This window comes from Ceratotherium simum, chromosome Y, assembly GCF_057802395.1.
Source record: "Ceratotherium simum simum isolate JZ-2026a chromosome Y, ASM5780239v1, whole genome shotgun sequence".
Taxonomy (NCBI): domain Eukaryota; kingdom Metazoa; phylum Chordata; class Mammalia; order Perissodactyla; family Rhinocerotidae; genus Ceratotherium; species Ceratotherium simum.
Genome location: NC_141941.1, coordinates 5823407 through 5895495, shown reverse-complemented (window position 1 = coordinate 5895495; position 72089 = coordinate 5823407). Strand labels below are relative to the sequence as shown.

Below are 72089 nucleotides of genomic sequence, written 5' to 3'. Positions count from 1 at the left end.
CCTGCAGGATTCCATGGAAAGCTTCTCTGCTCTGTAATCAGAGCCATGGGACGAGACAGCCTTGCTCCTTTCTGACTGTGGGTGCAGGAAGTCTTGAAAGGCGCTTCTCACCATCTCCCTACCAGGCATGCAAAGGATAACCGTGTTCTCAGAATTTCATCGACAAAAGCCAACAGTTTAAAACATTTTCCAGGGCCGGCCCCATGGCTTAGCGGTTAAGTGCTCGCGCTCCGCTGCTGGCGGCCCGGGTTCGGATCCCGGGCGCGCACCGACACGCCACTTCTCCGGCTATGGTGAGGCCGCGTCCCACATACAGCAACTAGAAGGATGTGGAGCTGTGACATACAACTATCTACTGGGGCTTTGGGGAAAAAAATAAATAAATAAAATCTTTAAAACATTTTCCAAAGAAAAATCATCTTTTCTCTGAGAACCACAAAACACCAAGACCAAGTGAGTGGAAATTACAAAATATTCTAATAAGCGTTCCTTTCATTCTTAATATGCTGCCAGGAGAAGGAGCTGCTCCATCAGCAGTTGGAGCCCCAGGATACACATAGAACTGAATTCATAAATTGTACCCTCCACGGGCCTTCCATTGGCTTAAACACATCTCCCAGATAAAACCCCACAGATCAGAGGTTCAGATCCCATGTCTGATAGCAAGAGGGTTGACCTGGAATTAGAAATGGGGTGGGATGTCCTTTGCTTTCTTTGTAGTGTTCTCTGTTATTGAGATATGAAAATTTGTATTGATATATCAAGGTAATTTTGAAAAACATTCTCATTTTTTCATCTATCAGATCTTAATTTTTTTATTTGTTCACTTGGAAATGTAGTACACATAAATAAATTACTAGTTTTTCCATCAAATGGTAATCTAAACTAAGTAACTCAAACTACAATTAGACACTTTTGGATTTTCATCCACAAACTGAGAGTTTTTTGTGGTTTTTTTCTTTTTTTTTGGTCACACCATCTTCAAATTGCTCTTGTTAGTTCCTTCTCTATTTTGGGTAACTTGGTGAGAATAGGAATTTTCACTTTCTTCCAACATAGTATTGAGGTCATTTCTGCTAATTTAAGCACAATTATTTTGTTCAGCTCTGTTCTCTGTAGACATGGCTCCATGAAGGTGCCTGAGAGCCAACACAGAGTGGGATTGGGGTCGAATGTGTGTCTCCTGCTCCATTACCCACCACAGTAACTTTAAAGAAGTGGAACTCCTATCGCAAAGATTACTAATAACATGTCAGTCTATTTCCATGGGCACACTTTTGAAAGTCTCCACTTTGCTGTTTGGGATCCCTTGGTTTGATGGGATTTTTCTTAAAAAGCTCCTCCCTGTTATTTCTGTCCCTGTCTTCAGTATTTCAATGAACGTTTTTCCTCCCACAGTGACAACCTTTCCCTGTCAAGTGCTTTCTCACCTTGACTGTTTTGCCTAACACATAAACCAATTCCAGTAGCACGAATCTCCGGGCATGAAATGACTTTCTGCAGCTGCATTTCCCTCAGCCACCAGAAGAAATCCACCCTCAAAAATGACCTGCTACTGAGCAAAGCATTTTAAAAGGTTGAGGGTATTTGACAAACGCTACACGAAAACGTTCAATTAAAATTGGTCAAGTAACTGTAACAGATAGAAAAATAGAAACTGTGGATTGCCAAATTAGATTAGGCTCTAGACTCCTGGTCCATTACACTCTCTAGGGTGTCCTTGACAAGGTTCTCAACATCAAGTTTCACAATAAGGCACAGACTTCTTGATTGTGAACCTGACGGAGTATTGGAAATGGAGATAGGAGAAACTTCCTGACCTCAAAAGGACAAAATCTGTCTTATATTATTTATCATGCTTTATAAGACTTTTTTCACTCTATATCCTGATAGAGCTAGGTTGTCTAATACAGTTGCCAGGAGCTACATTTGGCTATTACATTTATGTTTAAATGAATTAAAATTAAATAAAACTAAAAATTAAGTTTCTCAACCACCCTGGCACATGTCAAGTGGTTGAAAGCCACATGTGACTAGTGGTGACCATATTGGACAGCCCAGATAGGGAACCTCTCGATCATGGCAGAAAATTCTTTAGGACAGCGCTGCTACATAGGATATAATCATGTCTGAGGATCATTCTCAGGCTCGTGTTTCTGTTCTGTGGGGTGACCCTTTGATTATCTTCTATAAAGTCGGTAAAAATCGCTGTAATGAGAATGCAAATGCCCACTTCTCCAGCACGGCCATGCAACGTTCTCCTTCAGCTCTAAACCACTCAGCGATTCCTCTTACCCACTCAAGACCCGAACACCCCTCCAACTGGCATTCCAAGTCCTCCCAGATGTTTCCAAGGCCCTCCTGCCCCCCAAATTCATCTTCTATTTTCATCCTACGCTCACCCAGTGTTCTAGCCAAACAAGGTTGCTCACTCTTTTCCTAGTTTTGAATCTACTCTAAAAATAGAGTATTTACCTGTTTCTCTAGAGTCAGGTGTAATTTTCCCCTAAGGAGAACCCATGAGCCATTAAATGTTTTCATTTTAGAACTTGTGTCTTATTCTCCCTTGCATCTCAATGATTAGTAGACATGCCCTATAGGTCCAATTACCTTAGAACTTCTTGATACCTGTGCTTTAGCATCTCTCTATGCCTGACACGTATTAGGCATTCAATCAATGCATTTGGGATTAGATTCAATGTAAACATCAAGATAACTCTTTGGAAACTTGTTTCGGTCTGCACAGAGTTAGCATGGGTATTGAAAAATCAGTGCTACATTGTATTGATCAAAAATGTTAACTTTATGCTCTTTTACAATTTCCCTACGACAACACTATAGAAGAATAATGAAATAATGGATAGCATGGTATGTAGGACTGTCCACTTTTTAACATCTCCCAATAAAGCCTTGCGTGTTGGAATCAACAACGTTTTGTGTAAGGCTGACAAAGCCCCTTCTTTGTGTCTCTATCTCTCTATTTCTCTCTCCACATTCACAGAAACGTGTGCACACACACATGCACATCTTTTTCTTCCTCTGTCTCTATTGTTTGTGTGTCTTCTCTCTCTGGCTGATTCTCCCTCACCTCTCTCTTGCTCTCACACATGCGTCATTGTTTTTGTTTCTTATTGTTCCTACTCTCCTCACCAAATCCTTTTATTCTCATCACAGCTTTCCGCTCAAGCTGCCTGCTGTGCTTATCTCTCTCCATTTTCTTCTCTGCTCCTCTCACATGTCTGAACGCCCACCCTCGGAATGCCTGCCCCGCTGAGGGACTGTACTGTATGAATGTGACGCAACCTCACAGCACGGCCCATACAGCCCAGGCTGTGCTGGTGGTTCAGGGACCATTTTACCCTTCCTGAGATACACTTCCAGGCTGTCCCTATGCAGGGGAGACTGAGCCCTTCTCAGCTCTTCCCAGAGGCTGGATGTTAGCTGACATGCAGAAACACTGAAGGTACACCGAGACATGAATTCTGGAGCAGCCAGAGCACTCCAGGATAAAAATCTGGGAGATTTGGGAAAGGCAATAGATAAACCCTATGGGACTGGAGCACAGGCCGATGAGTACGGCTCTGCTGTAGAGCACTTGAAAACTTCACGGTTCCTGCAGGTGTGCAGCCTTTCTGCTGTGCCTGGGGGCTTGATCATTATTACATGTATTTAAGAGAAGTACATTTAGCTCTAAAACATTTGATGATGATGTAAAATTAAACCGATACTTCTCAAGCTTACAATCTTGTAAATTTATATACACAATGATAAATTACCCAGCTGATCCCCATTGCTGATACATAATCAAATACAATGCCAAATTGATCTAAGTGGATTTAAACAGCTTTGCACCTCTGATTTTCAAAGTGGTGTGTGACAGAAGTCACAGTAAGTCACTACTGTGATGTCCATCGATACACAGCATCCTTCCTACTGTGCCAATGAGTTTTTATTTCAGTTCACTGAGACACTCTTGTAAAGGAACACATGGATTAATTTGTCACTAGAATTTATTTCCTGGCTGTAAACTGCTTTTGCCCTGCTATGACAGACACAAACCCTGAGAACAGACACAAGCACAGTCAGCTTTTTGAAACGTTACAATCGCCCCTGTGGAGTTAGGACCCAACAGAGGGGAGCAGTTATTGGGGTCTTTACTTTTGATTCATCTGTGTAATGAAACATAGGCTACAAGTCTATAGAAATGGTCTGATTAGGTTATTTCTCAGCGGGAAGCTCCAAATACATTTCGAATGGCCCAGTGGAATGACACACTTTCACTCCTCAGCGGATGGCCCCATTGTGTTTGGGTGGTTGGAGTTGCAAAAGAAGAAAATAATTGACTTATTTGCTTTCAAGACCCTAAGCAGGGACATACACATAGGATTTTATTTTAAAATAACAGATTTTGAAAACAAATTTTATGTGACAAATCGCTTATTAAGGCTATGTATATTTTTGGGGAAGGGAGGGGGAGACACAGCTAGAAAATTTAATAAGTAAAGATAATGATTTCTCAGTAAATGAGTCTTGACCTAGACATAGACACATTCACCATGCAGGTGAGAACAGCTGAGACATAGCTGAGATATGAACATGCAACAGTCACAAAGGCAGTCAGTGACTTATCTCTCAATAACTGATGAGCGTGTACATTTCTAGAGTTGCACAAAGTCTATATTTAGTATGAGTTTTCCTCCATGAGACAAATAATTATTTCAATTCAAGATTCAATGGCATACCCTTGCCGAGTTCAATCCAAAGACCTTTTCTTTACTCCATGTGCCCTCAGTGCCAGGTTGTATGTAATGATTTTGTGTTTGTTTTTATTTTGCCTATATAGATACTAGAAAAGAAGCAAACAAAAAGATCTGTCAAAACATGCACCAGAGTCAAGCCCTACAATCCCTTCCCCAGCATTATCCATATCTCTTCAATTACCATCGTGGTGAGGGATATAACTTTGACATGTCAAACTAGTTCATGATTCCCTAAGAATAAAGTAATCAACTACTTTAACAAATGTTGAATGCACTCACTGCCAGCTTGCAAACAGTGAACTCCATTGTGATGTAATTTTCTTCTGGTTGATCTTTAGGTAAGTCCCAATTGATCAGACAGGAGGTCACACCCCCACCAAAAAAAATTTGATGTGAAACAGAATGATAGGAGAAAAGCCCACTACACTGGCTGACGGCCCATCATCTGCTAGTAGGCACAGAAGTACTAGGGTACAAGGTGCATATAGTGTGCAAAGCCATGCTAGGGCTCTGCAACATTGCATTTATTTAACTGAGGCCATACGCATTTTTGTGTCTCTGTTTCACCCTCACATCTCCAACTACTGCTCAGACCTGGACTAAGTTACTGTGATCATCTACTTTTTAATTTTATTCTTCCATTACTGCTCCCTCTCCAAAATAGCAAAATATTTCATCTTCAGACCACCATCTTCTATCCTTAATCATTGCTTGACTACTCCCACTAAAAAATATTGCTCAATATCATGTGGTCCAAAAATCCACTGGTACCTACCCTTCCTTGTTACCTGTCACCCCTTCTTATCTTTTCTTGTTTGCATATCCACTTAGGTCATAGTAAATGGTAATCTTTCCAATAACTTCCTTGCCAATAAACTCAACTCCTTTGGTTCTGCATTTTATCATACTCAACAAGAATAACATTCACACTCAAATCTCTCTTCTCTTCTTCCTTTCTCCCAGATAGCTGAGAACTATTGGGAAAACCATACCCAAATGACAGATGGATATAAATGCATTACTGATCACCAAAATCAATTAGGGACTTTAAAATATCCAGAAAAACCTAACATATTTTTCAGTTCAACTCAATATATACTTTTCACAATTATTCTTTTAAAGGTTCACTATTCTCCAATCCATTCTTGCCTCACACCTTATTCTCAACAGAGGACACAACAGCTCCATCATGGATAAACATCATCCATCAAATAGGAACTCCTCAACCCTCTACTTCCAACTCTACTTGCCATCTAACTAGCACAAATTCCCTCCTCATCCTCTCCTGTTTTCTCCTAAGGCAGCCCCTCCATTGGTTCTCTGGATTCAATTCTCTCCTTGTCAGGAACATTACACTCTTTTTTTTTTCTGAGGAAGATTTGCCCTGAGCTAACATCCATCGCCATTCTTCCTCTTTTTTTTTTTGCTTGAGGAAGATTGTCCCTGAGGTAATATCTGTGCCCATCTTCCCCTACTTTGTATGTGAGTTGCCACCACAGCATGGCTGATGAGTGGTGTAGGTCTGCACCTGGGATCCAAACCCGGGAACCTGGGCTGCTGAAGTGGAGTGCACTGAACTTAACCACTAGCCCATGGGGTTGGCCCCCAGGAACATTACACTCTTTACTACATCTTTTTACCTTTAGTCTTTCTTTTCCTACTAGAATATTCATGAAAACATTTAAATATCTTTACATTTGTCATCAAGAAAGAAAGAAAACAAGGAAGGGAAGAAGAAAAAAGACAAGAGAAAAGAAACAAAAGAAAAGGAAGAATATAAGAAAAAAATAAAAGGAAATTCTCCTTTATTCCGACTTCCCTCTCCAGCTATCACTTTATCAATTCCTGATATAATTTCCTCAATTACTTTTTTCATTTCTGCATTTCCAGCTTCCCCTTGACACTACCCCAACTTGTCTTCCAACTTGTCACTCAAAAAAATGGCTCCCAGGGGCCAGCCCAGTGGTGTAGTTGTTAAGTTTGAGTACTCTGCTTTGGTGGCCTGGGGTTCGCAGGTTCAGATCCCGGGTGTGGACCTACGCACCACTTATCAAGCCATGCTGCGGTGGCATCCCACATATAAAGTAGAGGAAGATGGGCACGGATGTTAGCTCAGGGCCAATCTTCCTCAGCAAAGAGAGGATTGGCAATAGATGTTAGCTCAGGGTAAACTTCCTCACCAAAAAAAAAAAAAAAAAAAAAGGTTCCTGCTAAGTGTCCTATGATCTCCATCCTGCAAAACTCAATGGATAGTATTCTGTCTTCTTCCTTTCTGACCTCTCAACAGCATTCATCACAGCCTGAAATATTCTATTTCCTTGAAATCCCTGATGCCAGGAATCCCTTTTTTTTTTCCTTTCTCCAAATTCAAACATTCTCTCTCATGCTACTTTGTTGGGTTGGCTGTCTCCACCCATCCCTGTTGGTCAGCCTTCTTTCGGTTTCACATTACAGAAGCCCAGCTATAACTAACTAAGGCAAAGGGGAATATTTTGGGTCAGTGAAGCACAACAGCAGGGAAGATAAAGATGCTGGCGTAGCTGGACACAGGAGATGGACTTCTGCCAGGAGTCAGTCTATGCCATCTCAGCTTTGCTCTCACTCTCTCCTCGTCATGAGTTTTGGCGTCTCTGCTTCTCTCCACACACTGGCTTTATTCTCTCTGATGAATGGATCTAGTTGGAAACATGGTTGCTCAGATGCCTCTAACCTTCAAGCTCCCATGCCTCATATCTATACACAGGAACAAAAGTAGAAGTGTTCTCTGAGGTCCAGTTTGAAACTCTCCAGAAAGAACACTCAATGTTCTTCTTGGATCATATTGGACCACTGAACCAATTACCATTGTCAGAATGGTTTCGTATAGAAGACTATAAGAAAACACACGGGTAAATCCATTTTCAAGAAGAAATGTGTACATAGGAGTAATTTTCTGCAGTGAAGGGAGAGGTGTAGGAGTGCTGAGTAACCACACCCTAGACCTTGGCTACATGAGCTTTCAAGTGTTGGAATTTCTCAAGAGTCCTTCCTTGACCTCCTGTCTTCTCACTCTATACTTTCTACCTAAGCAACTAAATTACACCTATGACATCATAATTATCATCTGTATTAGTCAGGTTTTTCCAGAGAAACAGAATCAATAGCATGTGCACACATCCAGAAAGAGATTTATTTTAAGGAATTGACTCACGAGACTATGGAGGCTGGCAAGTCCAAAATCTGCATGGTGGGCCAGCAGGCTGGAGACCCAGGAAGAACAGATATTGTAGTTCAAGTCCAAACGCTGTTTGCTGGCAGAATTTTCTCTTGCTCAGGAGAGGTCAGTTTTGTTCTATTCAGGCTTCCAATTGACCAAAGGAGGCTGATCCAATTGGAGGGCAATTGGCTCTACTCAAAATCCACTGATTTAAATGTTAATCTCATCCCAAAACACCCTCACAGAAACATCCAGAATAATGTTTGACCACATATCCATCCAAGCACCATGGCCTTGCCAAGTTGACACCTAAATTTAACCACAACGCCATCCCTAGCTCATACTTCTCTTTTGAGATTCAGACCAATAACCAAATGTCTACTCAATATTTAAATTCATTAAGGTTTCAAAGACACCTCAAGTTCATGATTTCCAGATAGAATTCACAGCCTTTCTCTTTAGACTGGATGACTAGTATTCACTCCTTGTCCACTTAGTTATGCAAATCAGAAACCTGAGATACATTCTTGAGGATTCCCCTCACTAACCTCCTCCCATCACCAAATTACAGATCATTACAGTCTTGTTAATTTCAACTCCAAACCGTCTCTCAACTGCATCTAATTTGTTCCATCTTCACCAAATACCACCCTCACGCAAGCTACCATCATCTCTAATCTAAATTACTGTGACAGTCTTCTAACTGCTCTTCTCATTCTCTTCTCTTTCTTGTTCTTGAGGCATGGCTAAGATTCTCAGTATTTCCTAAAAAGCCCTGCAAGATACCTCCTCTTTTTCTCTCCAGATTCATAATGTGCTATGGCTTCACCTCATAATGCCCAAATGCCCATTCCATCCTCTAAAGTCTAACCATAGTAACAGTCTCTCTGTTCCTCAACCATCCATGCACCTTACACTTTTGGAATACCTCCTGGACAACTCATACCACCCTTGTCCCAAGCCTGCTCCACTGACCTGAAGAACAAACACCAATTCATCAGGGAAACCTTTTCTGTACCCCAAGACGGAAGAGGTCTACCAACAGAATGTGTCACAGCTTTAATGACATACCATTGCAATTATCTGTTTAGTATCTGACTCCCCACTAGTTTGCATGTTCCCTGAGGAAAGCAGTTTTTTTGAGGTGGAACTTCAGTTTCATTCAAATAGTAAGTACCCTAAAAATGTTTGTTTAAGGAATGGTTTTTCATTTTTCTTGGTTTTTATCTCATATTGAGTTTTTTTCTATTGAAAGTTGTAACCAAGAATAACACCTTTCCATTCTATCATTGGGTTTTTGATTCCTCCTCTGTCACCATCTTCAAAAACAAAATTGAACATGGATTTCAGAGAATTGGGCATTTGCTGTGTTTTTACAATTTGAATAGAAAAAAACTCTTCATTCAAATGAAAGCAAGTCTTCCACTAACCTATACATTTTGGTAACTCCTATAGTTGTACCTTTTCAGTAATTCCTTTTTTTTGTGAGGAAGATCAGCCCTGAGCGAACATCCATGCTAATCCTCTTCTTTTTGCTGAGGAAGACTGGCTCTGAGCTAACATCTATTGCCAATCCTCCTCCTTTTTTCTCCCCAAAGCCCCATTAGATAGTTGTATGTCATAGTTGCACATCCTTCTAGTTGCTGTATGTGGGACGGGCCTCAACATGGCTGGAGAAGCGGAGCGTCAGTGCGCGCCCGGGATCCGAACCCAGGGCGCCAGTAGCGGAGCGCGCGCGCTTAACCGCTAAGCCACGGGGCCGGCCCTCAGTAATTCTTAAGAGAGAATCATGACACCGCTATCAACCATGTCAGCATGGTTTATTTACAAAGCAAGCATGTCAGCATGACTAGCAAAAAGCAATTTATTAAATGTCCACAACAATCAGAATATGTGAAAACTGTCATTTACAGATTCAGTCAAAGATTTAGTGTTATGCACTCAAGCATAACTTGGCTGTTTTCTAGACTGTTTTAAACAACAAAAGCAAAAATGAAATAAAATAATAAAATAAAATAGTCCCACGAGCCCATTTTCATATTTTCCAAGACTTGCCCTACACATATCCCATCACAGGGCTTAAATATTGACTTCTAAACAATCAACAACTCCATCAGGTTGACCTTTACAATTTTGGCGATAACCAATTTTCAAAATGGGAAAATATAAGGAATCTTTTCATGGTGTCCTTGGAGCATTTGGCTAAGCCTTCTCATCAGGCACATTTTATGCTTACAGGTCTCTTCTACAAGTTCAGCAGCACTTCTGTTCTAGAACATGCACAAGTGTTTTTAATTGTCACAACAACTCACTTCCATCAAACTTGGCAGAGTGGACCATATCCACAAGGAAGAAATATGGTTGTCTGGTTCTAATTAATGGTACAGTTTTATAATACATCTGCCATCACATATGCATACACAAGGCAGGGGTCAGAGCGATTGGTGCTAAAATATGATCATTACATCTAATAATTAGTACATCTTTGTACTAGGAAGTTCTGCATAGCAAAGAGTTTTTTAAAAAATGCAACCAAGCATGTGCCTAAGCGCACTCTACAAATTCCTCATATTTGAATTTGACACAATAAAACTTGAGTATGACCAACTCAATTATACAATTCCTTGACATTCAAATATTTGGAGGTTTAATCCTTATTAGCCAGTTTTAGGTAGAAAATGATACCAATAATGTGTTTTAAAAAGAGCAGAGTAATCTGAAAAAAGGATCGTGGCATAGTTTAATAAAACTTTCCATTTATGGTGCTAACCTATGTAACACTGAATATTTCTGTTCTAGAAATATAGGAACCCTTCAAATATTGTTTAAGGGTTTAACCATTACAGGGGAAAACCATGACACCCAGTGGCCAAAGACTTTCAATGCTGCATAAATTCCTCTGTGTCCCCTGTTCTGGAACACAGTCATAAATTTTATTTATGTATTTATGTATCTATTCATTGAATGAAATGCATAAAATTGAAATAGGCAACACATCCATGAATGATTTCGTATTTTCACATGCACGCATGAAAATTATCCTTTTAATTTGAAAAATCGCAGATGCTAATGTCGTTCTAGTTTGTGCCGATATATGGTACCTGCATCCACATAACTATGTGAGTAAATCTCTTAAATCCATATACCCATTTACAAAAGAATCTCCTGATCTCCATTCGCGATTAGAACTCATCCTAGGCCGGCCCACTTTTGAAAAAACCCTCAGAGAAAAGTGAAGTGAATTATTTCACTCAGTGAACCAGTAACAGAGGTGGGCCTGAATTATATATCAAGCAGAGCATTACATGATAAAAAACGAAGCTTTTACCATGGGTGAATTTATTCATACATTTGTTCCTTCTCTTTCCTTGGCCAATCTCACTTAGTATTTTTCCTCCCTGATTTCATTACTTTTGTAAACGGGGGAAGGTATATAGTAGTGGTTAAGAAAAAGTTCCAGTCAGATGCCAATCTCTTCATGTAACCCATTCGTAACTTTGAGCAAGTTCCTTAAGCCCCTGAAACTTTAGTGTCTTTATTTGAAATATGAGATTATACTTAATTTTTTTATTTGAAATATGGGAAAATAATTCCCATGTCTCCCCTCTGTTGCAAGGATTACCTAATACACAGATACATATCTATATATTCAGTTAGCACAGAGATCACAGTTTGGTTTTGATTCAGTATTTGTAGTTATTATTACTATCCAAATTAATTTCCATTTAGTGGATAGAATCTCTACCCATTGAATAAAATTAGGCGAACTTGGAAGAATCATTTTCCTTGTGTACTTTGTGTTTCTTTCCTCTCTTTCAATTTCAGTATGGTTTTCCAAAGGAGATGTAGCTGAAGTGGAGGCTCTCTTGGTGTCTTGAGAAAGTATATTCAAATATGTTTATCGACCTCATTCTTTAATTTACCCGAGCATGTTAATACTGAAGATGAACAATAGTCCCCAGAAAGCTGTCAGGTGATCTTCTAGGCCTGAAAAACTGCCTTTCGTGACCCAGTCAACTTTAGTTTCAGAATTGTTTTCCGAGTTTCTTTATGGTCCAGGAGGCCATCAAGCAAATATAAATTATTTTCTTCTAGAACATTTTTATTTTGAGATCCATCAATTCTCTTCTTTGGTTTCTCCTTCGAGAGTTGAATGGGCAAAGCAGATCATGGTCCAATTATCGTGTGCTTTCCTCCTGCACTGTTTTGTGACTGCTTTACAAAATGAGATGTTCACGACATCAAAGATGGAGATACTCCAAATTTTCCTGATTGAACTCTGTCTCTTCTTGGAGGGCATGCAAAACAGAATGGCCATATAAACTGCAAGTGAAGCCAAACCCTCATTGATGCTCAAAGAAATTAAACCAAATGGATTTCATGAAGGGTGGCAGCCAATGACTCTCGTATATTCCACGTAGAAGGGCTGATCCATAGGGAACAACCCTTGAGTAGAAGACATCTGTAACACCACATTGACTGCTCCTTCTCCACCAGAAGTTGCTTTAGCGGCTCTTGAAGCATACTTGGAGTTCAGGAATGTAAGTATTCCCTAAGAACTGGAAATAACTTCCACTTTCAAATTTCTGTCTATTGTGCAGCGCCACATTTAAATAGAACCAAGTATGGAGTTAGTATTCTGAAATATCAACTGCCTTTTCATATACAATGCACATTCAGTATCCATTTGGGAGAAATAAGCATTAGGTACTTTGCGAGAGAGAGCTGAAGTAAGAACAGTTAATTAAGTAGCCAAGGACAGATCAATCAAGAAGAGACTCTACAACATATCATGATTCTTCATGAACAGCCTTAAAAACAGCTGGTTTGTGGCTGTTATATTGTGATTTATAACAAGAAATATATATTTGGTCTTCATCCACAGTTCCTGGCACATCGCTCCTAAAACCCTTGTAATTTCCTATATAAGAACCATAGGGGCAGTTTTTCTTACTATATTTACAGATGTTTCTCTGTAATCATCTTTTTATGATGGAGTTATGTCCCAATAAATTCATCCTTAGTTGAAAATATTGTAAGTTGAAAATGCATTTAATACACCTAACCTACTGAACATCATAGCTCAGCCTAGCCTTTAAACGTGCTCAGAACACTTACATTAGCCTACAGTTGGGCCAAATCATCTAACATAAAGCCTACTTTATATAAAGTGTTGAATATCCCACATAATTGATTGAATACTGTACTTGTAACCATGGGACCAGGAACAGAATTTGCCAGCCCAAAATATGTCTCTTTGGCATGAGGGATATTTTGAGCTGATGATTACTAAAAAAAAGCAGACACAGGGAAAGCTCTGAAAACATAGTAGAAGTTACCCTTTGTAAGGGAAATTTACATTTATAAGAGAAATCTCCAATTGTAAGGGTGCCTCCCTCTCTGTGCCAGGAAGGGGAGGAGGGCTTTAAATCTCTAGAAACTCTTATCAGTAGAGAAGGCAATGACTTAAATCTGTATAACAACTTTACCCTTGTTTACTGTACTTTTCCTGGTAACTTCTCATAACTGACCCCATCTTAACAACAGGATGTTAAAGCTATTTTTCAGGAGCAGCAAGCCAGCCAGGAGCACATGCAGAAGAGAAAATTTTGATCTGCCAATCGAAACTCATCCTGCCAGCGCTTCTGCATACCAGCCTGCCCTCCCTGATCCCTTAAACTTTACCCCATACGGTGGATCAGGGAGACAGAGTTGAGAGCCATACCGAAAGTGAAAAACAGAATGGTTGTATGGGTACAGAATGGTTGTAAGCATATGGGTCGTTTACCCTTGTGATCGTGTGGCTGACTGGGAGCTGTGGCTTGCTGCCACTGCCCTGCATCATGAGAGAGGATCATACTTCACATTGCTAGCCCAGGAAAGGATCACAATTCAAAATTCAAAGTATGATTTCTACTGAATGTGCACCACTTTTGCACCACTGTCAAGTCAAAAAATCGTTAAGTTGAACCGTGGTAAGTTGGACCATCTGTAGTTTTGTTCCCAGTTCCTGAAATAGCTCCAGAGCCATAAAGCAGAAATGCGTGTCTTTTGTTATTCATAACAAGTCGCTTTCAACAACACCTGAGTTGATGTTGATGAGGTGACTTTTGGAAAGCTCTGAAGGATGGAAATTGGTTGCCAGAGGAACCTATGATGTAATCAGAGGACTGGAACTTTTAGTCACACCCCCTGACTTCCAGGGAGGGGAGAAGGGCTAGAGATGGACTTGAACACTAATGGCCAATGATTTAATCAATCATGCCTAGGTAGTAAAGCCTCCATAAAAATCCTTGAATTATGGGTTTGGAAGCCTCTGAGTGGTGAACACTAGCTGGCACTGGGAGAGCATGGAGGCTCTGAGACCCTTCCCACATACCTCGTCCTACGTATCTATTCTATCTGCTGTTTCTGAGTTACATGCTTTTACAATAAGTAAGTAATTTAGTAAGTAAACTGTTTTCCTGCGTTCTGGAGCTGCTCTAGCAAATTAATCAAAACCGAGGAGGGGGTCATAGGAACCTCTAATTTATAGCCAGATGGTCAGAAGCACAGGTGATACCTGGACTTGTGATTGACATCTGAAAGGGGGGTGGTGGATAGTCTTGTAAGACTGAGCCCTTAACCTGTGGGATCTGACCTTATCTCCAGGTAGATAGTGTCAGAATTGAGTTGAATTGTGGGACATTCAGCTGGTGTTGCAGAATTGCCTGGTGTGGGGAAACCCACACACATTTAGAGTACAGAGTATCCTGCGAGTAGTAAGAGTACAGAAAAATGGAAGAGTGGAAAATTTCCTTTACAGTGGAAAATTCATTTTTGTGAATTTTATTTCATAATTTATATAATATGTAAATATATAATTATATACATATAAAGTACACAAATATATACGTATACAATTTATTTTATAAATTAACTCATGTCATAGTTCATTTTTATATTTTTTATTTTCACCACAGTAAATATTTTAGCAATTTTTTCCTAATCAAGAGTATTAGTCCATTTGTAATAAGTGAAAAAAAAGTTTATGAGGATAATATTATATTTGTTTGCATTTATAAAATGATTTATTATTTCACACAAGAAAGACTCTATTCCCCCGCATTAATTATAATTAAGTTTGATTATGTTTTCACTTTCACCTCTTCCTCTCCCTCAGTGACCGTAGCTTTCCCAGTCCATACCATCTTTGGATAGTCTAGTGACAAGGTCAGCTGGGTACGTCCACAACTGTTTGAGTGGTCGACAGATTCATTTTTTGTGTTCTACAGAAATCTCTGTCACGCTGTCTCCCATCATAATTTAACGCTGGTATAATTATTGCAGAGATTTCTCAGTGTCTCTCTAGGGGAAATTGCTCTTAGCTATTGGCTTTTAGGTATTTCATGATTCTGCTACTTAAATTCTGCTATTTAAAGGGGTCTCATATTCCAATCACACGCTGAGAACATGCCTGTTTAATCCTGTTTCTATGGTGATTGATCTGTCTACACTACATTGTACTAGGCTGGAGGAGTTTTAAAGTTGAATCTTGCTTTTTAGGGTGCAGGAAGCTACTAAATGTGTAAAGAAGATAAAATGCTACCTTAAAAAGTTTATCCAAATGCACCAAAAAATATTTACTATATCTAGTAAATGGATCATATTCTTTGGGTCATAAATTCCTTTGAAAATGAAAGCTATGCACTCTCTTAATAAATAATAGTAATACATATAGGTACTCACGTGCACACATATGCCTGCACACGTGCGCGTGCGTACACACACGTACTAAGCATCCTCCACTCAGAGATGCATCATCAGTTGAAGAAATCCCGCTTTATGTGGCCAATCTATGGGTCACATCATCAAAATTAGCCCCCAGAGTTTCGGCCCCTCAGTAGTTCTGTGCCCATTTTGTGTGGTCTTTATGTTTTTCTGGAGAAGTGTCAGGTTATTCATTCACTTTAAATGTGTATATATTTCAAAAAATATTTATGTCAACATTTCTAGAATATCCACTCAAAGAATAAAATCAGACTTTGTAAATTCTAACCCAATAAAGGAGAAAATGGAAAAGGAACACTCAATCAAACTAAAATAAACAAACAAAAAACATTAGAGGACCAAAACAAGATACAAAGAAATGATACAAAAAGAAAGTACAATATAAGGTGATAGAAATGAATCAGTAAATACAATCATTATAAAGAGATTCAACTCTATAGTTAAAAGACAAAGACATAAAAGGTTGGAAAGGAAAAAGATGGAAAACTAAACACCAAATATATGTAACCCAAGGAAAAGAGGCTTAGTTGTACCAATATCAGAACAATTAAAGGTTAAAGCAAAAGTCATTCCTACAAGTAAAATAGTCATCCATGTTGGAAAATATGTTCTCAGGTAGATATAACAATTCAAATTCTATAGACATCTAATCTAATGGGCTCAATAGATGTAGAAGATAACAAAAGTAGAAATGAATAAATCCACCTTCATATTGGGAGAATTCACACACTTCACACAATCTGCGAGAATGCTCTATGATTGGCATAAAGACCAAAAATAATACGAATATAAAAGATTTTAATAGTAATTAATGAACTCAGTATAATGGACATACATAGAACACTACGCCAAATAACTGGTAAACACACATTCTTTTCACTAGTTCCAGAAAAATTTCTAAAACTTCGTCACACACTTGAGATAAAGTATGTCTTGCCAAATTTCAAAGAATCTGAAATTTTCTAAATGTAACACAAAAAATTTTTTAAAAATCTAAAGAAAACTTTACAATGCCCTGTATATTTAAAAATTTAAAAAGACACACTTCTAGGCTCCCCCTGAATCAAAAGAAAAATCATAACGAAACTAAAATGATATCTAGAAGATCTTGATAATGAAAATATTGCTTATCTTACTTTGTTTGACTAAACACATATTTAAAAGGAAATTTATACCATTAATTGTAATATTACTATGCTTGGATCTTATTTGGACTTTAAGTCAAGGAAATAAACTTATGTATATATATATACAAGTTTATCTCTCTCTAGATACATAGCCATTTAAAGACTGCCTGAATATTTATTTAAGGAATTATTTTTATTTTTAAATGCAATAATGATATTTTACTTGTAATCCAAAATTTATATATACAATTGTACGATGTCTGAGATTTGCTTCAAAATCATCTACTCTAGGAAATGCCTAGAAATTGTGATGAAATCAAATTGGCTGTGAATTGATACTGTAGAAGCTTGGAATTGGAACCTAGGAGCTTAATTTATCATCTCCCTTGAATCCCTCCCCTCCATGAATCCAGTCCCCAATCCCCTACACCAACACCATACATTGAGATAAATACTTTTGTCAGCTTCTTATAGATCCTTTGAAATTACTTCATGAATTTACAAGAAATAACAGATGCATATTTGTATTTCCCCTTATTTACATAATAAATAGCATAACATACACATGGGTTTACAACTTACTTTTTCTCACTTAACACCATATCTTGGAAAATTTTCCTTATCCTTACATTGTAGGGGCATTCCCATCATCTGGGCATACCATATTTAATTTAACCCTTCTTCCACTGAAGGATATTTGGGTTGCTGGGAATCCTTTGCTATTAATATGTCAGATATAAATAAAATTGCACATATGCCATATCACACACATGCAAGTGTATCCGTAAGAGAAATTCTCAAAAATGGAATAGCTGGGTCAAGTATTGCTGTCAAAGAATCAATATATTTTTAATATTGACAAATAATGCCAAGTATTTCTCCTCAGGGGTTGTACCAATTTATACTTGGACCAGGAATGTACAAGAGTCATTTGCAATATTTTAATACCTTAATGCCTTTGCTAGACTTCCTCTGTTCAGAAGTCATGTGTCATCTAACCACACGTTATCCTCTAGGGATTGATTTACGTGTTACCTGACAAAGGAATCCCTCCCCCAATATTGTCTCCTGGCCCGGGCTAGGGGGCCACTCAGGTGCCGCTGTGGAGTCCAGGATGTGTGTTTTTCCTCACACTTCCCACATCGCATTGCCGTTGTGGGGGTTCCTCATTGTCCAGTCCCAGAATAGGAGTTCTGTCTTATTGGCTTTCTCTCACCTGTACTTTACACCATGCCTAGGCCATAGGAGGCTATCAGAGTCTTTGATACACGAAGAGTTCAAGTATAACTGAGGTCTCTAAGGATCATATCATGTATAAATCAGTTTTAAAATACCAAAAAACTGGCAAGCAAGAAATAAAAAACATATACTAAAAATAAGTATAGCACAGTTGAATTCAGAAAAAAATAAGAAGAACATGGTTAAAAATGATCCAAAAAAACCAACTTTCAAATTTTGGATGCAATAGGAATGGTATTAATTTCTTTCTTGGGTTATAGTGCCTGTGGAAACTTCATTATAACCAATCAGGCTTTTATAGTAATTTTGTTAAAAAAAAAAACAAAAAAAACATATAATGTAAAATGGATACACTAACCAAGGGGAAACATATATATATATATATAGTATAAATAAATATATACATGTTTTCACATAAGAACATGGACAATTATCCACCATTTTGGAGCAGTTACATGGAGCTGCTTTGTTAAAGCACATTTTAATTAATGTTCTTGAGAAGAGAATTTCTCCTAAATTCAGCCACTGCCTCATTAGTTGATTCTTCCATTAATCCATTCATTCACTCAATATCTCAGCAAAAATTTACAGTGGTTTTCTTCTTAGTAAAGACAATGCTAGTGCTATAACATATTTGCCTTTTATCAATAAATTATATAATTGCACTTAAAATCTTTCCTATTAGCTTTAATTTTAAGAAATAGAAGGGATGGGGTTGGCTCGGTGGCGTAGTGGTTAAGTTCGCACATTCTGCTTCGGCAGCCCTGGGTTCGCTGGTTTAGATCCTGGGTGCGCACCTACTCATCGCTCATCAAGCCATGCTGAGGCGGCATCCCACACAGAAGAACTAAGAAAAGGACCTACAACTAGGATATACAACTACGTACTGGGGCTTCGGGGAGAAAAAAAGAAAAAAAAAAGAGAAGCTAGGCTTGGTCATGTCATTCGAGCCCTGGACAGAAGACTATTCTGTCACAGGAGCCCCCACATTCCCTTAAAAGAAAAGAAAGAAATGGAAGGGAATAGAAAATAGTTTACATTTACCATATATTGTATATATACATATGCACATATTTATAATATATCATTAAAATTTACAGATGGTATATTATTAAATTGTGTTTATGGATTTAGTAAAAGGGAATTATATATATTGAGAACACTTTCTTGTACTAAAAAATTTCTGGAAACCATGAATGTGAACTGTCTACACGTGTTTCTGTGTTTGGCAAAACAGTATAAACGCCCAAAGGGGAATGACCAGGGACAGACTTGGCCAGATTGCTGTGGCTGGGAAAGCAAGAGATTCTATCAAATTCCATTCCAAAAGCTTTTCAACGAATAACTTGAAACCACTCTGAGTCACCTAGATTTTGCTTCCTGGACCTTTGTGGCAGCTGATGAGGCTTAGAAATAAGCACGTTTATCTAGACTGAAAAAGAAATTGACTACGGCACCAATTCAAAATATTGTGCAGAATAAACAGCTGAGAGAAATGCTTTACCAGAACATTCTTAACTGTAAATTGCAAATGACATGTATTAAAACATAGGGCTGCAACAGGAAAATATTGTAAAATGAGTCACGTGAAGTTGTATAACCAACTAAATCTTTGACTGATACATTTTCTAAGTTCAAATTGTTGGATACCAACCATCTATGTGATCAGGAACTCCTATAATAGTGAATAGTTCGTGTCAACACAGCTTCAAATGCTTGATTTCTCAAATGATCAAAGGTGCCTATTTATTAGCTATATGGCAGGGGCAATGATGGACATGAAGCTCTCCTATGCTTAGGGGAGATGATAAAATTCATTTATCGCAATGCAAGAATTACAACATGCAATAAATGTTCTAAAATAAGTAATAAGATCTGAGGTAACATGTTGCTTATTATGTATTAGTAATGAATCCAAATGCAATATTAACATTCTAAAGTGAACGTATATCTTTCTTAAATTAATTTTATCATAAGCATCTCCTTTTCTGTTTACACATAAAACCTTACAAGTTCAAATAATGAAAAATCATGGTTTCAATTTGCCCACAGGAATAGACATATTTTGAATTAAAGAGAACCTTTTTCTTTTAATATAGATTAATATTAATATGTGGATAAACGTTTTCAAATCAACTCACAGAAAACAAGCCCAGCTAATCTAAAATTAATAAGAGAGGTTTTAGAGTAGGGAGTCAGTAAACTATAGCCCACTGACAAAACCTAGACACCTTTTTTTGTAAATAATTTTTTCTGGAACACAGCCACACCCATTCAACTATATATTGACTATGGCCACTTTCAGTCTAAAACAACAGAGTTGACTGGTTGAGATGGAGACCATATTACTGGCAAAGCCAATAATATCTACAATCTGGCCCTGCAAAGAAAAAGTTTGCTGACCTCTGTTTTGGAGCTGTGGATCTCAAACTTGGACTTGTATCAGAATCCCTGGAGATCTGGAGATTGCTGGGCCCCACTAATAGAGGTTCTGATTCAGTAGGTTTGGAATGGGGCCTAAGAACTTGTACTTCTAACCACTCCCCAAGTAATGCTGATGCTGCTGGTCTAAAGACCACACTTTGAGAATCCCTAGTGAAGACAAAAACATTATTCGCCTTAGCTATCTCCATTTCCTCTGCTTAAATAGTGATACCATAAAATGGCTAAATATATGTTGCTGAATTAGTAACTTCCATCGCACCTTTAATGCAAGCATTATCCACCATGACTTATTCTTATCAATAGCTCTGATGCGGAGGTAATCATTACCCACCTCCCTCACTTGACTGATGAACAGCGTCTGTCATAACAGAGGCTAAAAGTCTTCTCCTGAAATAGACCCACAAGTCAATAGTAGCAGATGATTGAAAGCCCAGTTTCTTCAGCAATTACTGGGGTCTCCAGGTCACATGGTGTTTTTATAGAAATTCTAGAATCGCATGATGGAAAAAAGGAACCCGAGGTCAGCTTGTCAGTTGCCTTGTCTCTAAGCCCCCAGCAGACGTAGAATTTCCCAGCTTCTCTAAGGTCTTCCGTTCCATTCTCTGACTACAGAGAATAGAAGGCAATTTCCAGGCACTTTCAAAGCTGGAGCTCTCAGCAAAATCTAGGCGCCATTGGCTTACAATTTCAAGAGAATTCAATAAAGGTAAAATGACCTTGAAAAATAAACTAACTCTCCCGCAGTAAAGTGGTGATTCTGTTTTCTGTGATTATATTCCATTATTTGGAAAAGGATGTTCAATGCCAGTGTTATCAAGATTATCTATCATATTAGTAGTAAGGAGTTAAGTTTTTAAACATAGGATCTTGAATCAATCGTATCACGTAATAGCTTTGCAAACTGTGACAAAATAGAAGGTATTTTCTTGAATGTCGCTACCAAGTCAAAATACATGCTCATTTTGAATTCCAGAGCCATCCAAATTAGTTACTTTAGGATCCTTTCAAAACTCTTGACATAAATGTCGCTTAAAAGAGAAGCACATTTGTTAGTATCATTTTTTAAAAAGAAGACAAGGGAAAAATAGTGGTTCTAAGGTCAGATTCACAGTTAGCTAAAATAAACTATTGCAAATACAATGAAGGATTAAAAATATCATATGACATGTGAATGCTGAAGCCATCACTTAATGAAAGATTCAGATTTTATCACACTCTACATGCAAAATGGTACTAAGAAAGTTACAAAAGAAAATAACCACTATTCAATTATAATCATTTTGCTTTAGCAACTACATCTCGTCCTTATAAAACATGCCCTTTTCCTGATGGTTGGCATCTTCCACAATGGAGAATTCAGTGCAGATGAGAAAGAACATGAAGACCCTCCGAATTTCAATGGTGTTCAAAGGCATAATCAAGAATCCAACAGATAATGAATACACTGACCTTCAAATGCAATACACCAATTTTCAGAAATCCACAATTATTGTTTACTTGTTAGCCAAAATAAATCCAATACCATGTACAAAGTCATACACTATACCTTAAAAGGAATATGTAGATTTATATTCCTCTTTGATGGCAATCTGTAATCAAACTGATTCAAAAAAAGTAACTTATTTTGATATGGTGCTATATTAAGTAAATTTCTTGTCTTTTTAACACTGTTAAAATCTGTGAATGCTGCACTGATAACAGTCCCAGTATCTCAGTGGTATTATTTCTCCTCTCTGGCCACCAGCCCCTGACATCTCATCCTTCTCTAATCTTCCATTTGTTCATCAGTTCATGGTCCTCTTTGTGATGTTCAGACCATTGTTCCTTTTTCCATCTTCCTGCCTTTTTTAACCTTTTCCTTTACAGAAGCAATAAAGCATTATGACTTTGCTGTTTTGACAATCCATTCTGTGGATATCCCCAAACATCGACTGCTCCAAATATTCCCTTCAACCCTTGTCATCATCGGGATGCCTTCGAATCAGATATCTTAATACCAAGTATTCCTCTCTCTGGCCACTAGCAGTCCTACTCTTCTAGCTCGTGCCCTCATGCAACATCTTCCATCCTCGGCCCCTTCACCTCTTTATCTTCTCACTTATACCATCCAGCTGTCTCCTATCTCTTCAGTACCCAGCCAATGCCTTTAACTCCTGTGGTCCAGTGTTTTACACACATCCTCCCATCAAAAGTCCAATCCTGAATTGACCCATGTGCCAAACATTGGCTTATGTGTTCTGTATTTGTTACTTGTTTAATGATAGCAGCTCTTGGGGATATGTACTATCTTCATTTTACAGATGAGAAAACTGAGAAACAAAGTACCTGCCTAAAATTACATCAGAGGCTCAAATTGGGCAGCCTGGCCTCAGAGCCTTTACTTCTTCACTAGAGGTTCCATTTCTCTGCCTCAATAAAGAGCGACAACTCCTCTCTTCTAGTGAATCCGTCAGTGGGGGTGCAGGAGCCCTGCAAGCCATGTTTCCCGAGCAGTGTGAGTGGCCAACATATCAAATTAAACCAACAGAGAGAAAGATACAAAATGTGGAGAAATAAAATATGGAGAGAGTAAATCCTTGTGGTATTTGAGTCTTTGGTTCTAGTTTCTTGAAGACTTGCTACATCTTTATATTTCTTGCATTTTTCTGAGTCTGGATAGATGCCATTTTTTTAATGCCTAAACCTTAGATCCCATGACTGTTTCCCTCATTCTCAGCCAAATTATGTATTATTCTGTGAGGAGAGAAAATAGAAGTTTTCAGACTGGAACTTCTTAGTGTGAAGCTGACCTTTTTACTTGTGAGAGGGGCAATCTTTTCTTCCTTATCTCTTACTGCAATTGCAAACATGTTCTTTCTATTGTCTACCTGTGTTCTGGACCTCACTGACTACTGAATTCTCAGGATATTCACTAGATCCATTATCTATTCTCCTTCCAGAATTTTGTCCTCTCCTTCCAATGCTTCCTTTCTACCCACTTTTAAATACACTCATTTTAAAAATAAACGAAACGAAACCTCTCCTTCAACTTCCAGCTACTTCCCAAACTTTCCTCTGTATAGCTAGAGTTCTCTACATTTGCATTCTTCACTTTCTCACCTCTCACTTAATTTCACCTTTAAACTGAAAGAAATCACCTCTAAGCAAGAGAGAGAAAATGCTAAAGGGCGTTTTTTTTTTTTTTTTGCAGGGAAAAATTCGCTCTGAGCTAACATCTGTTGCCAATTTTCCTCTTTTTTAATTTTTCCTCCCCAAAGCCCCAGTGCATGGCTGCGTATCCTAGTTGTAAGTCCTTCTAGTTCTTCTATGTGAGCTGCTGCCACAGCATGGCAACTGACCGATGGGTGCTGTGGTTCCATGACTGGGATACGAACCCGGGCTGCTGCAGTGGTGAGAGCACTGAACTTTAACCACTGGACCATCAGGGCTGGCTGATAAAGGGCATCTTTTTAAACATTAAGTAAACCTTTTATCATAGGATAGTTTTAAATTTACAGAAAAGTTGCAAGAATATTAGAGAGTTCTTGTCTATCCACCTGCAGGTCCCCCTGTTGTTAATATCTTACCTTAGTTTGGTACATTTGTTACAATGAATGAACCAATATTGATACATTACTATTATTAACTAAAGTCTATATTTTATTTGGATTTCCTTAGTTTTTCCCGAATGTCCACTTATTGCTCTAGGATCCCAACCAGGACATCACATTACATTTAGTGGTCATGTCTTCTTGATCTCCTTTAGACTGTGACAGTTTCTCAGACTTTCCCTGTTTTTGATGACCTTGACAGCTTTGAGGGACACTGGTCAGATATTTTCTAGAATGTCTTTCAATTTTGGTTTTTCCAATGTTTTTCTCATGACTAGATTGGGATTATGGGTATTGGGGAGGACGACCACAGAGGTAAAGTCCCCGTCTCATTACATTATATCAAGGTTACATGTTGTCAACATGACATATCCCAGTTGATGTTGACCTTGATCACTGGCTGATGAAGTGTTTATCAGGCTTCTCCACTATAAAATTACTCACCTTCTTTTACTTCTGAGGAACATTTTTAACAATAAGAGATTCAAATATTTAATTTTGAGTATCTAAATAACCAGTGGATTTTGTTACACCTAAATATGTGTGTGTGAGTTGTCCTTTGTAGAAGTGCACCTTAAGTTTGTATCAGGATGATGTGGCACAATGACAGGGTGAGACACAGAGAAACCCAAGCACTACAAAGAATAGCGACTTCACGACCAAGAGAATACAAGCATCTGGGATTGAACAAATATCCTAGGCTGAATGTGGAACATGAATTCAAGTGAACAGAGAGAGTTATATTCTGTATTATTTGGGAAGCATGTTTAGTTACTGGAACATAAAGACTCTAAATACAAGAGTTCAAATAGGATAAACCTTTGCTTCTCTCTCTTACAACAGCCCAGAGATGGGTGGATCGCCAAGGGCTGGAAGGTTAGCTTTGCCACCCTCAACACATGGATCAACATCTCTTGGTTAAAGTCAACTGCTCCATTTGTCAACACTGTTAAGCCAATAGGAAGGAAAAAAGAATGGAAGGCATCTGCCTTTCTTTCTCAAGGATGGGAGGCAGAAATTGTTCAGGTCACTACCATTCATATTCCACTGGCCTGAACTTAGTAGCCTGACCATGTACCAAGCTACAAAGTAGTGGGGACAACATAGGGTCTAACTGAATGCCCACATGCTTGCTAAAACTTGGTTAGCTTTCTATGAATAAAGCATCTAGAAGACAATGAAAACTGGGAGAATAAATACTGGTCAAAATGGGCAGATCTTTAACTGAATATCTGGTGCCAGACTGTTTGTTATTTGTTCAAATAAGATGGCATCTAGACCAAAGCTGCAAATTGAATTAGCATCTTGTTGAGTTTATGAACCTACATCATTCTCCAACTCCATCCATCCACTAGACATCTCAAACAAGTGAGTCAAATAGGGTTATGATAGAAGAAAGTGCACCTGAAATTTTCAAATTTTGATGGTGGCTCTAATCTCTGCTATTCTCCCCAGGTATGAAATATTAATTCTGTTTCAGTATTTTAGTAGGGAAGCCAGTTCTATAGGCTTCCACTTGATTCTTCCTATCATAAAAATCTTCACTTCATGGACCATGGAGTCAAATGTGGGGTTTCTCCCAGTTGCCAACTGTTTGTGTTCCAACTGTGCACTGAGGTGTTGGGAAAATGAAGGTAGAGTGGGTTTTCAAATATGCTGGGCTCACTGTCCCCCAGATTCTATTTAGCTGACTCCTAGAATCTCCCACTCTGATTGGTGGGATGGTATGCATTCTGGGACCCAGAGGTTAGAATCAGCTCAGAGGGAGTGTTTGTAAAAACTAAGATGCAGTGTATTTTCCTTTTACAGTTTTCAGACGCCCAAGGAAAGGACCACCAGCCCTTTGCGGGAAGGCCAGAAGAATCTGTAATTCACACCTGTGGCATCATCTCAGATACCTGGTCTAGGTTGCATGGTCCCCCTTCATATAAAGGTCTTGGGATTGACTGAGAGACTATAGGGCAGCAGAATTTACCACCCCAAAATGTGTCTCTTTGGCTTGATTATTTGGGGCTGATTATTTTCAAGAACAAAAGACTCATGAAGAAACTTTGACTTTCTGCCTAAAAGAATTTAAGATAGAAGGCCTGTTCCAGGAAGGAGCTATCACCATATATAACTATAGGATAATATGAACCAGGTGTGGTAGACAGGAAGGAACCTAGCAAGGCCCATTTGATCAGAGTCCTCTCCACGTCCCATTGTCTCTAGATGGCCCAACAAACATTTGCTTACCAAACATCAACTCTTTCCATCTTCCTGTAAATTGCCTCCCTTCCCTTTGAAGGTCCAGACCCCTGCCCCCCTCTCCTTAGTCCAGAATGACAAACATACCTCATTTTGCCTGGCAGTCTTTGAAATTTTTCATACTTATGTGAATTCCCCATGCATATGTATTAAACTTTCTTTGATTTTCTCCTGTTAACCTGCCTTACGTCATTATAATTATTCGACCAGCCATAAGAACCAGAAGGGGAAGGAACGAATTTTCTCATCACCCCAAGACTAAGACTACATTTGTGCTGACCTGACTTCTGTTTACCAGTCCTAATTTGCTTCACGTGCACCGATCAAGTAGGATCATAGTAACATTCCTAAACTCCCCAACATAAAGAAAATGAAAAGAGAGTGAGATGTAGAATAAATAATGAGTGGACTTAATATGGGCCTGACACCAACTAGAAACACAGAAACTTATTAGATTTTGGCTTTAAACCATGCTTAAGGTTACACATTTTTACCTAACCATGTCAATTTTTCATAATATACTGAGCAAAATCAATCCTTTCATATCATGATGAAATTGATGACACACAGTTATGCTTGAGCCTGCTCCATTAAACATGAATATATAATACCTCTCTATGAACAAGATCTGCATTATCAATAATTCTGCATTCTCTGAGCATTTTGGAATGTTTTCTTGCAGAGATTACAGTTAAAATACATAAATTCAATCCATGTGTTTTATCATTTACCCATCAAAATGACAAATAGGGGAAAATATATAGGAAAACACATTCATAATTTTCTGACTTAAGGACAAAATGCAATTAACAATAACCATTTCAATATCCACAATTAACTTCTTAATTCTAAGACTGAAATAAATTTTCAAGTATAAGTTAGAACAGCCTTAAGTTCCAAAGGAGTCTAAAATGAACATATGGATCTTGAAAATTTGCTGAACTTACCGAAACAAGGTTTTGGATATCTTGAAAAAGTTTCACCTTACTTTTTAGCCTAATTAGAAATAAACAACTTGATTTACTCTTCTCTGTGAAAAGAAATGGGAAGGGGTTTGTTCTGTTATGCAGGAAAAATTAATTTTTATTCAACAAACATCAAAATCACGTCTCCTTTATGCATGCAGGGCAAAATATTTAAATGTACTCTGTGCCTCTCACTACATAAGTGCCATGCTGACAGATTCAATTTAGTTTTAAGATCTACTCTGGCACTGACAGAATGCTAAGCATTTCCTTGCTATAGATCTGCACCATTTTAATTAAAAAATTTTTTTTCTTTCTAATAATGGTCTAACAAAATAGCTAGCCAAGTAAATGCCATTTAAGTGTTCAGGACTGATGGATTCTATTCAATAATTCTGGTTAACGAGGCACTAAAATGATGAGTGGAGAGACCAAGGAATTGGTGATAGTTTGCTTGGAAGTGCTGATGGCTTCTCAAGGGATAAACGCAAGGAGATGCACTCAGGAATAAGGAGTCTCCACACAACCAGGGCATTGACAGATGAAGTCAACACAGGCTGATTTAAGGAACGGAGACAAAAACTTTCCTTATGACATCCGTGGAGTTCCTGCACCTACCTGTGCCTCTCCCAGCTACGGAATCAAAGGCTTCTCTTTACGTCTTCAGGTGACTGGAGTTGGGTTTCACTCACCTGAAACCAGAGGTTTCCTGATCAGAATACAGCTAACTCACCGAGTTTAATTAACCCCTTCTAGAGAACACGGTTTCCTTTTATGATTAAATGTTATCTATAAAAACAGACCTTGGGGAGACACTAAGAAATCTTTTTCTTCCTAGAGTGGTGTAATTAGAACAGAAATGATGGGAATGCTTTGCATGAATTTCATGTTGATTAAGATCAGGGAACTGACAGCACTGATACCTGCTGATATAAAACTCAATAATGATTTTAATTACAACTCAAGGTTTTTGCCTCTTCTGGAAATAAACATGAAAGTAACAAGTCAACATATATAATCTTTCTGTTTAAATCTTAATTACGAAAAGTACCTGAGTATAGTATTTTAGAAACATGAAGACTCATAGGCTTCTTTTAACTCCTTGGCTTGCCTTATTTTGACATCAAATTGCATGTAATTCTTCCTGCAAGTGTCTGCATGGGACTCATAGATAATTGAATTTGGTAATGCTAAATTTCCTTTTTAATTGAGTTTATCACTAAGTTTGAATCCACAGCCCTGAGATAGCATCAAAAGTAGCAAGAAAATTCAGACTGTTATTTCCATCTGAATAAAGGCTCCTCAGGCAGCAGGGCGTCAGTGCAGCCTGGCCTCATTCTGCAGTATTGATAAGCCAGTCCACTCTGCCTATAGTTTTTCCTTATTTGATACTCTCAACATTAATACTTTTCTTTCTCCTCTCCTCCCCAAACCTATTTATTAGATATATTCTATATAACTTTGTTTTTCTTTCATTTTAATGATTCTGTCAGAGTCTGCATTTTAAATTGTTCCATTTGTAATAGGGCTGTAAACCGAAAATCGAAGCTTTTCTTTGTAAAGTTTTGCAAAGTTATATTATACCAATCAAACTACACATGCTCACAGTTTCTATTTGGAGTTTCATCAATTATCACCCATCCTCAGGCTTAGAGGAATAATTATCCTGCACCCACTTTGATATAATGCTCTGAGCAAGGATCTCACAAATGCTTCCAGAATTCCAAGGTCAAACAGATGAGTAGTTAGATCTGGTGCATTCTATTCGCCTTCACCAGGACACTTGATAAATGATCCCCGCTGGAAAAGGAGTTGACCGGTATTGCTAGCAGAATGTGGGAGCTACAGCCAGTGGCTTTTCTCAACCACAGTATTTGCTGTCCTCCACTGTCTTAGTACCTACATCCAACCTAAAACAGCCTTTGTCCTTTACTAGGTATGGTAGGCAGAAGACAAGGAATGCAGGTGGCCTCCATGAGCTGGAGAAGACAAGGACAGATTCTCCCCTACAGCCTCCAGAAGGAATGCAGCCCTGCCGGCCCTTTGATTTTAGCCCTGTAAGATCTCTTAGGACTTCCGACCACCAGAACTATAAGATAATAAATGAGTGTTCTTCTGAGTCATGAAGTTTGTGGTAATTTGTTACAACAGCAGTAGAAAACTTATACGTGGGCATCCTACACTGCACAGCAATAGAGCTGAGCATGTGGCTTTTCAAAGCAAGTCCTTTGTGATTTTAATTAGTTAATTAATATAATTAATTATGCTTTAAGTTTTCACTAAAAATTAAATTTCACTGAAGGAGATGGCAGGCACAACTTGAGAAGAGATATATGAGTTTCATTAACATAAACACTATAATGCAGATTTCATAATCAGACCCACAAGTTTGTGAACCCAACTTCTCCGCCTCCAGTTCCAGTCTTCAAGTGTGAGAACTGATAACCATCTCTGTTTTTATTTCTTTGAGTAATTACCTGTATACCACCAAATGATATCTTTCTACTGCTATTTTTCGATGTCACCTCTATATAATGATCTTCTGTTATGATACATGTAATTTACTTACATTACAATATCTCTCCCTTATCCCATCATTTTTTATAATTATATCACTATACAGACATTCTCTATTGGTTACTGTTATGGATTGAATCGTGTACCTCCAAAATTCATATGTTGGAGTACTAACCCCTATTACCTGAGAAAGTCACCTTATTTGAAGACTGGGTCTTTACAGAAGTAATCAATTTAAAATGAGGTCATTAAGGTGGGCTCTAATTCAACATGACTGCTGTCTTTAAAAAAAGAAGAAATGTGGACACAAGACAGACACGTATAAAGGAAGACGATGTGAAGGGATTCAGGGCCAATGCCGCATGAAGATGAAAACAGAGATCGGGGTAAGCCAAGGAATGCCAAAGAATGCAGCAAACCACCAGAAGCTAGGTGAGACCCATGGAGCAGATTCCTTCTCGCAGCCCTCAGAAGGAACCATCCCTGCCAACACCTTGATCTTAGACTTCTAGGCTTGAGAACTGTAAGACAATAAATCTATTTTGTTTAAGCCACCCCACTTTGTGGCACTGTTAAAGCAGCCCTAGAAAACTTACACAGTTACCTTTATAACCTGAAATAATATACATTGCAAAACCAATTTTCTTGCTTTGTTGTATCAGAGGAAAAAGGACACAGGTGTCTGGGAAGAGAAGAGGACTTTGGACTTATCCATTGTTTCATCTATTAGGCTGGAACATGGAAGGGATGTCATTTGGCCAAAACAGACACCTATGAAGACTCTCATCCTGCCCCATAGGGCCTCACCCACTTCATTCATTTGGGAGGAAAGACAGTAAAACCCAAGCCAAGAGCAGGAAGAGAGGAGGAAAGACTGAGAGTACAGTGCCCTTTCTGCTCCCCACCAACCTTCCCCCTCTGCCACGATCTCCCTTCCCTTACCAAACCTTTTTAGGATGGGAATGATTCACAGGTGAGGACATTCGCAGGTCCCCATTTCCATATAATACAAATAGACCAGTGGTTCTCAACTGGGGGGGGGTTTTGTCCCCCAAAGACACATGGCAATATCCAGACATGTTTTTGGTTGTCACAGGTGGAAGGGTGCTACTGGTATCCAGTGGGTGCACATCAGGAATGCTGCTAAACATCCTACAGTGCACAGGACAGCCCCCTACAGCAAAGAATCATCTGGCCCATAATGTCCTTAGTGCCAAGGTTAAGAAATTCTGCATTAGAGGAGGGGGTGGACTCTCAATGGAGAGACCATTCCAAGAGAGGCTGCCTGTATCCTTGCCTGTAATCCATTCTTATCAGCAGCTCCATCTCGGGGGAGGAATGAGGGAGCTGGCAAAGAGAAGGGAAGAGTACGCGCAACAGGGCATCCCTGGACAGGCTAGCATATAGCTCTGTTTTGACTCTTGTCATGCTATTCTGAATGTTTTGACACCCCTGACAATTTTGAGGGTGCTCCCTTAGGCAGCACACATTATGTTTGTACCCCTAGTTTCTAGCACAGATCTCAGCACAAAGCAGACACTTAACCGACATTTCCTAAATTAACGGAAAGTGTTTCCATTCCTAACACCAACTACTAGAATAAATAGTAGTGCCATTTTTTACAGTTAAACATATAGTATCTACATAGCTTTCTGTTACTGCCATTCCCACTTTTCTATTGGTTACGAATGGTGGCACCTCTCTCTGAGTCTTCACTTATAAATCCCTTATAAGATATTGATAAGGAAAATGAGCAGCCCTGTGAATTTCATCACTCTTTATAATTTCTTTATGGCCCTTCAGAAATGATTTTTATTTGAATAACAATGCAAATATATTATAATTTTAGAAAGAGAATCACCATGCTAAATATTTTATATGCATGATTTGTTAAGGCCCACAGGGTAACGACAATTCCTACCCCATTTTACACTTGTCTTCCAGTGCAGAGAAGTTAAGATACAGAGCCTTGGGGGGGGCGGTGGGCAGGGGTTGCTGAGGATTCCCACCCAAACAGTCTGCCACCAGACCCCATAATCTTAACCAACACTCTATATAATGCCTCCAACCTTGTGCATGAATGACTGCAGTTATTTTTATGAGGTGGTTATTATTATCTCTGTTTCACAGCGAGGGCATTAAAATCCTGCATGGTTAAGTCAGTTGGCCCAGAACGCCCAAGCAAGAAATGGCAGAATCAGGATTCAGTTCTGTTTAACCACAGAGCCCATGGCCCCGACTTCAAGACTCTCCCCTCTCACCCTTTCTATCTACTGTCTTTGCACAGGTCTTTTTCCTCCTCTAGATGGTAATCTCCTGGAGGAAGAGCACGTGCCTTCTCCATTTCTTCTTTCCTCCCTCGCTCCTCCCATATTCTCCTTCTCCTCGGATTTTGCCCACTGACTTGTCATGCCTCCCTGCAAGAGTGGGCTTTCTGTCTTCCAGGAATCTTGGTGGCCATTATTTCCTCTTTGCCACCCTGCCTCTGCCTATGGCTCTTTCCTGCCTCCACTGCTTTGCTGCCCCTGTACCACCTCCCCCCAACCCGAGGACTAGTCCTGAGAGCTATGGCTCCAGAGTGAGCAGAAGGGTGAATGGAACCAGCTCCCTGGTGTTTTCTTTAAGTGCATCAACTTGCAACAAGTACAACCACAAACGACTGTGATTCAAAGGCATGAGATCTCTTTTCCCAATTTCTTTTGGAGAGATTGTGTTGCCACAGAATGCTATCATGTCAAATGAAGTGAAGTAGGATCACTGTTATTACTCTCTGATAATTGAGCAACGTTGCCCAAAGACACCCGGAAAAATCTTAAAAGATAGACCTATTATGTTCTAATCTGTTGCCTCACATGTTTTCACCCAGAGCAGGAGCAAAATTTATTTATAGAATTGAGCTGAATATTGTCTAAAACATATTTTCTGTCTCCTCCCCAATCAGGTTTTCAGAAAGGACAAAGTAACACCTTAGAAAAGGATCAGCAATAGCTGTTTGCAAACAGGAGATGCATCAGAAGAAATGGAGTGTTCTCTTTTTTAACATCTAAAATGCTAATACCTAAGATGCTAATACCTCAGAGAGCTCTCCTAAGCATTTGGTCTCAATCTATGATTTGCTTTGCCTGGTAGTTTCTATTTGATGATTTTTAGTCACCAGTGAAGCAGTACTTTAGACTTCAAACGCACTTCAGAATCAGTTGACTTGAGTCAGAAATCTTTTGCATTCACACAGCATGAGTCAGGGCACCTAAAGGAGTTTGCCGGAATATTTCTCAACCCCTTCCACTCAAGGAAAGTTTGTGCAACAACCTTCCTTACGAAACCCTTCAGAATTTTTGCTGAAGTTTTAAAAATGGCTTTTCAATATATCTCATTCGGCTTTCTATTAAGAATCCCCTCCTTACATTTTAAGAATAATTATTTTTTAACCTAACCATAGTTGAGCCAAACTTCAACAACAACAACAAAACATTTCACCAAGTTATAGTTCACTCTCATTTAACCAAAATAAAAGTCAAGGAAATTGTTTTGTATTTTTAGAGACAATTATAGTTACTGAAATTTAATGGACTTTGGGATTCAGTCTTACTGTTCTGAATACAATATGAAAATTTATATTTTGACTGAGATTTAAAATTCCATCAGTCATTTTCAAGGACAAGTATTTGAGAATGCCAAACTTTCTATGAAATTATAAGTATTTATGAATAAAAATGTGATTATAGCTTGGTAGCCAACAACAGAGAAAGGACTCATGAAACTTTACATTCTGTGGGCTCTCCTGTTTAATCAGTAACTAATGGCCTGGCCTCATCCCTCTGCCAGGTTTAATTGGTTGGAATGGATTGAAATGGATTAGGAATAAAGTACCGTTCTGCTTGGAAACAGCTAGGTCTGCTTTGATGACACTTTCAACTAGTATTAAAATTAATTAAAAAAAAATACTAGGGAAAGATGCCACAATCCCCTTTTTGCCACTTCCAATCAACCAGAAAACCAAATAAAGTATATATGTTTTTCAAAAGCAAAGCAAATTTTGTTTTTTAAAACAAGTTATTACCACTGAAAGGTTACATCTCCCTGCAGTGCCAGGCCCGTAGCGTTCTTTGTTTAACCATATGACTAAATAGCTAATTACAGAATTCTGCATGTTTACACCAACTGTAAAACAGAATTGGGAAATGTGGAAAACATTGTAACGTAAATTGTTTTGTTATAGCCTACAGCAGTAGTCAGTATTTACCAGTGACCATGTTCTTATTCTTGTGTTTACTTGGCTTATAACTTTACAAAAATCTATGAAATACACACAAAAAATTTCCAATACTAAACACAACTTTGTCGACCTCCAGTGTGGGCTTTCTGTCCCTTACAATACAACGCACCTTCTATTTTTTTCCTTTTGACCATAAGTAATTTGAGAACATATCCACTTGGTCTTTAGAATATTCTGAAAAGAAGGAAGATGCAGTTCATAGGCTCAGCTAGGAGAACTGGAAATGATCAACATTTTTCTGGGATAGAGACTGTGTTATAAAATTGTGACATTTGTGTTGCCAGGGTAGTAGGTGGGGGTCAGAGGTTTCGAGGTACCTGTATTAGTGTGCTTGAGATGCTATAACAAAACATCATAGACCAGGCGGTTTAAACAGCATACGTTTATTTCTCACAGTTCTGGAAGCTGGGAAGTCCAAGGTGCAGGCAGATTTGGTTCCTGGTGAGACCCCTCTTCCAGGCTTGCAGATGGGCACTCTCTCACCGTGTCCTCATATAGCAGACTCTATCTTCCTCTTATAAAGCCACTAATCCCAGCATAAGGGTCCCACTCTCACGACCTCATCCAACCCCAACTACCTCCCAAAGGCCCCACCTTCAAATATCATCCCATTGTGAGTTGTGGCTTCAACATATGAGTTGGGGGGAGGGGGTTGACACAAATCAGCCCATGGCAGCACCTTAGCCTCCCCAGTTCCCTTTGGAAATCAGGATCTCCCGAATGAGAGAAGGATGCCAAGGTTGATTCAGAGCCTCTCAGAATTCTGGATAAGAACCCTCAGTAGCTGTGGCCCATCACCTTGGAGAGAAGAGTCCCAGCCATGGTGGTGGGGAAACAAAGCTGCCACTTTTAGGAGAAGTTCCTACAATGGAGAAGAGTTGGAATCAAGGGTGCAGAATGGGCATCTAGACTTGGAAGATGGGAAAGCATAAAGGAAGAAAAACTTCCTGGGGTGATAACACACTTCGTGTTATAAAGAAAAGAATGGAGAAGAAAGGGGCTCCGGATGAGTTGACAGAGAGAGGATCATTCAGCAGGAGATGTAAAGCAGAATGAAACTCATGGCAGAAAAAAATAGGAATTCCGTAGAACAAGCAATGATAAAAGGAAAGAAATAGCAGGAACGAAAAAGGGCATGCACACAGAGGCAAGAAATTAGAAGGATGTTGTTCTGAAAATGCAGGTTGGAAAACTAAATGGTTAAGGAGAGACAGCTGACAGAGAAGCAAGACAGAGGGGGCAGTCAAGAACTAGGTGTCAGACTGGTGAGAAGGGAAGGGGACTGAATGGAAAAGTGGAATGAAAGGCGTTAGTTGCTGAGAAAATAGGATGAGGTTTCTAAAGAGTTTAGCATTCAAAAGAGTCAAGACCAGATTTAAATACTTGGGAAGTCATTTGTATTACCAATGATATTATCGACACCAGGAGATAGTGAGTTTCCTGAAGTCCAAAGAATCAAATCCCTGGTATTCTCTATGCATCACCTCTTGGGCTTATTGACTGGCCAGTGCCCATCTCAAAAACATTTTTAGTTTACTAAAAATTGCATATGCAATGCCAAGTTTGTAGCATCATCTGACCCAACTCACTTTCATGCTGAAGGTCTTTCATTTCTCATTTACTCTTCTTTCTCCTTGACTGCCTCTTTCTTCTGGTTTAAGAGGCACTGCATGCTCATTATATGCAGTATCTCTCAAGAGCACCTTGGATTCTCAGAGAAAAGGAGCTAAATTAAGCTAACGAATATAAACAAATATGCTTCTCAGATTCTGAAATGGAGCAAAAGCATCTTCCAGACCCACCCAGTTGGACCATTAAAGATCATGTTAAAGTCTTTCTATATCTATAAAATGTATAACCATCATAATAGAGGGATTCTATTGAGATAGGAAATTAGGTTGCTGTTTTATGATTTGAATAATAAGAAGCCTATTTGGCATAGCAGTGTGCATTATACTTTCTGCAGCATTCTCGCAAACATCATCTTGCCTGCCCACTGGTTCATTGACAGATATTTCATGTTCCCCTCAAAGTCTTTGGAGGAATGTTTTCTGAACTGCCTTATGCACAATCCTTGATGTTTTCAATGTCTCACCCTTCTAATAATTCAAAAAAGAGGAAAATGGTTTCAAAATCTTTCAGATTAGTTTTACTGACGTTTTCCCCAGCATAGTCTACTTATGTCAAGTTCACCCTTCCCATGTAAATAATGAGATCTGCTATAGTCTAAAAGTTCAATGTTTAGAGAAGCACATTAATGATGCAGGTCTTGCAACCATGAATGGTTCTCCAGTGATCTGACACTATGAGCGTCAATGCGTAGCAACGCTAGCAAACATAAAGGGACCTAAAACTGAAAGGACTCTGACCTATTTTATTTTAGAAATAACTGTGCCAGGAAGAATAATTTTATGTCCCTGTTCATTACTTAAAAAAAAATTATTATCATTTCCTTAATCATTAGAACTTTAGCTATATATAATTAAACATCAGTTTGGGGGAAGAAAAGAAAATTTGGGGTTTTGCATCCATCTCTCTGGATTTTAATAATTCTTTTACTATCAAGAGTTCTTACAGGGATAACATGAGTGAATTTGGTCAAGATACAATTGATAGCAATGTACGCTCTAACTTGAGACTTTTTTTTCCAATGATGCATAAGGTGTTCATGGAACCGATTTATTCTTAAAAGCCAGAACATCTACAAGAGACAATCAGAAGACTGAGGGGTGGGACAACACTCTGGAAATGGCATCTTGTTTACATACAGGTTAAGTTTGCTCTCGAATTGTCGAAATGCACAAGGTACACAATTATGATTCTTCATTATGGTAGTGGGAACGTGTTCATCACAGACCCCTATCATGACTTCCTTGATCTTTATCACGTTAAACCTTGAAATATTTGTGCAACAGACAAGCAAGGAAAAGATGGTCAAAGGATTCAGTTAGGAAACCAGTAGGTTGAAGGAAAACCTATTCTATTCACGAGTTTATATTAAGTTGTAATTTTCAGAAACCATGAGATGAAAATTTTCTTTCTAAATCAATCCCAATACTTTAACAATATAAGGTTTATTTTTTGAAAAAACTAAACTGTAACTGGGAAAAATAAGTATAATGGTGCAGAGCAATTTTTCTCTCAGATGAGTTTGGAAGGATGTTCAACAACATAAACATTTTACTTCAAACTTGGTCATTATGAATGTACAAACGGGGACATGCAGAGACTTCTAAGTAGAAAGGTATTGTTTTTAATGCACATTTCTATATATGTGTATCACTTACACGATAAGCTCAGATACATCCCCTCTATGCTGTTAGCAGGTATATCTGCTCAAAACAAATTTCTGAGCATGTCAGTTTTCCAATCCAAAACGCCCCGTGCTTTCCCAGTTCATGAAGATTAAAAGCTGATTTATTTCTTATCATTGCATTCAAAGTTGTTCCAAGTCAGACCTTAGTCATTGTTCCAACCTCCTAACTCACCACCTGTGCTGCACACTAGCCTCCTTCCTTCTAGCGACCCTTCCTGCTCACCGTGTCCATAGCTTCAATTACAGTATTTTCTCTCCCTCAAATGCCCTTCAGTGTCCTCCACTAGCATCCACTTCTCCTTCAAGGCTTAGCTCAAACATTATCTCTTTTATTAAGCCTTCCTCAATCCCTCCCTACAGTCAGAATTAATTAGCTCTGCCTCTGTGTTCAACAGAATTATAAATTGGCTTCTATCATAACTCGCAGACTCTAACTCTACTGTATGTCACTGGTAGGAGCCTCAACTCAGCTGTGACCTCCAAGGACAGAAATCGTTAATTATCTGGTTATGGGTCTCATTCTCGTAGAACCAGAATCCATGAGAGCAGAGTGTGGAAGTGGTGGTGGGAAGCTGGTACATACCCCTGGAAGCAGAGGTCCAAGAAAGGGGCCCAGCAATGTTGCATATTACAGCTGGTTTGCCTTGATGGGATGCTGTTCTGATCATCTCCTGGTCATCCTGTTGGAGAAGGAAGGATCCTTCAGCCTAAACTGTACAGGATGGCTGAACCCACGACATCCAACACTGGACATGAGATGGACAGCAGTGTATTAGTCATATATACACACATTCTAGGAGAGAAGAATGCCACCTGGCATGCAGGGCCACATGGGGCTGCACCTGGGAGCAGAGTAAACCAGCAAGGCCTATGGGAAGCAGGCTTTATAGTAACAAGAAGGTGAAGTTCCCTCTCGTTCCCATGGGAAGGTGTGATTGGCTGGTTTGAATAACTTTGCAGGCTTGCCAGGAGGTGAAACCTGTTAGGTTGAGTACCAGTGAGATGAAGCTGGTCCATCTGTTAGGAGAACTAGCCTGCAAGAAGCCCTTCCTACAGTGTGGGGGCCATATCTGGTGAGAGTGGGGGAACTCACAGTTAGAACTTTGGGGTCCTGCGAGGCTTAAAGATGTCAAGGCAGTACTTGAAATTTTAGGCACTACAATACAGAGTCTAGCAAATTCTTTTTTTCTCTTGTTCTAAAATTGTGCTCTGGTTTGAGGCAGATGGCCCTGTCTGGAACAATGCTTGTAGACATTGTTTAATGAAAGTTTTGGAATGGATCAAGATAACGGGGCAACTTTGAAAAGCCCCATCACTATGATATGTGCTATAGTGTTGTTTCGTTTGTTTTATTTTTCAGTAGTGATGATAATTTGGAGAGGATCCCATCATTTTTTCTTTTGCATTCTACGAACCTGGAGGAAAACAGAAGTAAATGAAAAATAGGGGTCTCTGTGTCCAGTAGAGGCTTGCAATAGAGCAGGAAAGGTGAAACAAGTATATAAATACTGCTAATAGAAAGAGGTCTCTGAGGAGTGAAGTAAAAGGCAGGCAGCATCAGAAGTTATCAGGTATAAATGGAGCAGAACAGACACAGGTGGCTCAAAGATGGACTGCAAGTGTGATCTCAAGCTCTTAGCACAGTGTGTCCTGTTTAAGCATGTTAAGCAATTCAAGGTCTTTATTGCCTGTAAGAAACCACAGCGCATTTCTCACACAGTGTTTCTTACATAGTAGTTCCATGTTGTTGTGTGGGATGCGTGTAGAACATAATCTCATAAAATAGTTTCCTTCTGCACTAGTTTCCTATGCTGCACCACAAATTTCCAGAATCTTAGTGTATTAAAATAACCCCTGTTTCCTAGATTGCTAATTCACTATGTTACCACAGGTTCACTGGGTCCTCTGCTCAGGGTCTCCCCAGACTGAAACCCAGGTGTCGACAGGGCTGCATTCTCACCTAAGGCTTGACTAGGAAATAATCCATTTCCAAATTCATTCAGATTATGAGAGAATTCAGTTGCTTGCAACCGTAGAACTGAAGCCTCCATTTCCTTGCTGACTGTCGGCCCCTAACAGCCATCCAAAGGTCTTTGCCACGTGGTCCGCTCCATGGGTATATAACATGGTGCTTTGCTTCTTCAAGGCCAGCAGGAGAGTTTCTTGCTTGCAATGTTTCCCTTCAGGAAAGTCCTGGACCCTCTTTAAAGGACCTGCCTGATTAGGTCAGGCCTACCCAGCATTACCTCCCTTCCATTAACTCAAGTCCACTGTCTAGGGACCTAAATTACATCTACCCAATCCCTTCACCTTCATTATATTCTTGTTGTAGTCACAGGAGTGCCACTCATCATACCCACATGCAAGGGGCGGGGGTTATACAGGGTGTGACACCAGGGGGCAGGAATCCTGGGGACCAGTTTAGAATTCTGCCTACCACACCCTCCCCTTCTAACACTGAGCTCTGTTTGCAAAACAATACACAAACTCAAAAATCCGAGACCAGTAACAGATGCAGAAAGATCTCTCAAATTTTGCCCCCTCTAATAACAAAGGTTAACACAAATATCGTTCTGGGTGTCACTTTTCTCCAAATGCTCGTCATCTCTAACTTTTATGAAACACTGAAGAATAAACAAATTTTTTTCCTCAGCACTTTCAAATTTTGAAAGCCTTTCCCTGTCAATCTATAGCAGGTTCCAGTTCGGGTGTGCAAGGATGGGCACCCTACCAGATGGTTAATAAGAGATTCCTCAATTCCTGCCCTACGAAGGGGCATCATTATATCCATCCTCCTCCCTCTGTATTTATGGGGCTGGAGTTGTACCGTAAGAGAACATACTAAATGGCTAGAGGAAAAAAACAAAACAAAAACTAATAAACATGTTCTTAATATCCAAGGATAAATATCTCACATGGCACTAGGTTTCTGAATGAGTCAATGAGCTTAAAGCACATAGCGGGAAAATTACAACTAACTAGAACCAAATTTTTTAAGCAATGCTATGAGAAAAGACCCTGCAGTTTATAATAAAAGATTATGTTGCAATGCTGGAGAGTCAAATGGTAATCAGCAGAGGCCAAAGAGACAATAAATATGGACACTTGCAGTTTCAGGACACCTAGCCATGAGATTTGTTTTTCTCTTTTCTTTTTCTTCCTCCTCCTTTTCTTCCTCCTCTTCCTCTTCTTCTTCTTCTTGTGTAGAATTAAATTTTAGTCAATGTTTGGATAGAGTTTCATTTGGATGACCATGTGATTAATTGCTTAAACCAAACACGTCTGAGAGTGAAAGGGGGTGCTAAAAATAATTAATACGTGCTAACTGATCCACAAAAGGGGACACCAGAACCGTCTCCAGCAAACTGGGAAGCAAGGTATCCTAGCTGGAATGCATACACCAAGATCATTGACTTGAAGCCTATCTTGACTTTTGAGCCAAGTGCTTCTATAGCAGGCCTCCTCACTGCAGAGATACAAAGTGAAATCTTCAATTTCTCTGAGTATTCAAAAGATCGATGCTCCAAAACGCATTCATGCATTCACTCATTCATTCATCATTCAACACGTGATTATTGAAATGTGAGATTATTGAGACTAAGACTGCATAGTGACAATGTATCAGAAACAGGCTGGGTGAGGGTTAGGCGAGACCCGATTCTAAGCTCAGTACTTACACCCCTTTATAAGTCAGGAGACGCTTCACATGAATAATAATCCTTGTCTTGCAGGATTGTCAAGAAATTAGAAGTTGCATACATAAAATCCTTAGCAACATTCTGGCATGTGGTAGCAGCTTAATAAATAGTAGATACTGTTAGATACTGGCACACTTTCTCTGATTCTCAAGAAGGCTTATGGCAGCTATGACTTACTAAAGAAGATGGAAGGCAGCTCCAGCTCACAGGCAAAGCCCCTCTACCCAAAGAATTTACCGTCTCTCTGGGGAGATTAGAAGAGTATGCTCAGGAAAGCAGCCTAGAGTAGGAGGGACGACTGGGATAAGGGTCTCCAAGAAAGTGCTCTGTATAACCTTGGAATGGAGAGGTAACTTCTAGCTGGTGCAGTGAAAGAAGCATTGCTTCATGGAGGAGGGAGCATTAGAGCAGTGCCATGAAGACAGGGTGCAAGAACCAGAGGTAGTGGGGAGGGGATTGTAACCAAAAAAACAGCATGCACCAATACTCTCAAGTGGGAAACTGCAAGAGCTTTATACAGAACAAGAGGTAACCTGATTGGCCGGGGATACCTGCTCATATAAGACCATAGCTGGAAAAGGGTACATAGGGCGATACTGCATCCTCAAAGACCAGCTGAGAGTGGAAAGATTTTATCAGGGAGAGAAGGGGATTGAGATGCCTATGGCTCAAAGGACGTAGTGTATACAACTGAAGAATAAAGGGCACCATCACAATGTCTTGTGTTTCCAGGGTTTGTGCGTGCATGTGTGTGTCTTCACTTCATAGTCCTTCAACAGAGAGACATAAAAGTTTTAGAATTCCATCAATATCAACATTTTCTGAAGACTTTGGAGATAAGCCGTTTTATCATAGATTGATTCATCCTGAGACAATACAACGAGAGATGACAAATTCTATTGTTTGGGAGAAAAGCATAATATTCAACGTATAGCCTGCGTAAAAAGTGTTAAGGTTTCCCGGACTTAGTTGAGATTAATTATATAGATGTTTTTTCTCAACTATGACCTTTCGACAATATGAACACTGCTATTGAATCAAAGTAAATGTACTTAATTATTAGTGTGCGGAGAAGAGTGACAGGGTGACAGTATCAACCCCAGTGGGTGGGCAGGAATCCAGAACACCGGACCTGGAGCACTACTGGGCAGGTGACCCTCACCTTGCAGTCTGCACCTTCCTCACCCATGAAAGGGGGATAACAATACCTGTTCTGCCTTCCAGATAAAACATCAACCAGAAAACACAGGGAAAACCATTAAGCAAGATGCACCGTTAAATTAAAAGTGTTACTCTCTGAGATATAGCTGTCCTATTAATTGCTTTTTAATCTTCCTCTTTGCCAGTTAGGAATTGAGGTTGAATAAGGTTACCTAAAACATGCTCGTCACATCCCATACTGCTTAAAACACACTTTAGGGAACATCTTTCCTATCACTTTATTTATCCAGATCTTTCTATGCCAAATATTCTGTAAACACATTTCCACATATCATAATGCCTAAATGATTCACACATGGATCTCTCAAAAGTCACATGTAAGAGTATTAAACTATAGTTGCCTTTTAGGGCAAACTTGACTTTTGCATTTCTATAATCATAGCTTTGTGTAAATCTAAGGAGTAATTTGGTGGTCTAGTGGTTACGATTTGGCGCTCTTACCACTGTGGCCCAGGTCCGTGTCCCAGTCAGGGAACCACACCACTCATCTGTGGGTTGTCATACTGAGGCGACTGTGTGTTGCTGTGATGCTGAAAGCTATGCCACTGGGATTTCAAATACCAGCAGGGTCATTCATGGTAGCCAAGTGTCAGTGGAGCTTCCAGACTAAGACAGATGAGGAAGAAGGACCTGGCCACCCACTTCCAAAAAATCTGGCCATGAAAACCCTATGAATAGCAGTGGGGCATTGTCTGATAGATGCCAGAAAGTGAGAGGACTGGGCAGGGTTCCACTCTGCTGTCCACAGGGGCACTGAGCACTAACAACAACAAAAGGAATAACTGAGGTTTTCTTTTATTATTATTATCTTTATCATACAGATGCTGAGCAACTCTACGAATTAAAGCCGAACTAGTGTTTTTAAACAAGAAGTCAAATCCCACAATTTCATGCACATCCTAAGCAGTAGAGTTCCACAGCATAGTGGAAAAATACCCAATTTGTAGTCAAGGTTGAATTTCATTTCAGCTTTTGTATATAAATTATGCTTGTCGTTTCCATTAGGCATGGTTCTTACTCTAAATCATTACAAAACATCTCCAAGAACCTTGGGGCATTTCTTATGTTTCACTTCAGATATAGACACAATTCATTGAGCTGTTAGAAGGATCGATCGATAAAGCTTACAAAATGTTTCAGCATTTGAAAACACAAAAATGCCTTCATGCAAAAACTCCCAGGGAAACTATAGTAAATAAGGTGAATTTAATTCTTACTCATGTTCATTCCTGGCTCAGGGAACTTCCTTAAAGATAAGAAAATAATTTTAGGAATTACTTAAGCCATAATAGTCTTAAAACCACCTTATTACCTAAAGTTCCCTTTAGTAATTTGCTGCCATTGCACCTTCCTATTCTTTGTCCTGACTTCATGGGGAGGGTGGGAGGTGAAGGGCATGCAAGGGATTATGGGCTGCATGATAAGAATAAAGCTCGATTTACTTACTATATCTGCCAGAGCCTGACGGGAGGACATTAGCACTCTAGGCATTCAAATAAAGGGAACTTACTTAAAATGGATTGTTTACAAAGGGGTCGGAGGCCCAGAAGAAGCTAAAAGGAGAAGGGAAGGTTGCCCAGAGATTAGTAACTGCAGGAAGATCCTACCACCCTCTGCTGAATGAGCAGGAGCCCATGACCCTGATGATGTGAAGTAAACTCTAACCCCAAACCCACACTCGGAAGGGATTATAGAAAATGTGGTTTCCAAGCTTAAAAGGGAAAGGTTGACAACAGATCGTCTGGCGCACATTCGGAAATGATTTAAACCGCCTTTGTCTCAATTGCAAAATGACAATAGTAATCACAGTAGTAATAAATTCTCTTTCGGTGTGAATAATGGTACAGTTCTAATATTTTCTGTGATGTGATATGCTTGACAATATGAAGTGAGGCACAACTTATACATCACAAAGAGGAAGAAGTTCTGGAAGACTTGATAAAGGAAGCTGTGGAGAAGAAACCACGGAAATTAAGGAGTCAACCTGCCCTTGATGATAAGAGTGTAGGGTGCAGGCCAGGGGCAAAGAAGTCATGCACAAATGGCTTCATTTGGTATCCTCTCAGGAACATTAAATCAATCAACAGCTGTTAACGCCGTCATTGTAGTCAGCTAATACCCAGCAGTGCTCTGTGCTGGCCTTCACCTGGGATCCCTAACATTTTGGCAGGGAGGGGAACATTCTAGCTTGGTCTGCTTCCCAGAAGCCTAGGTATCACTCAAGAGATAGTGGCAATGGAATTTTGGAGGAGCATGGAGCAGTGACGTGGTGGGCATTTTGGCTGGTCAGAAGTCTGATTTTTGCCTGTATACAACAGGATGGCATGTTGGCCATCTGTACACCCTCCCTGCCAAAAACTTCTAAAAATTTTGGCCAAGGCAATGGGGCAGAAAGAGGTGGTTGTTGTTAGGTTCCATCAAGTCGGCTCTGACTCCTGGCAACCCTATGAATGAGTGATGTCACAATGTCCTGTCCTCAACAGCCCTCCTCAGCTCCTGTAGACTCTTGCCTATGGCTTCCTTTACGGAGTCAACTCATCTTATACTTGGTCTTCGTCTTTTCCTGCTGCCTTCTACTTTTCCCAGCATTATTGTCTTTTCCAAAGCACCCTGGCTTCTCATGATGTGTCCAAAGTAGGACAGCCTCAGTTTATCATTTTTGCCTCCAGCAATAGTTCAGGCTTCATTTGCTCTAGGATCCACTTGTTTGTCTTTCTGGTAGTCCAGGGTATCTGTGGAGCTTTCCTCCAACACCATACGTAAAACAGCATCAATCTTTTGTCTTAGTATAACGATCAACGTGTAAGAATCTTATAGTAATATTCAATATCTTGATACTGTACTTTTTCAAAGAAACCACCATGTTATTTAGATGATGCACAAACTGTTTAAAGTTTCTGAATGTTTTGAAGGGGAGAGCCTTTTCCTTAGGACTCTGAAGGCTGAGACGATGTTGTGCTGAGAATCACAAATGGATGCCCGATAGGCAGGATCCTTATAGATAGTTTGTGGACTGGCTCTGAATGGATGGAGGCATTGCGGCGGAATGCCTCACAACAGTGAATGTTTAAGATGTGAAGTAGAAATGCATTAATGAAAAACACTTGGATCTTAGGTTCAATTTTAGCCATGGATGCCAGGTTAGAACTATTGACCTGGACATGTAGAATACGGATTCGTTTCACTGACTAACTAGGCAGTGTGAAATGATTTCTGGTTTTCCACATGTCTGATATCCTGACCAATTAGTATACAGCCCACTTGATAAAGAGCTCCAATTCTGGAAAATCTGGTGGAATCTAAAACCAAACCAATCAATAGAGACCTGCCTGTTTGAATCATTGTCAGTTGTGAGTTTGTATCCAAGTGAAGGATATGTTTGAAACTATGTGATTGTCCTAATGCTTTTGGATTTCTTTCTTTGTCAAACTTGGATTTTATTTTTCATCCTAAACTTAAAGCAGATCAAATTCAAATTGAACCAAATAAAGTGCATGCTAAAAGTCCTTAATTACACACACAATCTGGTTTCTGCTGCCTACCAACACACACATATACACACACAAACTATAACAGGATGCATAAAAATAATTATATTTCTTAAGGAAAGGAACAGGATGTATAAGTGGTTTAACTGTATTCACCAAAAAATAAAGTTAATCAAATTTGGATGTAAAATATACTTAAGATTAGTAATGTATATATGGTATTTTTCTCCCCTGTGGTAAACTTAGCTAAATGACTCACACTTTCGTGAAATTATTCAAACTCATAAAATTGAGGCGAATTATAAAAATGAGGCTACTTATTTATTCAGCAGAAGTTTATTGATCATCCATTATTGGGGATTAACAGGACCTAATAAATTAACATCAGCTTTTTCTTACCTGACTTTGGAAACTATTGACTGATAGATAGAAAAGTCAGGCAATAGGAAATAAAAATATACAATTTGTGCCTGATAAAGGTTGGATTGAGAAGCCAGCCCGGTGGCACAAGCAGTTAAGTGTGCACACTCTGCTTTCAGGGGCCTGGGGTTCGCAGGTTCGGATCCCGGGCACACAGTGACGCACCACTTGTCAAGCCATGCTGTGGCGGCGTCCCATATAAAGTGGAGGAAGATGGGCACGGATGTTAGCTCGGGGCCAATCTTCCTCAGCAAAAAAGAGGAGGATTGGCATTGGATGTTAGCTCAGGGCTGATCTTCCTCACACAAAAAAAATAAAAAAATAAAAGTTGGATTGAAAAGAAGAAAAATGAATTTCCTCCTAGTCAACCTCCCAAACTAGATCTCTACCTCCAGCCTCCTAGGAAGGGTGTGGCCCTGCGGAACGATGGTTGGGAGGGCACACCAGATTGTCTGCTCTCTAGAGGGGAGGCTGCCTCCAATATAGGATGGGAATGGAGGAAGGGAGAACGCTACCCAGACCCAATTCTTTATCCCAACCTACCACCAAGTGTACAGGTCACTCTTCTTCTCTGTGCCCCAGGGACTGTGTGGTGGGCAGTTCATCAAGTGTGGATATGGCTGCTACCATCAGGGCAGAGACAATGAGGTGTCAGACGGGAAGCGGGAGATGGAGACCATCGGTCTGGTTTCAGTCTCACCGGGCTGCACAGAGCCCATCATCAATGCACCCAATTCTACTGGGAGTGATATCCACCAAGAGTTTAATTTGGACATGAATGGTCTGCCACGACGTGTGCTGCGTGTGGCACACTGCATGAAATGGAGGAATCCACACACAAAAGAAATAGTATCACTCTCCTGTCTTTAATATCCTGAGCAACAAACACAAGAATCTTGTCATCATGTTCAAACTCTTGACAGTGTGCTCTTTCCCTCAGGGTGCAGCATTTGAGACAAGCATCTTGTAAAATCTGCAAATTAACAGAAGTGCCAAGCCAGTCACAACCCACTTTCCTGCCAACATAGTCACCACCTTTTCAATTCCTCTGAGCCCCATGCCTCTGGAACCAAAGGCTGCCTTCAGGAGAGTTGAATCTTTTGTCCCAGTAGCTGCTGCCACTGCCTCTTGCTATGGAAATGCTTACGCCTAAAAACCGACCTAGGACGGAGGTATTCCTCTTTATTCCCATGTCATTCACCCACGCAGAGGTGGATCTACCGTGAAGCTGATAAATCTGAGGTTCTGCCTTCACTTTTATAGTGGGGAGAATGAGGCACTCTGTGCACAAAATTCAAGGGAGGGCCAAAAAAGTAAATAATCAGGATAAATAATATTTTAATGCATTATTTTTTAAAAAACGAAATTAATGCAAAAAAATCCCACAATGCACAAAATATCAAAATTTTACATAAGGACAGGATTGGATCTTGGACTTGAGTGGCTCACTCTAATCCTGGCCCTGGGCCCCAATAATTTGTTCAGTTCATATGGCCATTTGTTATTGTAACATTTGAAAAAGTAAGATATTTTTTCTACAACTAGTTATGATCTCTATATGTCTTTACTCCCAACTTCTCTCCTGTATTACCCTTGACCTCACATAGGGCTGCATTCTCCAAGCGCATTTTGGGATCATGTTAAGAGATGGATGAGTTGGGGTAACACTTAGTTTCAGTTTAGTGGAATTTTTTTTTAGGACATCACCAATTTTCTCTATAGTTAAGTTATTGCTAGCCAATCTATTAGCTTCCTTTACTGTCGTAATGAATTATAACAAATGTAGTGACATAAAGCAGCACAAATTTATTATCTGACAGTTCTGGATGTCAGAAGTCCAAAACGGGTTGCAGGGTTGCGTTCCTCCTGGAGCCTCTAGGGGAGAATCCATTTCTTTGCCTTTTCCAGTGTCTAGTGGCTTCCCACATTCCTTGTCTAGTGACCCCACATCATTCCAATATCTGTTTCCATCCTAACATCTCCTTCTCTGACTCTGACCCTCTGTCTCCCTCTTATAAGAACCCTTGTGATGACACTGGGCCCACATGGATAATCCAGGATCATCTCCCCATCTCGAGGTCCTTACTTAATCACATCTGCAAAGTCCCATTTGCCATGTAGGATAACATATTCACAGGCTCTGGGCATTAGGACAGGGGCATCTTTGGGGGCCATTATTCTGCCTACTGCAACATCCTAGTGTAGGACAGGAAATCTCTCACTACCTACTGTGCTGATTCTCTCCGTGACACGACACAAAGGTGCCAGATCAGCATGCTTTTCTCTATGTGAAAATGTTCTATGGATCCCTCCACTGCAGGTATGTCTGAAGTGCAGGAGAAACAAGGTTTGAAATGGATAGAAACTAGTCTGTGGAAATCTTCCAATCTTACAGCACACACGCGAAAGACATTTGCTAGACATTTTCCTAAATTTGACACAATTCCAGAAATTTCAATCATATCCCATGGGGTTCTGACACCTAGGCCATTTTATGAGCTTCAGTAATATTCAAATCCAAAGCCAACTTACTCCACATGTTGCTAGGAGACTCTTAATAGCCTGAAGACACAAATCCAAGAGATTCGCCCTCCACACTTTCCTCAGGTGACTGCAGTTAAGAATAACTTTAAATGCAACAGAATTGGCTCAACTAATTTCTTTTCCTTCTGGCCAATATCAGCTTGGTATTAACAGTTTTTAAAGCTGGAACTTCACATACTCATGCTCTCCCACATGCATGGAACTTAGGTGCAATTTAAAGTCCTGGCGTGAAACCGTGAAACCTTGGCCATAAAACACCATATTTTTTTTTTTAAAAAAGGCAGATGATTGCCAATAATATCTGAAAATCCTGAATATGAAAATGAAAATAATATATTTTCCTAGAATCAAGACTTTTCCTCATATATGATGTTTTAGAAGTCTTCAAGCTTCCCTGCAGCTGTGAAGGTCTTTGTATGTCCAGCGCCTGTGTGATTCAAGGTCAAGCCACCTCTATCTGCACCCTAAGGCCCATATCTTTGCTGAGTCCCACACGAGTATGCTTAGCCAGTGTCCTTCCGGAGGCTGATTTTTGCTTAAGATAACCTATCACTACGAAAACATTTCCTTGTCTATTATCAATATGGCCCAAAGTGGAAGGACACACCAAAGGGAAAATTTCAATTCTAGCAAAGCCACTTGGTAATCCCAAGGCCAGAAGCCTTGAGCCCAACCCCTGCTTGAAGCTTCAATCACTTTCTGTTGAGGAGTTCCCCATATCATTTCTATTTCTCAGGGTTTCCCAATAAAAGGCCAGAGTTTAGTATTTGCGCTTTCTCAGATCATTCCACTTTTTCTCTTGCAAAGTAGTCAGGCAGGTAGATGAGTAAATATCACTTTTATTACTGATAAAAGCTAGATTAGAAGATATGTATTTGATGTTTATCGACAATGGGCTAAAGCCGAATCCCGGAAGATTTCATTTTCCCACTCAATGAAGGACAGTGCTAAATGATCCCAGGCCCCCCCGTAATGTATGGGGATTGAGGTCACAGAGGACCAGACCAGAACACATGCTCTCACTGGGCGGGCTGCCTCCCAGAAGGGAAGGGAAGGAGGGGAGAAGCAGAGTTATGTACCCCCAACTCCTTGTCCCAAAGTCGCAGTAGGCGCATGAGGAGGGAGTGAGGGGCAGAGAGACCAGGAGTTTTGTGCTAATTATTCCTCGTGGACATGCAAAGAGAATAGAAAGGAAACTTCATTCTCCATTCAACGCCTCCTTTCTGCCTGGAATTATTCTAGGTAGTCACAAATGGATTGTATTTTTTACTGTTTACACATGTCAATTATTAAAATCCATCTTAAAATGTCAAGATAGGATGGAAAATTTCCAAAATCAAAAAGCACAGTTAAAAATAAGCTTGTGCTCCCACTGTTATAAAATTTTGTCTAAAACAAACTAAATAACCCATAAACTCACATCATAGAGTCAATTGGGAACATACAAGAAAGAAGGCTAGCCAAACTGGCTGGACAGCCGCCATAATGACCTTTGAAATAAGTATTACAGTCAATTCTTAAGAACTGTAGGCATAAAAAAGAAAAAATAAATATCAGACCAATATTAGAATTTAAAAGAAGAAAAGCAAGATCCTTTTTTATAGTATAAATAAGTTATTCTGCTTGGAAAAACTGAAGGGATGCATTTTTCTTTTAGAAAATATTTGTCTGTTTTTGGATAACGCCAGTTACCACAAAGTAATATGATGATGATAAATTCCTTTCATGATTCATCTTTAAAATTATTTGAAATTCACATTGGAAATCATATGTCCATGATTACTTTCTATTTCCAGAAGTGAAAAATCTGCAGCACCTCAATAGGAAAGATCTAACAGATCTGAAACTCATACAGGGCACTCATTCATAGAGAAATTATCCATTTTCCCCAAAGTAATCCAAGAACCTCAGTACAGTTCAGTGGGAACAGGGTATTTCTACATAGAAATTTTATGGATATGCTCCCCAATCCCGAACAAATTGTGCCTATGGCTTGACACATCAACTAAACCATTCATCAGAGCAAGACCTTTACACTCTGACCATCATTTTACAACTTCTACAATTTGGGTAGCCCTATTGCTGACTATTTGCAACTAACTCTTATATCTTCCATCCCGTCTCTGCTCTACTAATGGCTTCTGATTCTTTGGCTAAAAGTATTGGTTTGTTTCAACAAACTTTCAGCTGCCCTGGCAGGATATTTCAAATATAAACAAATCCAGCTACTTGCTATAAAGGTCAACAGCATTTGATGGGATCAGCAAGATTTTCCCAACTTTTTCCAACAACTAGTCCAGTATCATACAATAACTTTCCTTAAAATGCTTAGATTTCATAGTGTTGTTTATTGGGCATATCGTATGTTATATGTTACTCTATGAGAAGTTAGTAAAACAATCCCATATGGAAATCAGTACCACAAGCACAATGCTAGGCAACAACAAAAGTGGCATTGACTTATTGTTTTGATAGCAGGCAGCAAGGAAACTCAAATTTTAGGATAGGAAGTTGATGACCTTGGACAAACCTTGAAAACATTTGGTAAATTTCTCACATGGAGAAAAGGTGGAGTATATACTTGGGTTTTTTTTTTTTTTGGTGAGGAAGATTGGCCCTTGGGCTAACATCCATTGCCAATCTTCCTTTTTGCTGAGGAAGATTAGCCCTGAGCTAACATTAGTGCCCATCTTCTTCTATTTTGTATGTGGGATGCTGCCACAGCATCAAGGTCTGCGGTGCATAGGTCTGTACCTGGGATCCGAAACTGCGAACCCTAGGCCCCTGAAGCGAGCGCGCAAACTTAACTACATCACCAGGCCGGCTCCTGGAATGTGTACTTTTTGCAGGATGTGAATGGAAAAAACCAGAAGGTTCTTGTGTTCACTGTCCCTAACTGCTTTTACTAAGGCATTACAGAAAAGGAGATTAACTTAGGCAATAATTGGCCAATTTGCAAGCAGAGATGTTAGGAAATAGGCAGGTCAGAAATTGGGGTCATTAAGGAAAATAAACTGTTTCTGTCCTCCACCTACAAGAGTTACAAATGTTGCTCAAAGTCTTTCTTAAAGGCCTTATTAAGCCATCTCAGGCAAATAAAGAGAACAAGCCCTAAGGCAATGATCTGATTCACGATGTCACCTAGTATATTAGATGACCTCATGGTAGCCGAATTAAGATGAGAGAGAAAGCATTGGGTTAAACTAAGAAGTCAAATATGTAAGGCAGACTTGAGATCTTTTTCCAGAAAAGAATTTTGGGAATGACAATGGACGCATGAACCTACTAGGTAGTAAATAAATTGGAAACCTAGTTTCCAATTTATATTTTTAACAAAATTACAATCCTGTTCTGCAAAAGTATACCTAGGAAAGTTCTCATATGAATATCAGAAAGAAGAGCTTCTAAAGATCCCTAGTAACCTAAGCAGGGCATAATGTCCAACATCCATTTTATACGTAGCCAAGGAGAATAATGAGCAAGGATATGCCTCCCAGAGAGCCAAGCAGCTAAGCCATTGCCAGAAGCATGGCTATCGAGTAAGATTTCCTGATTGCTATGTATCTGTTAATTTGTCTGCTTCTCATTCTTTCCTTTTCTGAATGGAAGATGTTCATATGTACCCTGTTACTACCGCCCTGACATTTTATTTGTAAGAAGGCAGAGAACTTGGCTTTTAATTTTTAAATAAAAAATGCATGATGAGGAGCATCATATGCACCTGAAGGAAAAAACTACACTTCTCTCAAGACTATGTTTTGAGCTGGATGCTCTCACTGTGTGAGATTTTCGGTTGTCTCCCCTGAGAATGGAGTCCAGGTGTTTCTATGTATGGAAAGTAAGCTATAAGCATATATTTAGGTGCATAGAAGACTGGACTTTGGCTGACTTCTTGATGTTTCCCTAATTTTTTCCTTCTTTTGTTCTATGGTTAAGGTCACTGTACACTTTATTCCTAGTCTCTAGGTACAGGTGTGGTCTGTACCTAGTTCTCAGAATTGGGATGTGAACTAAATCATTGCATAAAACTTCTGGGTCCATATGGGTGCTTGCACTGGACTCTCTCCATTTTCCTTCTTATTGGCTAAAATTTGTGACACCTAGAATGGCATTGGGAGCCATGTGATGACGGTGAGAGTCTCCTGCTCTACCTGGGGGCTTGAATGAACCTTGAAGCCAAATCTGCCTTCACACTCTGGACCCGTGAGAGAGAAATGCATGTCTGTCTTTTTGATTCACGGTGATATGCTATCTCTTTGTTACAGCTACTTAGTGTTTACCCTATTACAGTAATAGTCAGGAAACATGCTAAAAGAGCTAACAGTCCAGAAACTAGAAAATGTGGTCTTTATGAAGATATCTTGTTAATTTCTCGCTGGCTTTTGTCTCCTCTGTCCATTACTATCAGTGGAAAGAGCCCCAGATGGTTCCAGCCATTCTTGCCATCACTTCATAAGTATCACTGAGATAAGCCTTCTGCAACCTGAGTAAAATACAGATCTCTACTAAGAAAAAGTAAATTCACTCTGTTTCCTGCCCATTTAAGAGAAAGCCAGTTAAGAAGATGAAGCCTTGAGCTTTCCATAAACATTTGTTTCAATTGCCTCAAAAATTTTAGCTGAGGGAGAGCAGTTCTGTCTTCTTTCTAAGGTGACTTGCAACACTATTTGTCAATTAATCAATTTGAATATCTTTATTAAATACTTGTCATGTTGAAGCTCTTGGGCCAGGCCATGGGAATAACAACTGGCTTGAAAAGATTCCCTGTGCCAGGCCCTCTAAATATATTTATGAAAACAGCAGAGTACCAGTCATGGTGCTTGTCAGTCCCTGATGCATTGCCACAGATGTTTGATAGAGGAGGCATCCTGTGAATATGGGCTACGTGGAAAAGGGGTAGCTTTGAGGGACAAAGAAAGTCTTTATATTATGGGAGGACTGTTTGTTTTCCACGTAGGGAAGATGGAGAAAGCAAATACACCCATTTATTCCTTAATTCACTCTCATCTATTTATTAAATATCTATCATGTGGCAGGAACTGTGCTGGGAATTGGACATACAGAGAGCTTGCCTTCTAGAGAGAAAAAGAAAAAAAATATTGGCAGACAAAATAATTATGTGCTATGAAAGAAAAGGCCAAGGAGTTATAAATGGCAATGCCATGAGGGGAGACAAAAAGAAGTTAATTTAAATAGGTGTCCACAAGTTCTCTAAGGAAATGGGATTTCATCTGTGAACTGAAGGATAAAGAGACAGTAGCCATACGGCGATGTGAAAGGGTAGAGGGAAGCATTTTCAGGTATCAGAAATGCTGCCTGCAAAGAGCGTTAAGAAGTGAAAGGCTCAGTGTACTTAGATATAAAAGAAAAGCATGGGGTTAATGAGTGGAGAAGTGAAAGGCTCAGTGTACTTAGATATAAAAGAAAAGCATGGGGTTAATGAGTGGAGAATGAGGGAGAAGTTGGCATGAGACAAGACTGAAAAGGAAGGAAGGGGCTGCTTCATGCAGAGCATTGAGATCACATTAAAGAATCAGGAGGCAATGAATTTGCCTGAGATGACAGCTTTGGATATGAGAAGGCTGAAGTAGAAAAATCACATAGGTAGATTCATGTGGCAGGTAACATAAATTCTCATAATGGCCCCATTTTATAGGGCCTTGAAGGCTAAGGAATGCAAATACTACCTGTTACAATGGGGCCAATGGCAGTTTTGAGCAGAGTCACATCTAGTAAGATCAACCCAGTAGTAGCTTAATGCTGGGGGTTTGGAGGCAGAGCAAGACACAGGCTAGGATGCTATTGCCAAAGCTCAATGAAAAGATTAGGATATGGGTATTGAAAAAGAACAGAGTGATCACAACAAGATACACTGAGCAGTAAGACTCTTTGGGACTTGATGAATAACTGGCTAAGAGAGCTCAAGGAGAAAAAAGGTCGGAAATAATTCCAAAATTTTCTACATCAATCATTGGGAAATAAATGGTGACTTTCATAGTATTCAGAAAGAAATCAGCTTATAGCATGAAAAAGAATCATAACGAAGATGACTTTTTTTCTCTCATCTTAATTAAGGTTTATTGAAGTAAGCACAGCTTAAGCAAGACCCATCATGTGGATTCAGTACCTGGCCCTTGTCGGTTGTATAATCACCTTGGCATTCACTTGCTCCCCTTGATTGTTTCAAGGTGATGAAAAAAGAAGAGAGATGGGCCAGTTACTTGAATGATATGTTTATCCCGGTGAACAACAAATGACCTCACCACATGCTCTTTGAGTGAATTCTAGTAATCCACAGAGAAAAGCGTGCATCTACAGTGGGGGGGACGAATCCACATGTACCCTTTCTTCTAGAAAACAGAAATCATCATTGCTGACATGGCCGTCACTATCATCATTTGTGAGAAAGGGTCAGCGGACACACGTGTCCAGAATATCCTGGAAAGGATGTCCACTGGAAGCATTCACTGCTCTCTGTCAGCACTCCATCCCTTGGCAGTACATCGCATTAGGCTTGTCTAACAAGCCCGGGCTCAGCACAAGGGAGCCCGCCCATTCTTTGGCAGCCGGAGTAGACAGTCTGCCTGCTACTGATAGTCAGGTGCCAAGCCCGGCTGAAGGCTGAGACAACAAAAGCACTCAGCAATTTACCACATGGACATGAAATCTGACCTTTTGATAGCCCACCCCTGACTGGTGGCTAGGTTTCAGCTGCCACACCTCTCATGCTAAATTAAATACAACAGCAAGGGAAGGCTGCCTCGCCTATTGTCTCCCCACAAACCACTGGGCAAATAAAACACATGTGTGTGCCACAAGCGCAGGCCTCTGACTCAGGCAATCACACCTTTCTGTGAGTGTCTGACAAAAGGCAAGGAAGGAGAGCTAGGTGAAAATATTTTACGGGCTTCTGCAGACATTTTCACACTTGCTCGTTGCACAGATGGCCTCCAAAAGGAAGGTGATGCTAAGTGAAATAAGCCAGTCACAAAAGGACAAATATTGTATGACTGCACTCATATGAGATAACCAGGGTAGTCAAATTCACAGAGACAGAAAGAAGAATGGTGGTTACCAGGGCTGAAGAGAGGAGAGAATGGGGAGCTGTTGTTCCATGGGGACAGAGTTTCAGTTTGGCAAGATGAAAAAGTTCTGGAGATGGATGCTGGTGACGGTTGCACACAATGTAAATGTACTTAATGCCACTGAATGTACACTTAAAAATGGTTAAAGTGGCAAATTTTATGGTATGTATATGTTATCTCAGTTAAAAATTTTTTTCTAAGTAAAAAAAAATAATGACCAAGATATCTTCAGTGGGTGAAGGGATAAATAAACCGTGGTACATCTAGACAACGGAATATCATTCGGCACTAAAAAGAAATGAGCTATCAAGCCATGAAAAGACATGGAAGAACCTTAAATGCATATTACTAAGTGCAAGAAGCCAATCTGTAAAGGCTGCATACTGTATGATTCCAACTCTAGGACATTCTGGAAAAGGCAAAACCATAGAGACAGTAAAAACATAAGTGGTTGCCAAGGAATTGTGGAGAAGAGGAGGGAGGGATGAATACGCAAAGCACAGAGGAATTTTAGGGCAGTGAAACTACTTTGTACGATTCTACAATGATAAAAACATGTCATTATATATATTTGTTTAAATCCATAGAATGTACAACACCAAGGGTGAGCCACAATGTAAACTATGGAGTTTGGGTGATCATGACATGTCAACGTAGGTTCATCAATTGTAATAAATGTCTCACTCTGGTGGGGATGTTGATGTTGGGGGAGGCTGTGCATGTGTCAGGGCAGTGGGTATATGGGAAATCTCTGTATCTTCTCCTCAATTTTGCTGTGAACCTAAAACTGCTCTGAAAAAATAGTCTTAATAAAGAAAAATAATGACAATGAAAAAAAAAGTTCTCCTTGATTTCCAGCATTGACTTAAACTATCACCTTCATCAAGAAATTATCAACGTCATCTTCATGTTATGTAAATTATATGCAAACATAAACTGATTGTAAACTCCTTGATATTTAGCATTATACAACAATGAAACCAAACAAAATTCACACATTAAAGCAAACAAAACCAATAAAATCCAAATTATTGTTAATTTAACATGATAGAAGCTGCTGAGTTGCTCAAACTTAATGGTCGCTTAGGATACAAAGGTGGAACTGGCCACCATGTGCAAGTATGCTGAACTTGGCATTTCCAACTGCAGAGTGATGCAGTCAACTGCAATGCCCCCATACTCACCACACATGCATGCTTCTCTCTTTCCGAAGAACAAAGTTCACCCACACCACCTATGTGGAGGTCATTTGGTATTCGCTGGGATAAACACATCATTTATATACCTAGCCCATCTCTCTTCTTTTCTCATTACTTGAGATAAGCAAAGAGTACTACTTGGTAAACACAGACAAAGGTTCTGAGACCTCATAACGAATCTTGCATAAAGTTAGCCATCTTGAGAATGCAGGGCATACTTCATTAATGTTTAGACTACCATCAAAAAGAAGACAAAAAGATAATAAGAAACAATATGGTAGAAAATCAGCCAAATACCAAAAATTTGTCTGTAGACCCTCATATTGATTTCAATAACGGACCAATATTGAACTATTTTCATATTTCTTCCGGGAATATGTTCAGGTGGGTTCAGAGACAAAGAAGTGGAAATAGTAGTTGACACAGGATTTAAATTCAGTTCTGTTATTTAATCACAGTGTGATTGTGAGAAAAAATTTTAATTTCTCTAGCGTGTTTCCCTCTCTTGAAAAAAGGATCAGGTTGTGTCTAGGATCCATTGTATCTTTAAAACACTACTTTTAATAAAATAGTTTTTTGGTACAACTACATATTAAGTATAATAAAATTTTAATTGTGGGTAAAATGATTTTTAAAAAACAGCTTTAGCAATATACACTAGAGCACTGTCAACTGTCTAAAATCAAATCATCGTGAAAGGGATATTGATATATATTGTGTAAAAATGGTTTAAATTTAGTCTTCTCACAGCTAACCATGAATATACTTTTTGTACTTTCTTAAGCAGAGCTCAAAACAAAGTTAACAGTACTCCCATTAGTGCAGTCTTGACCTTAATAAATCAGCTGTACTTCTCTTACACATTTCCTGCCAGTGCTAAAGGTCCTATAAAAATGATGTAAATTGATACACACCAGGGATCTGCAAACATTTTCAGTAAAGGGTGAGATAGTAAATATGTTTGTCTTTGCAGGCCGCATGGGCAGCTATTCAACTCTGCCATTGCTGCAAAAAGCAGCTATAGACAATATGTAAATAACTGACCTTGGATGTGTTCCAATAAAACTTTATTTACAAAAACGAGCAGTGGACTGAATTCGGCAAAGGGCTGCCATTTGCTCACCCCTGGTATATATGAAGGACCCAACATGATAATGTGAATGTCAGAAAGTGAAGAATAATTGTGATACTACTGTAGTTGTTTAGATGTTGAAACGTTGTAACTTCAAAGCTTAAAGTATCAGACTTTAGCAGGACATTGTATACACTTTCATAAGTGTTTTAATGTATAGTATTGTGTATGAAAATTAACTTGATAACAGTGCAAATGTAAGTTTATTTTTCTCATTTGGATTATGCCTATATTTTGTATGGTGAAAGCATACAAAAAACGTAAGTTAATTTTCTTTTAACATCTCCCTTGAAGTCAAGTTCAAGAGAAATTCAAAGAATAATTTGGTGTCAAAGAACAGTTAAACTTTCAGAATATTTTCTTTTCTGTAACAAGCAATCTTAGAGGATAAAGATATGATAGCATTTTTTGCAAGACAAATTCAGTATTTTTTAGAATTTTAATAATAAAAGGTTCCTCTCCTTAGCAAGAGTATTACCTGCTTCAATGTAGGTTATTTCGTCTCAAAGGTTTTGCTCTACCTGGAAGTTACACGTCATCTTGATCCCACTGATAAAATCTTCGGACAGTTTAGAACAGGCATTGATGCAGAGAAAGTCCTTGCATAAAATGAAAAAAACAGGTTAGCATCACATACTAAAACACTGCTTACTGTCTTAAATTATTGTAAAAATGGACACTGATATATAAAGAATAAAATGTTTATGACATATCAAATTAAGACTTCATTTAAAATCCAAGGCTAAGTCAGCAGGACAGTTGTGAATGGAATTAAATTATTGATGGGTTAAAAGTGTTTTTCAGTTAATGTTTTAATGAATATAATTTCAATTTTATGGTCAATCTAAAATCGCTTAACCAAGGCACACTGAAGAATAATATCTTAAAAATAAACTGATCAAGAAGGAAACAGTATATACCAGCACTCCAAATCCAGAAAGAATGGTAGAAAAAAATGTTCCTAACTGTTGATCTCGAAGGCAAATTAAATTTGGGTACAATAGTCAAACCCTTAATCAGGAAGCCTTTGGAAATGCAAGGGAGATGCCCGTGCTGAACACCACACACTATTCTAAATCTCCTTGCTAATATGTAATATGTGCCTATTCTCTTAGGGCTTTATGGAAATTTAGGCAGCCTGGAATAAGATGAGGAAAAAATTAAATCTTTACATTTTAGGATCATTGAGAAATTTAAACACATCTATTCAATTTATTAACCTACATTCTTCCTTCAGAGCTTCAGGTTTGGATTTAAATAATCTATTCATTTTTATGAAAATTCAACAATCCAAATAAATTTTATTTTATTTCTGGTATATGCTGACAAGATAGGAAATGATGGGGAAAGCACAAACTAACTCTGAAAGTGAAAAAAAATAGATGAAGTTATTAAACTGGGTGCTGTTTTGTAATATCCTAGGACCTGAGACGTGACTACAATTTTCAAAAAGCACAGGTCCCAAAGATGAATTTGAGATTCACACGGAGACACTAATGATTGTCAGAAAAAAAGCGAGGGAAATTAAAAAATCCCCAGAAGAAATATTTGGGGAATAGTAGGATTTCTGCATCATCAGTTCTTAAATGACAAAGAAGTTCCCCCCACCCTGCCAAAATCATAGGATGGTGTTTCTTAAAAAAACAAACAAACAAAGGAAAACTTCACATGTAAAGAAAAAGGGCACGCTTGAAGTGTGTGACAAATCAAACTTTTTGGGAACTGGAATAACTATGTTCTGGTGCAATATAAGTACAAATTATGCTTGTCACAGGCAGAGAACTGCTGTGAGTTTGGTATCAGTCATTCTCTTATTGTGTAGGGTACAGTCACATTCCCCTCCTACTTCTGACCCTGTTCTATGCTTTTATTTGTAGATCAACAATCTAGACTATTTCAACTGCTATGTTCAAGGTAACTTTGGTCTGTCTGTATGTCTCTCCTGGTTTCTCCACTGTATCTGATACTTTCTTGATTTTATCAAAGAGAGTGTACATAAATTAAGATTCCAAATAAGGCAACATAAGATCATTGATTTCGAAATAAAGCAATACCATAGCAAGGGATTCAGGGTCAGAAGATCTCGATTAAAATACCAAACACTACCAGTAGCTCAGCAGTTAGCAACTCTGATGTGGTTAGATTCTTCCTCTCCATCTCTCTCGTGTGTATTTATCTGATCCAACTCCCTGGAAGAAGTTTTATTTTGTACAATAAGACAAGATCCTGAAAGTCTTCAGCCAACAGTGAAGTCCTACATAGCGACTCTCAAGGGATGTAACATAGAGGTGAACAGCGTGGGAGGCAAAAGGCCAAGTTCTAGGTCTACGCTGACATTTAACCAGCTGTGTGACCCCGAGGATGCCATGTAGCTAATGGCTAGAGCAATGTTGTAGAAACACTATAGATTTGAAGACAGATGAGACTGCCTTCCACTCGCTGTTAAACATTTTTACCTTTTTCCTCAATGTCCAAATTTGTAAAGAGCAGATGATAAATGGAGCATCAGAGGGTTTCCATGGGAATTAATTACATTAAGCTTGTAAAGCATGGGCCCCAGCCATTGGCACCAAGTAACTTCTCCGTGACCAAATGTTCCCTTCTAAGGTCCAGTCCGTGAAGACGCGCCTACCGATCTGTATGGGAGGGGTAAACCTCAGCAGGTCTTGCATATATCAACTGGGTTTTGCTCATTACTTCCCCTTCTGAAGACGTCTCTCCACCCTCTGAATTCACACAGTATTCATCCCTCAGGACTGAAGTTGAATTCCATCTTACAACTAGAGCCTTCGCTAAGTATCCCAACCTCGCCGACTTCCCCTCTGAATTCCTAGAGCAATTATTGACTGCCCTCAGTCCCTCATTAACCCCAGCCATGTTACCAATGTGTCACTTCTCTCAATGTTTTAAACTCTTATTTAAGTATTGACTTGTCAGCTCTTTATGTTTTATTTTATTCTATTTACCTCTAGTCCATACAGTCCCTCCCAGTCTTAGGTAAAGCAGGGCTCGATGAGTAATTTTTGATGTCATTTATTATGATTTTTCCATGTGTGCAGTTAAAATTATGATCTTTAGTTTGGAGCAGCCCCACAAAAAATAGATATAACTATAAAATATTTTTAACTTATTTTCTCAGCTTTTATTTTCAAAATACATTTGCATATGCTGTGTCATTTCATCCTTCTACCATGCCAGCAGTGAAAGATATGTCATGTTAAGTCCATTTTTTAAGGTGGGGAAATTCACTCATCAAGAGGTGCTGATCTGACTTGATCAACATTTCACAGAAGGGTCACTGTTGCCTCTGTTTGTTATCTATCTTTATTTTGATTAGGTAAACTTCTTGATCCAAAAATCACATTAAAGATAATATTTCTCATAATAAAAAATTCAAAATAACAGTTTAATAAAATAAATCTTAAACTAAGACTCTACAATTATATATACCTGGTATTTCAAGAGAAAAATTAAAACATTTAATTTGCATGTTCAGACAACTGTGAACCCTGACCTGTTTACTTGGAAGATTTTGTTGTATATATCCATAGACCTAACATTATATATTCACTGCACTCAAAAACTAGAGCTATATTCCTTTAACTGCAGCTGCAGCCAACCTGTGTGTGTGCGTGCGTGTGTGTGTGTGTGTTATTCTTCCACTGAGGACATTCAGACATTTGACAAAGTAGTGTTCTTTATATACTTACATTACTGAGTTTGACCACAGCAAACCCCCTGCCCAAGAACTCTTCTGAAGCATTTTTTATCTTACTGAATCATGTATGTAGTTACTAGTTAAGCACAGGCAAAAAAAGATGCTGATGTTAAAAAAAATAAATAAAACTAACAGCTGCAAAAATAATGAATACAGCTTCTTGGCTATTGATCACAGTACCAACCCCATAGCTGTGCTCATGGTAACCGCAAGCTGATTTTTGTAGAAAAGATCTACCTCAAGGCACTGCGTGATGCAAAGATGGGAGATGAAATGAAATGCAAATCATTTGAAGAGTCACCTGGCCTGACCATGTTGGAATACAAATTTGACATGACTAATGGCAATGCAATATAAATGTTCTTAAAAGTAACATAAGCCTTTTGAGGGGGTCATTAATTTAGCAAATGCAGTAAAAACTCCCTATTTAGCATTTTAATATCTCTTGAGAGCAGAGTATAGCAAAATCATTCTCAAAACTTATCCAAATTAGTATTTTGATATATTACCATGTTAATAAGCATAATTCAACTGAGTCACAATAGAGGATGTGGACAGACTATAGCATTAAGTTGGAACAGCCCTTATTCATCAAAAATAACTCAAATTACTCATTTGAAAAAAGAAGATGGTTCTATTCCTTGTAAGTGATTAGAATACTGTATTTGACCAATTTTTCACTGGCAGATTAGCATACTTTTGCTTCAATACGAGAACAAATTCAAAACGCTCAAAGAGATTAAATTAACTAACACTTTTTTTCAACAAGGCAAGTACCTTTGGCATGTCCAATGTGAAGGCCTGAGTATAACACATTCAAAACACCCTGATTAAGATGAGAAGGAAGAATTTAATATATTTTCAAGGAGAGTATCATATCCAAAGTGGTTTAAAATATAATAATAATTTTCTCTTAGGACTCATTTTCTCAAAAATAATGTTCATATTTAGAACCCATGGTTTACCTAATTGAACTGGATGAAATTAACTCTTCCTATACCATTAGCACAGCCATGTATGGATTTAGTAGTTTTTTATGTGCTAGCCTGGGAATTTTTCTAGGCTTTATAACATAATTTATACATGTACTAAGTTCCAAACAATGACTTACAAATGGACTCTTGGAATTTTCCTAACATATAAATAAGCAATAAACACACTCTCATGACAACATACAATGTTGCTTAATATTTGTTGCATCTTTTATTGTCCTCTGAAATTTTAACTTCAGTTAACTTGCATAGCCATGTGGTATTAAGAGTAAGAATATGATTATCTTGGATGAAACTCTCATGAAACTGGGAAAGTTGGCCTAGTGTGTCTGAATCTTAAGGAGTTGTTTATAGGAAACAAGAAAAATGGCTTAAGAGGTGCTGCCACATATGTGATAGGAATATTGTAGAAGTGGAAAGTGACAAAGACGTGTACTTATCTTGAAGCGGCCACAAAAGACCTATTGAAATGAAAGTGTAGATCAGAAAGTACTTTGGAATCCCACTCCTCTCTGGTATTGAAAGAGATGACTGTATTATACCTGAGCACTCAGCCAGGTGTGGTGTGATCATCAGTGGTGGGATAGGTGATATGAGGTTGGTAGACGACTGGAATCTGAAACCTGCCCATTGGAGAAGGTGAGCTGCTCAAATCCCTGGACACTTACAAGCCCAATCCAACAAAGAGAAGACAGATCCACGGATAAGACAGAGCCAGCCAAAGTGCACAAGAAAAGTCAACGGAAGTATCCAGAAGGATGGTGGAATAGCATCAGGGTTAAAAGCATAGGCTTGGAATGGGTCAATCATGAAGACACATTCAGACTCTGCCACCTAACAGCTATGCAACCTACGCCAGGTTTTTATACTTCTGACTCTGAGTTTCTTTTCATGTAAAATGGGAATAATAATTTAAATCTGGTAAAGTTGCTGTAGAGGCTAAGGAAATAAGCTGTGCTAAGCATCTGGGGCACCATAGGGACTCATATTACTGCATCAAGTAATGTTACCTGATGGAGATGCACCCAGAGTCTCATGGATCAATATACCAGTGGAAACCAGAGAAGGAGGGGACGTACTAGGACAGGGGGCAGGAAAGAGGCATCACACAGTTCTGTAAGCAGACGGCAATGCCTCAAAGCATTAGGCTGGGATCCCCACCAGCATCAGCACCACTACCAAGGGTTGCCTCCACGATTACTCCAAGGAAACAAATTCAAAACCAACAGTGTGCGAGCTATACAAAAGCACCTTTCTGAGGGGCCCACTGGTCCTTCTTTTTCCAACCATTCCCAAGCCCTTACCATGAATACAGACATTAGAAGATGCTTACCAGTTTGCTCCTCTTCAAGTCAAGGTCTGGGAGATGTCCACATTCTGGGAGTTTAGGGTTCCAGGCAGGTTATCGTGGTCACAGATCACAGATCTGGTCACCAGAACCAGAAAAGGCAGGTGGCATGTCACAAGAGAGGGGCAAAACGGAATCTGGTTATTATATTGTTCGCACAAAACCAGGGTTACACTAGTAGATGGGGACTTTATGCTAGGTACCACAATGGTCCTACAGACAGAAGGGGATTAAATTTAATAGACAGGATTAACTGGCCCAACCAAGGGAAACAGAATGACGCAGAGACCAGGAAATTGGCTCCACCAAAATGCTAGATACCCAAGTGTACAGAACACATTACCAGTCATCTGGAAATGAACCTACTAGGGCCCGTCCGCATACCAAATGTTTATGCCCTTCAATACCACTAACATATTTGGCTCAATTGTATTTCTCAAAACTGCTATGAGGTGTAAAAATTGCTTCTGTTCTTTTTCAAGAGCTGTTCTGGCATCTGAAATTACATAGTGAAGGTAAATTTCTATTAACTAAGAAAGGGAAGCTCCAAAAGCTTTGGTGTTCCAAATACTAATTTAAATGCCTAATGCATAAATGTTTGCTGAGTTTTAACTCTCTGACACCCCCCCCCCAACTGCTACTTACGTGATGGCCCTCCTTTCTCTTTCCTCTATTCATAGCAGTCTCCCGACTCCTAACTGTAGCTAGTTTGAGATCTAAGCCATGAATCCAAATGATGCACACCCGTTTGGTCATTCAAGATGGTGGTCACTGGATGGAGACTTCCATGTGGATTCATTATTTAATCCTTAGCCAGCAGTTGCTTTTCTCCCAAAAAACAGAAACTTTCTTTCACACTCACAAGAAATTCAAATGTATGGTGATATTGAAAAACTGGTTTGGACCCCGTTCTTTTCAGATAACCTGCTGCCATGTTTTCAGGTCTGCCTACATTGTTCGTGCTTCATGTGAGAAGTAGTGGGATTTGTCTCACTTCTAAAAGGTGAGCATACACCAGACCCTGACACTTCTAGACCATGAGACTGGCCTTTTCCATCAAGTTGGAAGCGAGTTTCCCCATTTAAATAAACGCAGCTGTGGCAATTAGGCAGGACAAAATCTCATCCACATACTGTTTTGTCTAATGACTTCCCAAACGGTGCAGCGTTTATGAGTTTTAATTACCACACCACCCACAGTCACCCCACATTGATCTACATCATTCATTGGAGATCATCTATCTTTTTTGCTCAAAGTAATGAATATAGGAATGGTAGAACTGAATCCACACTTTTATTTTTAAAGTATGATACACCCAGAAGAACGATGACTGCAGTAAGTAGCCACGACATGGGCAGTGCACTGTTTTATTTTGTTAGTGGGTCAGGTTAATGCTGCTTCTTCTCTATATATGGTACACTGGGAAAGCATTAATCAACTTCAGGGCAGTTCAAAAAAACAGCAACAGAAAAGAAAAGTAAAGCCAACTTTCTGTAAGTATTTATCTGCATACCTATACATGCCTATATCTACAGAATTCCACATCGCTGCACATAAAGTTTCACTGAGTTAACGAGTGATCGTCTCATCAGTCATGACTCAACAGCATGGAGTGTTTCCATTTCTTAATTACCCACGTTCTGAGCACCTATATTAGCCATAAGATTGGCATGGCTGAAATTCCTGCACCAACTCAGTGGAGGTTTAGTAATCAAAGAGAAGAAGTCATCGGAAGTCCGGGAGGGTGAATTTACACCAATGTAACGGAGGTCTAAATAAATAAATGATGGATTAAGTCCTCTACTCACAAGCAGTACTTGAAAACTCTCAACAATCACCCAATTACTGCTCTCAGCACCAGCTGAGTCCCTGCCTGGCAATCTACAAGCCATAATGCAGTTGCATTTTCTTTGGCTCCTATAGAAAATAAATCCCAAATCATTTAGGCCCATGTATTTGAATGGGTGACCTTTGTAAGACTTCCTCTGTTTCCAGCAGAACTATTTAATTGTTAGGTGTCCCTCACTCACACAGATACACAACTTGGATCAATTGGTGATAAGACATCTACCCATTGTTGACACCAACTGATTCTCCATCCAGCTGCTGGTATGCGTGGCTCCATGCCCATTTATTCTGAACCACTTACATCTGATAAACAGGCCAATGCTGTGGAACTCCACTGCTGCAAGCAAATCAATTAATCTGAGTTAATGTGTTGGTTTAGTGTCCTAGACTAAGCACTGAAGTTTAAGGGTATGGTAACCGTGTTTTTACTTGCTTTGGGGTACTATTGCACACTGCTGAGCCCCCCAGCTTTTGTAAACTAATTCACAACCCTCAAATACATCCAGAAAGTTCCCCAAAGAGGGAAACTGTAGGATGATAACTATTTCTGTATAGGTTTAATCTTAATGTACTTCACCCCCAAAAAGAAGCAGAATCTATTTTGCTTGCAAATCTAAAGAATTAACAGAGAACACACGTTGCGGTGCATTTCAGTTTTTAAAGGAGGGGCTAGTTGGAACATTGATATAATACTTATATTAATTCTCGGCACTGACCACTTGGCATAAAAAACAGATTACACATTGAAAGTTCTACTAAACATCATCTATAAAGTTTGGAGAAGTCATGGTTAACTAGGAATAAAAGGAACTATTTTGTTGTTGGATAACAATTGAACATAACCCACTAAATACTATATAAGGTTTCATTTTACCATTAGTGTATATTGGGGTTTCTCAGCATCAGCAGTATTGATATCACGTACCAAATAATTCTTCATTGCGAGGAACTGCCCTGCATGTTGTAGGATGTCTAGCAGCATTCCTGGCCTCTGTCCACTCAATGCCACAATCACTACCCCCCCTCCAGTTGTGATTATCAAAAATGTCTGCTGACATTGCCGAATGTCTCTTGGAGGGCAAAATTGCAACCAGTTGAGGACCTCTGGCCTATATTAATAAACAACCAACAGAAACCTCAAAGTTGGAAGTCTATCAATCAGATAATTAGCATTTCATGAATTTGTTCAATATTTACTGAGCATATTTCACGTTCCAGGCACTGTGCAAAAAGCTGACGATATAACAGTGAACAAGACATCTCCCCTCAAAAGGCATACAGTTCACAGGGAAGCGGAAAGACAGACAGATGTTGCAAACCCAAGCTGCCCCTGAAGAAGGACCAGGTTGGCATTTGAAGGGTGAAGTTCTTCAGGATGATCAGGAGGAGCCACGGAGGGCTCTTTGACTGGAGATGCTATAACCTGACCTAAGCTGTATTGTGGAAACTGTTGCTGGTCTCTGCTTGTACAGTGGGTTGGAAGAGAACAAGGCCGGGGCCCCAGCAGAATTACCAGGCTGTAACTATATCCCAGAGAACAGGAAAGGGGATGGAGACAAGGGAAAACAGATCCTGAGAAATTGCTGTGGGACAATGAAGGATAATTGAGGGGTGTATGGTGGGGTGGGGGTCGTTGAGGGGGAAGAAAGAATCAAACAGGAATGGGTCTTCCTGTCCTGGCTTTGGTATGGCTAGATAGTGACCTTTGATAACCTTGGAGAAAAAAGTAGGGTGTGAATGGGGGACTGCCGATGTGAATATGATGATTATCTTAATGGTCAGCTTTTTCTGGTCAAAAAAACAAATCAAAGCAGTATTTTCAACATTTATAAAATTAATGTTTGAATCATTCAAATGACTTTGATATTCTAACAAGAAAAGTCTCTAAGAAGTTAAACAATTTTTGTAAATCAAATAAATTAAAATTACAAACCTATGAAATCTCAGGTTTGCAATCATTCCAATATTTTTTATGAACTTACAAAATGGTTTGACATCTCTCGTCTTAAACCCATTGCTCAGTTCTACATTTGACATTGGAATTACAGAGCTAACATGTTCAGCTTGTTATTGGGCACTGTTCTCTTAAAGGGTGCCCTGATTAACTCCCAAAATTAGCATAAAATGGGTCTGACTACTCGGGTTCTTACAGTGTATCTATATACTTGGTGTGCAGCTTTCCCAGCTAAGGGACACCCACTGTAGGTGGGACTATGCTAACTCAGGCCATTTACTTCTCTTCCCAAGCACATCAGGGCATCTTCTCAGCAAACAGGTGTTTAACATGACACCTGGAGCACAGATGACAGAGCTGTTATTCTCCAAGAGTTCTTCTTAATCTCTCTTGTAGTTGGAGATGGAGCGCATGTTCTCCACATTCTATGGTCTCACAATCTGCATCCTTTATCTGAGTGACAGATTACCTAATCTCTTACTCTGATTGGAGATTACAACACTCCATTCTGGTTGCTTTACCAAGATAATTCAACTCAAGTATTTAGTGTTAAATTTTATTCTAGGTTCTTTACAGATTCTTCCTGTTAGAGGAATATTCACTAAGATTCTAAGATCATCTAAGTGGCTGCTGATTGGTCAATTCTGTGTATCTCTCAAGGCTGTATTTTGATCTATTCCACAACCCAAACATCAGGTGAAAGGCAAGCCCATAAAATAGTGAACTTTATTCTCCACAGGTTGAGAGTAAAGTGCTCAAGTAATTAAAAACTGCTACTGTTTGGAGATTATTGTACATAAATTTCTGAAATACAATTTTTGGTCAATATATACATTTATTATTTAACAATACACCCAAATTGTACCATAAGTATAAACTTAATTTTTTTGGCAAATGTATACATATTTACATGGATTATTTAACAATATACCCAGTTACTACTGTAAGTATAAGGCTATTTCACTGTGCTTTTCAATACTATATTTCAGAAATAAAGGAAAAATCCTACCTTTTAACAAATTTTTGTTTCCACAAATAAGCCATTTTCTAAATATATCATTTTGTGCAAAAATCTGGCCATACACCAGTGCCTTTATGAATATCATATGATTCTCAGGATTCTGTCTTAGATGAATAGGATAGAGTTGCTCCCCCAACTGAGATCAGGAAGAGAAAAAGAAGAGTAGATTAAAGATGGGGGAGATAATGGATGCAGTTTGGGTCATGTTGAGTTTAATCAAAATTGCATTGGATCCATAAATTATTCCTTACATCTCTGAAATATCCATTCCTTCCTTCCAGGGAAAGACAGTAGAATGAATTCATATCATCAAATTACCCAATGCGAATTCTAATGATGCATGCCAAAAAATGTGAACACTGACCACCTCCCAAATTTACCAAGAGCTATACTACAAACATTCAAAAAGTGCTAGACCAGGGAGAAAAAACTAGTTCATTTGGAAAAGAACAGGACTGCCATCTAATTATTTGTCCACTCCCATCTCTCCAAGAACATATTTGAGTCAGTAACTTCTTGAGAATTCTTAACAACACCCCTATATTTGGAAAGGAGTAAGAAAAGGCAACCAGAGGAAAAGCAGTGAAAGGAAAGCAACAAGCAGGTAGGTGTGAGTACTCTTCAGGGAGAGATGCCCCAAGGGCCACCTCCTGCTGGGTCCCAAGTTTCTTCTAAGACAGAGAAGACCCTCCTCTCAACTGGCCTGGAGAGAGAGAGGGGAGCACAAACCCATTTTAGAAGAAAATATAAAAGAAATGAAAAACTCCCCAAAAGGTTTGTGTTAGCTCTTTAGAAAAATTTTTTAAGAACATGATGCCAATTGTTAAAAATAGCTTACCCCATCGGCCCTCCTGGTTCTCAGTCCTTCTTCCTGGGATTGGCCCCTGCACCACCATCTCTCCTGGGACTCCAGCATGCTGATGGCAGATCTTGGGACTTCTTAGCCTCCTCAGGCATGTGAGACAATTCCCTAGAGTAAATCTCTTAATATAGATATAGATACAGATAGATATAGATATGGATATATCTGCTCTGTTTCTCTGAACAACCCTGACTAAAACGCTTGATGCCTCCTCTTCATAAGATTTTCTGAAATGAAAGCTTCTATGGAGGCCAGATTGTCCCTTGGCAAAATGATCATATAGGAAATGTCCTCAGTTGTCCTGACATTCTTTTCCTTATCTGTGGTGGCATTCTCCTCGATCCTCCCTCCTCTAAACCCTCCATGTCAACCGAAACCTGTACTGGCGAGAGTACAGGACACACGCATGCCCGGGAATAGCACCACCTTTGATGTGCATAGCACAGTATAGTCTCGGGTTGTATCATCTCATTTAATTCTTAGGACCAGGCTTGGAAAGAAATGCCTCAGTTTCCAATGTGTTACTTCCACAAGGGTGTTTGAATTTTGACAGCTCCAAAACACAAACAGGATAAAACAACTATTTGCAACACAACACTAACGCTATTGTCCTTTAATTAAGGCTGGGTGCTCTATGTGTATTAGTTCCTTTCATCCCCACAGGAGCCTCTGAGGGAAGCACCGTTATACACAGTTCACAGACGAGCTAAGAGGTTAGAGAAGCTTCACATGTTGCTCAAGGTCACAGAGCAAATTAGTGGCAAAACCAAACTTTGAAGGGAGGCGTGAGTCCAATTCCATAACTACTATAGTAACGAAAACGAAAAGCAATGGAAGGCACTCGGAATTGTTGAATTTCAGACTCCAGGAAAGAAGGCGAGAGAGCTTTTTCAACAGAAGTATTCTCAACAACTTGGAATCACACACCATATATACAGGTGTGGATGATCACACAGAGACGTGTAAGGTTCGGGTAAAATTACAAGGCTGAGCTGAGTCTTCTCAAAGTGGACACTTTTTTGTTATTTTGAAGCACTGTCAATGTTCAGCATGTTCTCTGAGTAGATATTGTTCCTGCAAATATTGTACATAATCTTCAGGACAGCTTCAATATTTACCAGAAAGCTATTCTCAAGTAAGGTCTTATTTTAGATGAACCTGAGAATGACTCCAAATGCAGATCAGGCAATTCCCTCCCTTTTCAGCAACACCTAATGCTGAGATGTCAGGAGACACCTGTAAAATGGAAAGTAAAGGCAGCAGACATTTTTCAGTGTTGTGTTGGAATAAACTGCAGAAATCATAATCTTAGAATTCATATTCATTTCTATTTCCCAAAATTTCCCAGAGGCATGTTTGCAAGCATGTGCGTGCGTGCACACACAGGGGAATTATCTCCCACCCCCCAGCCCCCCAGTGAAGGCAACAAACCCAGTTCTCTGGTAAAATAAGATTATGCAATGCTGGGCAAGAGACAATTTTTAAAAGTTTCCCCAGTTTAGAAGTACTTAGAGACACTAATGTACTGATGTGAATTTTGAGTCTTCCAGAATGAACTACAGTATGCAGTATTTCCCAAACTTATAGGACCCTCCCCCCACAAACATTACTTTGTACTGTGTTTCTCCATGTCGAGCCATTGCTTTGCAGTGGTATCGAATCAACTTCCTTTGTTTTTATTGACTAAATAATTTCATCTATGTAATAACAGGCAACGCTTCTAGGATTGCCAGATTTAGCAAATAAAAATATAGGACATCACATTAAATTTAAGATTCAGTAAACAGTGGGTAATTGTTTATGCTATCTCCCATGCTTAAATAAAAAACTTGTTCACCTGAAATTCAGATTTAACTGAGTGTCCTGCATTTTATCTGGCAACCCTAAACACATTAGAAGAAAGAGATGACAGAGCTATGGCATTTAGTGGGGATACTGGAAACTTACAATATCTTGAGTTGGTGTAGGCAGACTGCCACAGAGCAACACCATTCTGAAAGTGAAACCACCTGTTCTTAGCCACTAACCTTCCATTCTACTCTATCCCTTATGTATATGCTACTTTAAAACCCATAATTTTGCCAGGTTTTTTTCCTTTTTATTTACTCCCT

The 72089-nt window shown here is 39.2% G+C and overlaps 1 long non-coding RNA gene across 2 annotated transcripts; it reads right to left on the bottom strand.

Moving 5' to 3' along the window:
• Positions 1-27167: 27167 nt before the first annotated feature.
• LOC147911628 (uncharacterized) lies at positions 27168-71303 on the bottom strand. 2 transcript variants are annotated; one of them, XR_015550812.1, is made up of 5 exons: positions 69955-71303; positions 64279-64371; positions 58714-58834; positions 27958-28031; positions 27168-27404 (listed from the first exon to the last, which is right to left on the bottom strand). It is a non-coding gene; the product is annotated as an uncharacterized LOC147911628 (long non-coding RNA). The 2 variants fall into 2 exon arrangements; XR_015550813.1 differs by lacking the exons at positions 27168-27404; positions 27958-28031 and adding an exon at positions 37444-38128.
• Between the last annotated feature and the right edge of the window lie 786 nt (positions 71304-72089).